This window comes from Rhipicephalus sanguineus, chromosome 8 (assembly GCF_013339695.2).
Source record: "Rhipicephalus sanguineus isolate Rsan-2018 chromosome 8, BIME_Rsan_1.4, whole genome shotgun sequence".
Classification (NCBI taxonomy): Eukaryota; Metazoa; Arthropoda; class Arachnida; order Ixodida; family Ixodidae; genus Rhipicephalus; species Rhipicephalus sanguineus.
In genome coordinates, this window is record NC_051183.1 from 45,468,475 (window position 1) to 45,540,563 (window position 72,089).

At 44.6% G+C, this 72,089-nt stretch overlaps 2 protein-coding genes across 2 annotated transcripts; both read left to right on the forward strand.

Moving 5' to 3' along the window:
• The first annotated feature begins 2,878 nt into the window (after positions 1-2,878).
• On the forward strand, positions 2,879-3,503 carry LOC119401810 (atlastin-1). Its single transcript, XM_049418145.1, has 2 exons — positions 2,879-3,199; positions 3,255-3,503. The coding sequence occupies exons 1-2, from the start codon at positions 2,894-2,896 to the stop codon at positions 3,486-3,488; spliced, it is 540 nt and encodes a 179-aa protein (XP_049274102.1). The 5' UTR covers positions 2,879-2,893; the 3' UTR covers positions 3,489-3,503.
• Positions 3,504-3,535: 32 nt separating this feature from the next.
• On the forward strand, positions 3,536-51,146 carry LOC125759442 (atlastin-3-like). Its single transcript, XM_049418218.1, has 6 exons — positions 3,536-3,749; positions 9,357-9,413; positions 9,468-9,539; positions 9,601-9,735; positions 49,601-49,692; positions 51,053-51,146. Exons 1-6 carry the CDS (start codon positions 3,675-3,677, stop codon positions 51,144-51,146), a joined length of 525 nt encoding a protein of 174 aa, XP_049274175.1. The 5' UTR covers positions 3,536-3,674.
• The last annotated feature ends 20,943 nt before the right edge of the window (positions 51,147-72,089 follow it).

Consider the following 72,089-nt stretch of genomic DNA (forward strand, 5'->3'; position numbering starts at 1 on the left):
ATGCTATGTGCTTTGGTGACAAAATTGCTTTGTTTGTGATTAGATATCCTCTCGATTAGCGGCACAGAAGGCTTAACGGGCCTCCCTTGTTTGCTGTTGCCACGTAGAGAAAAGGCGCATTGCCTGTATCTGGTTTTTTATTCAATTGCATGGCCGCACGTTAGCTGAGGTGTGTCATGTTTCCCGCGGGAAAACGCAGTCAAATGCGGGCGCAGAGATTTGACTTGTTGTTTCTAACGTACATCTATATGGTACCGGATGTGTTTGCATGATAGTTTCACTCACTTCCTCCTCTGCACTAAAAGACAAGAATGTGCCACGCAGTGCACCCTGTCTAGGCTTTAGCGTTGCGAAGCCCGCCGACACGACGTAAAGACTCGTGCTCGACTCTAGGTTGTACTCCTTTGCTCAACATTGGTTTTCTTGACAGTAAGTAAACATGTTTGTGGTGGCGGTTAGATTAAGGGTGAGATTTGAAAACCAGGGCTGAATTCACAACGGATTGTGTTGTATCAAGAGTTAACCTAATAAAGGATAAAAATTTCACCTGTCCTTGCTAATATCGTCAACAAAATGCTTAAAAACGGCACAATTCCAACTTCAATAAAGAACGGTAAGATAACTCCAGTTTTCAAGATGGCACCAACCTTTCATATTTCATCATTTCAATGAAAAAAAAAATCACAGCATATCCACGGAGTGAATGATGATGAGTGGGCGAAGCTGCGGAGGTTCATCGGTAAACCGTGAATCTTCCGTGAATTCTGCCCAGTACATCATCACCGACGTGAAATCGGGCGCGTTTATACTAAAGGTTCGATGAGTTATGACGACTTGCAGCTCACTTTAATTTTTACATGTACGCTGTGAATTTTCATTGTTTAAAAAACCATTGCTTTAGAAAACATCTGGCGTCTTTCGTTAAGCAGCTGGCGTCTTTTCGTTTTGCTTTAGAAACATCTGGCGTTCTTTCGTTTTGCTTTTACAAAACATTTGGCGTCTTTCGTTGGTTTATTTCATCAATCAACGGCGTTTTGAACAAAATTTTTATTGTTTAATCACGCACAGGAGAAATCTCACCAGGCACTACCTTGGAGGTAAACAATGGCTGCTAATGGGAATGAGAGACAGAAGAAGTCGCCTTTTTGCTAACACTTACACTTCTACTTCTACTAACGTTTCCTACTGGAACATGCTAATGGCTGCTAATGGGGAATGAGAGACAGAAGAATTCGGCTTTTAGTTAACGCGCACGCTGCGAATTTTTTATTGTTCAACAACGCACAGGAAAAATCTCTCACCGGCACCACCTTGGAGGTCAAAGCGTAAGACTGGTTACGCACTACGACTACTACGACTACGACTACGAGGGACGAACGGGTGCCGCCTTAAGGAGCTTCGCCCCTAAAAGGTAATCGTGGATGTATTAACAAATACCGTCGGATATGCATTCTTTCATTTTTTAGAAGAGTGAAATGTCATGAAATGTCATGTTTAGAAGAGAAATGTCACAAGAAAGGCCAAACGTGAAAGTGCCGTGATGGGATAGATGCGCTGTTCGTTATTTTACGGATTTTATTGTTCAGGTAATTGTCAGTATTATTTGATAATTAACTTCACGAAAAATGTGTACATACAGTCACTGCGAAGCACCCTGCATCGAATAAGACCTCTATAAATCCGTATTTTTCATCACAATATTGTATCATCCAATGATGTGACATTACTGTGGGTTAATTGCCTGAATGAAACACTGAAATGCTTACTGTCGCAACGTAACCTGGGCTTTCAGGAAGTGTGCTCTTCACGTGTTACTTGTGATTCGTTAGGGAGTTTGCACGTGTGACTGATTTCTCGTTTGTACTTCTACACTCTTGGTGCACCATTAATGTATCATGGCTGAAATGTTTATGAAAAAGGAAATTCCTTTAGTTAATAAGAGCAGTGGCGGAAATATTCGTATGTGGTAGAATGAAGATGAAGGTTAAAAACGCTTTCGCACATTGTCTCTTTGGAAAAAGCTCTGAAAGGCAACAGCTACATGAAATGTATGTACCCTATCGCGTAGGGCGTATTAAAGCACGTAGAAAGTGTCCTTGGAAAGGCGTCTCGTGACCGTCGGTTTTAAGCTCACGATGACTACAAAAAGCGGTGCTGTGCGATTTGTGTACACGTCGTGACATCATTAATGAACTACTTTTCGTTCGCTAGGTTCTTGATCATTTCTTGTAACCTCGCGCATATTCATATTGAGCCATTCTAGTATTAAACATTCCCCTAACGCGAAAAAAGAAGAAAATTATATCAAGTTTGCCGCAACTTTTTTCGCTGAATTTGTAGATCTTTTTTGTTTCTCAATAAAACAGTACAGTTATTTCAATTCAATGGGCTTCCTTTATTTCACTAATTGTGTAAAAAGATAGCTCGAACATGGCTTCACGGCATGGTAATATAATGAAGGATAAAATGAAAGCCGAGACACAGATGGCACAACATGGACAAGTTTGGCCATCTGGAGTCAAGAAATACAACTATGACGTGTATAGTCGTCATTGGTTCCACGGGGAACCAATTATGGTTGCGCACGAGTATAGACGTAAAAGGTCATTTTGGTACAAAATCTCATGATGATTATACTAGTCAACGGGAGGAAAAGGGTTTACAATAAAATAAACCTAAAGATGGCATCATTTCACATCCTTCGCGGCAATTTATAGAATGTCCTCAGTTTGCGCTTCTATGCCCTCTCCAGTCATTACTTTCCTAATCATTTTCTGATTTTTTTGATGAACAATAACCAGAGTGGATATATTCCCAACGATGAAGGAATACATGTAAGAATTATTAGAAGCTGAGGTTTTGGATGGGTTCGGTGTTTCGTGCAGGTCACGCAATGAGCGGCGAGCCCCTGCAAATTCTGCTTGTCGACGACGGCCATACCATCGTGTTCGATGAACGTGCGCTCGAGCGCACCCTGTTGGCTGACCACGTGAAAGACCGCCCAGTTGTGGTGGTACCGATTGCTGGCGCATACCGACAAGGAAAGTCTTTTCTGCTGAACTTCTTACTGAGCTACCTGAGGTACAATGGTCGATCCAGCTGGATCGAGGACACGGGAACCCCACTCAACGGCTTCACCTGGAGGCCGGGCAGTACTCGCGAGACAGCGGGCATCCTGCTCTGGAACGAAGTGTTTTTGGTGAGAGTTTTACGTTGTAGAAATAGCGGCTGAGTGTTTACACCTGCTTTTTCAGATGACCAACTCGAAGGGTGAGGAGGTGGCGGTTCTGCTAATGGACACACAAGGTACCTTCGATTGCGAGTCAACAATGAAAGAGAGCACCATGATATTCTCTGTCTCCATGATGACCAGCTCTGTGCAGATTTACAACATAATGAACAACATGAAAGAGGATGATCTTCAACACCTTCAATTTTTTGCTCAGTATGGGAGACTTGCTCAAAAGGTATTTACAATGCCAGCGTAATTTGAGCGTTTCGGCTTCCACTGACAGCACTGTATCAATGCAGGACAATAACACACAAGCTTTTCAAAAGCTTCTGTTTTGGTTCGAGACTGGAACTGGGCGCACGAATTTGAGTTTGGTTCCCGTGGTGGCAGATCACTCATCGAGAGTCGTCTAAAGGCTACAGATGGGCAAGATGAAGAGCTGATGACGTTGCGGCAGAACATCTTGTCTTGCTTTTCAGAAATCGACTGCTTTCTGATGCCCCACCCTGGAAAGGAGGTACAATTATTAACTAAGGATCTGATGTTTCAGCGGGGTTAAAATGTTGTCGCCAATGCTAAGTCTTCCATATATAACCAACCGTCTCTTCCGTAAATGTCGACTTATCCGGGATTAAACACGAGAATTTGCTTTCTGGAGCTAGGGATTGAATGTACGGAGAAGAAAATTCTACAGTGTCTCTGATTGTGGGGTTAAAAATAAGAAAATCCTACTTCTTTTCTAAATGCCCCCAAATGCACAGTTAAAAAAAGCTGTTTCATTTGTAAAGTGACTCTCATGTCAATGGAAACGCAGACAACAGCTGAAAGCGAATTAGGAAATATTATTGCCTGTTTCAACCAGTTCAGATTAATTTTTGGCAAGCAAAAAATATTGCCTAGAGAATTTCGCTAGAAATAGACGACTCATTAGTGAATTTGACAATTTCTCTATACCTGAGTTATACTTGGTGTTTTAAGAAATGTGTCCAACCTTCTCAAAAAAGTCAGGCAAATGCGATATTTGCTTGGGGCTTTCAGAATTGCTTTTTCTGTAGTGGCAGGAATCTTAAGGTAGTTAAGGACATCATTTAGGACAATAATTAAGAAAGTTACATTAATTAACTTTTTAATTAGTGGAGTTAGGTGATTGTGTCAAATGAGAAAATTGAAGTTCTTCATGCGGGGAACCCATCCGAGCTTTGAGATTTCGAAAAAGCGTCCTCTAGTAATTGTTGTGGCGTAATGAAATTCAGTGAAATGCAACGGCTTTCAACAGCGAAAGCCAACGAATTCGGTTGAATTTCATTACTTCGTAATTATTACTAGAGGCCGTTTTTTTCGAAATCTCAATGTTGGGATGGGTTTTTGGCCCGAAGAACTTCAATTCCCCAATTTGACACAGTCACTTAACTCTACTAATTAAAAAGTTAATAAATTTAACTTTCTTAATTACTGTCTCAAGTCATGTCTCTAACCATCTTAAGATGCCTAGCGCTACAGAAAAAGTCATTCATTCATTTTGGACGTCTCAGAAGAATATGGCAGTTGCGTAGTTCCATGTTTCTGTTTAGGTTTCGCCGTTGAAATTGGTTGAATTTCATTACTTCGTAATTATTACTGATGCCACTTTTTTGAAATCTCAAAGTTGGGTTGGGTTTCTGGCATGAAGAACCTCGGTTCTCCCATTTGACACAACCACCTAACTCCCCTAATTAAAATGTTAATTAATTTAGTTTTTTTAATTACAGTTCCAAATAATTTCTTTAACCATCTTTAAATCCCTGCCACTACAGAAAAACCAGTTCTGAAAGCAGCAATCAAATATCGCATTTTCCTGATTTTTTGAGAAGGTTGGACACATTTCTTGAAACACCCTGTATGTGACGGCAACGTATGGTGGAAGGTTGAAGCCACTGGGATTTGACATTGCAATAAACTCCGTTAATTTCGGTGAAGCTAGTCCTTTCATTTGCATATGATGCTGCTGTTTAGTAAGTATAAGTTAATATCTCTGGAATACCAGAGGTATTAAGAACGAAAAAGGTCGATCTGTTTTTCTTTTTTTGCAGGTAGCGTCGGATAAGTCGTTCGATGGTCGTCTTGCAGATATCGAAGAAGAATTTCGGGAGAAGCTCCTGGAGCTTGTTGTTTCTATCCTGGCACCGGAAAATCTGTTGGTGAAGAAGATTAATGGTCGCACACTATCGTGCCAGGACCTCACCATCTGCTTGAAGGTAACTATATAAATCGCTTATGCAACACCTACATCATTAATGAATGAAGGAGGGGTATTGATCGAGGGTTCATTTTTTTGTTAAACGTAACCAACAAACAATGAAGTTAAAGGAGGCATAGGGAAAATTACGGGTTTGACTTGACGCTGGTGTAGTAATTATCACATAAATTGAAAGGAAATAGAGTGTGTGAGAAATCAACTTGCCACAGGTTGGGACCAAGCCTACAACCTTCGGCAAACGCAATCGATGCACTGCTAGCTGGCAACACAGGAGTGTTCCACACTCGCCGTCATGGCTGCGGGCTGCGCTAGCTTAAACTTCAAGTGGATGGGAAGAATCCACCGCTGTAGCTCAATTGGTACAGCATTGGACGCGTTATTCGGAAGGTTGATTCGGTTCATTGGTTCCTACCTGCTGCAAGTGAACTTTTAGATGCGAAGCAGCTTTTGCGCTGGGCTTTGTCCGTAGTTCCATTGGCGACCGTCCGCTTTCTAAAACCTACCATAGCTATCCGTAATATATTGAGCGCGCGCTCGCGCCAAGGAGAAGTCTTCTTCGTCTTGTTCTTCGACCGCCTTGATGACAGGTGCAGAGCAATTTAGGGGCCCGGGCTGCCATATGCTGTCCTAGCTTGGCGTAACGCAGACAAAACCACGTATGCTGGCATGCGCGAGCGCGTTCGGGCTTGTGTAAGAGGATGGGTAAGACACTGTGGCCTCTCCCCCTTACACTCTCTCAGCAATCATGTGATGGCGTCGGTGAACGAGATTCTGCAGACGCGCGATTAAGCAACGCGTTGTATCCTAGTCAGAACGCGCTGGCACGCGCTAGCGCGTTAGGGCCAGTGTAAGGGGTTGGGTAAAACTCTGTGGCCTTTCCCCATCACACTCTCTCAGCAATCAAGTGAGAGAGAGAGAGAGAGAGTACAACTTTATTAAGAGTCCATTGCAGAGGCAGAGGTTGCCCCTCGCCACCCGGCTACTCCCACGTTGGGACCGGCAGGTCTAGCCTAACGGCCCTGTCGCGGGCGCACTGGACGGCCAGGATTTGGTCCTCTTGGTTTGTGCTGCGCAAAAGCGCATCCCACTCGGCCTTGCTGTAAGTCGGGCCGAGCGACCCGCACTTCCAAAGCATGTGAGCTAATGGCGGCCTGCCCGCAAGCGGTGCAGGCGGCGTCGGGGAATCGTAGTGGATAAATTTCATTTAAGTGTGCTAAAGATGGGTACGAATGGGTTTGAAGTAAGCGCAACGAGACTGCCTGTGCTCGATTGAGTTTTGAATGTGGGATCGGGAAAGGCCGCCTCGCCATGTAATAATACTTCGTGATCTCGTTGTGTGTGGTTGGAGTGTCCTTATGACCTGCGTTGTCGGCGCTGGAGTCATCGCCCATGTCGAGAGCAGCGCGGTCGGTAAGCGCGCGCGCTGCTGTGTGGGCTGACTCATTCGGGTTCAGGGCAACGCCTTTTACTGAGCCGATATGTCCGGGGAACCAGTAAATGGTGTGAGGGACCATCCCATCTCTGGTAGAGCTGTTCAGGATCCTGGCGGCCTGTGTTGATATACGGCCCTTTTGGAAGGCTCTGACTGCTGCTTTTGAGTCGCTGTACACCTCTTCACATGGATCATTTAGCAGAGCGAGCGCAATGGCCACTTGTTCGGCCACCTGCGGGTTCGTTGTGCGTACCGTGGAGCAGTTCGTAGTCGAGCCGGTCTGGTCGACGACCACCGCTGCGAACTTTTTACCGTCTCGATATTCTGCATCGTCGACGAAACTCGCACTTGTACCACCCTTTCCCAGTTGCTTCAATAGAGCTGTCGCCCTCGCCCGACGACGACCCTCATTGTGTACAGGGTGAGTGTTGCGGGGCATTGGAGCAACAGTGATGTTTTCTTGTACATGTTTCGATATACGCACGCTATTTGTTTCCACCTGCATTGGGTTCAAACCAAGTTCGTTAAGTATGCGCCGACCGGCCGTCGTCTTGGACAATCAGCTAGCTGCGACCGTTGCTGCGCTTCCGCTATCTCGGCCGCAGAGTTGTGCACGCCGAGTGCGAGTAGATTCTCGGTGTGTGTGCGTACTGGAAGCCCCAATGCTTTCTTGACGATCTTCCTGATAACAACATCGAGCTTGTCCCACTCCGACCTGAGCCAGTTGTGCATGGCAACGGTGTAGGTAAAGTGGCAGAGCACGAACGCATTAATGAGTATTAACAAATTGTCCTCCTTAAGGCGTCTGTGCCTCCCGGAGATCCTTTTGACGAGTCGAAAATCGTTGTCAGTCTTGGCGACGATCTTCCGCAAAGCGGTGCCGTTGCCGCCCTTCGCTTCGATAAACATGCCGAGAATCCTGATAGTGCCTACTCTCGGGATTTCCTCCCCATCACTGGTGTAAACATGTATGTTACTTTCTTCGACGGGTTTCCATCCCTTGGGTCGGGAGCCCCGTTCCTTCCTGTAGAGCAGGAGCTCAGACTTCGCGGGTGAGCATCTGAGTCCCGTTGGGCGCAGGTACGCTTCCACCTCGACTACTGCCTCTTGCATGGCATCTTGCACCCGGCCTTCGCTGCCGCCGACGCACCAAATCGTGATGTCGTCGGCGTAGATGGTATGCTTGATGCCGTCCACACTAGCCAGTCTTTTAGACAGTCCAATCATGCAGAGATTGAATAGCACCGGAGAAATCACAGATCCCTGGGGCGTGCCTCGATGTCCAAGCGGTACGTCTTCGGAGAAAAAGTTCCCGATGCGCAGCCTCGCTTTTCTCCCAGATAGGAAGGACCTGATGTAGTTGTAGCGCCTGGGCTCATGCTCGAGGTTCGCCACCGTCTTCAGGATGAATTCGTGCTTGATGTTGTCAAAGGCCTTCTCCAGGTCTAGGCCAAGAAGAGCCTTGGTATCTCTGGGGTAACCATCGATGACTTGGTGTTTAATGAGCATCATTGCATCCTGCGTTGAAAGGCCGGCGCGAAAACCGATCGTATTATGCGTATAAATGTCGTTTCCCTCCAGGTAGTCGTTAAGTCTGTTGAGAATGGCGTGCTCTGCCACCGTGCCCACACAGGACGTAAGGGAGATGGGGCGAAGGTTCTCGACGCTAGGCGACTTTGCTGGCTTGGGGATTAGTACGGTATCGGCTTGCTTCCATTCCTCAGGGACCTTACCCATTTTCCATGCTTCGTTAATGAAAGCAGTTATTTGGCGAGAAAAAGTCCTTTTTTTGTCAGAGAAGCGATGCCTGTGCGCCGCGGAGACAGCGACGCGGCCGGGTCTAACGGCGGCGTCTAGCTGCACACCCGGCGTGATCGGCATGAAATTCACTCATAAATGTGAAAATAGTCCATCCACCGGTGCACTTTTGGTGTCCACAGAGTCCCGATGAGCTCAGAAGTCTGATGCGACACACTTTCGATTGAACACGGCCTCACAAAGCACCAAGAAAATAAAAAAAAACACGGGAGCCGATCGAATCGCGTCCGACCTGCACAGCGCCATCCTCGCGTTCCCCAGGTGATGGCGTCGGGAAACGAGATTCTGCAGACGTGCGATGAACCCGGGAGGCGTGCTCCAACAAGAGATCGGGACGAGTAACAGCAACAGCAACTACAGTGAATTCATGTTGTGCTACGCATGCAAGGACGCGTTAACATCGAGCAGTGTGCCCGTGATGAACGGAACTTTAAATCGACCGATGCGCTCCTTCGCATCCCCACATGGTTCCCTTTAGTGGGAGCGGGTGAAATTTTTTTTAACTTTAATTCCTTTCTATTTAAATTATAATTACTATAATGCCGTTACAAATACAAATGATGTCGCCTATACTTTTCTTGGCTTAATTGTCTGTTGGTTTCATTAGGCTACAGCACTAATGGCACTTGCTCTCCCAGGCCCACGCGGATGTCTTCAAAGGAGGCGATTTGCCGAAGTCGACATGCGTGCTAATGGTGAGCCACCTTGGATAACGTTCGCAATTTTTTTAAAGCACTCCACTCTTTCAGGCGACTGCGAACGCAACCAACATGGCTGCTGTGGACAAAGCCAGAAAGCGTTATATGTCTGGAATGACAAATGTAAGTGAAAAAGTCGTCGAAAACTATGCAAGCGATCGAAACCTGTTTTCGGTTTACGCAGAGGCCTAGGAGAAATCTGAACGAACTTCGTGAGTTTCACTGTGAGTTGCTGGCCGAGGCAAACAAAGTGTTCGATGAGTTTCCGAAGATAGGTGGGGAGGTGGTATCATCCACATCCAAGGACGTCCTTACAAAGGCAAGATCTTTGATACTGCATTTTATCTATTCCCCTGAAATATTCTAATCTGCGGGTACAATTAGAGGAAACTGGTGTGCTAATCACGAAAGAATCAACGAAAATGAATAATGGAAATAACTATAAAGTAATGCTAAATATATTGATACTGTGATTAGGTCTGATGCACGTCTTGCAAGACATCTATCCGAGCTGCTTTCATCCTGAAAGATGCGCCTTTCTGCACAAGAACACCTTTAGTTTTTTCCAGCGCAGTTAGTGGGAAATTAAAAGTACTGTCGCTTGGCGCTTAACAGGGCTTGCATTTCTCCGCTTGATTTGTGTCTCACAGTCTTATTGAGTTTTGAAGTGTTTTAATGGCCTCCCAATTAAAACGATTGGAACCTCTTCTTAAGCGCGGATTATGAATGAAACAATTATTTGCTAAACTACATTCGTGAGTTGCTGAGAGCACACCTTTGGATATGTGTCACTTAAAATAAAATGTAAAAATGTAGAAAAATACATGTGATATGTAAAAAAAAACAGAATGTCAATAGTTCATCTCAATCTGATATTTAGAGACCAAGATGTTTCACTGGCAGAGAACTCTACACAGGGAAAGGGGCGTCTTTGATACCCGACAGTTTTCTGCTGAAGTTACTTGTTCATTACGGATTTGTTCCGTCTAGAAAGTCTCTTGTAGATTTTACACAAGACATATGAAGAGAACCACGCTGCATGTGAAATTATGTAGGATGTAAGATATCCATTTGACACAGTGACACGTCAGGCATATTCGTGAAATATACATTACAGCCATGAATTTAAAAAATCATCCCCCGGAAAAGTCGTTTTCTTTTATTCCTCTTAAGTTCTTTGTTTTACTGAAGTGCACAGGTCATCTTGATAGCGAACAGCGGTAGCGCCGGAAGGCATAATGACAACGGCGGTATTCTTTAACATTTAAATGTGATTAATTTCAAATATATATTTGGCTTCAAATTTTGCAAATGTTAGGTCACGATGGTGTTCAGGTCGTTCCAGATTATGTCGTTAAATACATAGAAAAAAATGTTAATGCTTATTGTTTTTCGTTTCTCCCCCTCACACCCTCCTCAAAGAAAGATGTGAAATGGCTGATCTATTTGTTGCTTATTCAAATATTAAGTTATTGTCATAACTATTTAATTAGGCTGTGGAAACAGCTCTACCAAAGCAAAGTCAAAAGACATTGCTGGACACTAAACGCGTGTGAATAAAACCCATTGTGATGTACAGTCGCGCCTCATATGAGTTGCAACATGTGGTCCGTGCTCAAAATGGAGCCAAACACTGCATAGTGGCGCCGACATGCAAACACTTGTCATTTGAACACTGGTACATTCTGGTGCTTTCTGCGGTATTTTCTGAACCAAAATACCGGGTGCCAGTGTCATCGTTCATGCTTGAGGGCCCTTCAACTACGGTCACCGTGTTGCAACTCATATTGAGCGCGACTGTACATGTTTCTGTAGGCGTCATATCGTAACATGACATTCCATGCACTTGTGCTCTGTCTTGTTTAGCTATTTCTGAGCAGGTTGCTTCGACTTTGCTTCGTGCTTTCTGTTGGGGCTGTCTTTCATCTATGTCAGCCGCCCCGGTGGCCTAGTTACGGTGCCTGGCTGCTGACCCGAAAGACAGGTGTTCAATCCCAGCCGTGGCAGTCACAATTCGATGGATGCAAAATGGGAGACGCACGCGTAGTGTGAGCTTTAAGTGCGTCTTAAAGGGGCCATGACACAGTGCACAAAGATTTGTCCATTTCAGTGAAAACTAGAAGTGGAGGGTATATTATGCCTATAGAGCACTGGAAGAGAAACTTGGACTAGTTGGTGATTCATCATTGTGAAGGAAAAACTGCGCTAGAAATAGACGAGGACTAAGGAAGAAAACACGACACAGGCGCTGATCTCGCAACTGAAATTTCTTGGAAGACACACGCATACATATATACAACAGCTGACTTGGTCACATGACACTCCATATCGTCTGCGCAGCAGAGCAAATCAGATCTACACAACTAACAACTCATGATGAATCTATACATTTGTAAGAACATCCGATAAAAAGAACAACCCATCTATATAAAAACCTGCATATCAGTCCACAAAAATTAAATACTATTAAGAAAGAAGTTAAATACCTGGATTCAATGTTGCCGCCTTAATAGCGTTGAATTTTTGTGGACTGATATGCAGGTTTTGATATAGATGGGTTGTTTTTCTTTTTATCGGATGTTCTTACAAATGTATAGATTCATCATGAGTTGTTAGTTGTGTAGATCTGATTTGCTCTGCTGCGCAGACGATGTGGAGTGTCATGTGACCATGCCATCTGTTTTATATATGTATGCGTGTGTCTTCCAATAAATTTCACTTGCGAGGTGAGCGCCTGTGTCGTGTTTTCTTCCTTAGTCCTCGTCCATTTTTAGCGCTGTTTTTCCTTCACAATGCCTATAGAGATTTCAAAATTTGGCCGTAAAAGAATGTTTCAGTGCAAAACAAGCCCTAGAATTCACCGGCTGTAAACCCCGCCCACCGCCGGCGGCCACCATTTTGCCGTGGCGCGTGTGACGTCATGTGCAGCACGGAGCGGAGCCTTCGTCTTCTACCAAAGTTTCAGCCGGTGCAAATCACCCAATTTCAGTGCCAAGCTGAAGGAAACTAAAATATCTCGATATCACGTGCAGCTGACCACGGAACAATATCGTCCGCCGCTATGCAGATGCTTCCGCAGTTAGCTGCTTGTTACGTCACGGCTCGCGAGTGCACCAGTGTTGTCTGACTCTCGGGCCACTCGCGTGTTTATAAAAATATTCGATTAGAAATTAATTTCTCTACCAAATGCGTTAAGGTTTCGCCAGCTTATTTGAGAATACACAAGGATGATACATAACACAGAATATGATCGAAGATCGGATATCATGGGCCCTTTAAGAGTCCCAGGTGGTCAAATTTATTCTAAAAAGACAGGGCGTGCAAACAAGGACACAAGAAAGAAGTCAGGACACCACAAACGGCGTTTGTGGTGTCCTGACTTCTTTCTTGTGTCCTTGTTTGCACGCCCTGTCTTTTTAGAATGAATACTTACCAACTAGCTCAGCTCTCTGTTATTCTAAGGTCAAATTTACCTGTATCCCTCCACTACGGCAACGCTCACATGCTTAGTAGACACTTTCACTGCAGTGCTGAAAGAGAAAGAAGGACGTACATAAAGAACACGCGTGTGTACACAATAAGTATCGAGCTCGTCTTGCAGTACATACGTGTGTTCTTTGTGTGCGCCTCTGTAACTGAGCATGCAGCGCCTCGCAAGCGTCGACTATGCACGAGCAACTAGCCCTTACTCTGGCTGATTTTCATTATCCTAGTCACTTTAAGACATTAAGCCACATAAAGCCAACTGAAGTTCACCTACGTCTTACTTTGTGCACGCTTTTATTAAGGCGAAAGCCTTAGGTGCCTTATCAACCGCTAAAATTGACCGTCAGTGGCGTCGGCATCCCGCATCGGCGGCGTCAACACGAGTGATGGAAAAAATAATCACGAGATGGTGCCACCATATTACATCATCATGACGTCACATATCACCAAAGTTTTAGGGGCGAAGCTCCTTATAGCGGCACACGTTCGTCGCCGTCGTAGTAGTGTGTAACCAGTCTTAAAAACGGAGGGGGCGTGCACACATGAAGGCTCCCTAAAGACAATGCGCTGCGACAGTACGTGATATGTATCGCCCTCTCCTCTCCTACGCTTCCGCCTCTTTCTCCTCTCCTACGGTCCCCCTGCACCTGACGTGCAAAACCACGTCAGGTGCAGAAAGCTTTCGGAGGGGCGCGCGGGAGAATCATTCCATCGACTGAGAAGGCAAAGAAGATGGCTTTCACCTTCGAGCCGTTTTCGGCGAATGCGTACGAGACCCTGTGACTTTTTTTTTCTTTTGCCTTCTTATTCTCCTTCACATGTATAAGTTAGCAAAGTGAGCGTACTTTACTTAACCTCGCTGCCTCTCCTGTACTCGTTCATTCTGTTTCTCTCTCTGCACCTTACCTTGTTTTGCACTGCCTCTGTGACCGGCCCACCTTCGAACAAGCGATGATGTATTGATGACGTCATCATGTGACGTCCGTGAAGTTATGTGACGGCATAGTGACGTCACGAGGACGTCAAAACGTTTTGCAATCTGTGGCGCAATGGCGCCGTCAATGACGTAGTCTCGTGATGATGATTTTTGCTTCGCTTGTGTTGACGCCACCGCCGCCGTTGATGGTAAAGTTTTGCGCGTGATGAGGCATCTATGGCTTTCGCATAACAATAAAACTATTTCTGTTTTTATGTTCTGGAGCATCAGCATCGTTCGATAACTTCGCAAAGTGGTTTTGCAGATACTGCTTGGAACTTTGCATAAATGCTTCCTTAGGTCTTATGTAAGTATGGCAGAAAGTACATAAATCACTTTGTGATCAGGTTAATATGATTAGTGCTATTATATATAACCCTGGCGTTTCCGTAGAGTAGACCACGTTGCGCGAAATCTAGACGTCATCGTTGTCACTTTTTCTCTTTATTATTTTAACACGAAAGTGTTTTATGCGGGGGTCCACCAAGTACATCCGTCACGGATATGACGTTGATAAAATGGACGCCAACGGGTGAGAAAGAAAAAAAAAACAAGAAAAATGGTACCCCGCTGGGATTCGAACCCACGACGTTGCGGCCGCGACGGGAAGAGCCCGACGCCCTACCGAGTAAGCTAACTCGGGAGATGCCAGACATGGCGCGAACACGCCTTATATCTTTCACACATTCTCTTTCGCGGCGGGCGGAGCGGGGCGGTGCCGCCATCTGTGAGATGTGAAAAGAAGTAATGCTTCACGATCGACACTTACTAGCGCCTACTCCGAGATTGCACGCGATATCGGAGGTAATGGTTAAAGCATAGAGTTTCCTAAAATCTATGGGTTAAAGCGTCTCGATACCAGAGAGGTAGACTGGCCGCGCTGGCGTCGCCGAGGCACCCTTGAAGCAGTTAGGTTCTTTGCCTTTGGATTCGCGTTAGCGTGCGTTGGCTCATCGGAGTAGTGCAGCTTCCACGTGCACCAACGGGATTTCTCCGCGGCCGACTGCTTCAATTGCGAGAGCACCGACTAACAAAACTGCTGCAATATGCGTTGCAGAAAGGACGCGATTTTGACGGGCGAATGTCGTGCCTTGGTGGAGCGAGAGCAGCGCCTGAGAGACAGAGGCCAGCGGGACGCACGCGTTTGCGGCTCAGGCTACGAACCTCTACCTGCCGTGTTGCTGAAGCGCAGTGTGTGTTATGTATGCATGATCACAGGCGTCGGCTACCCATTACTAGAAAGCGCACACCGCGCCGTTTCTCTCCTTAATTGACGACGCGTTGAAGAAGCGCATACCGGGTACCAGTGTTGATTATGAGCTTGTTGATATCATCCTTACGAGCCATTCACGATTCTCCAAATATATGTTCACACCGTCAGCTACCACAGCAGTTTAATCATGATCATGGGCGTTAGTCGTCGCGATAGAGACATGCTGTCAACATGGGTGCATCCACGTCAAACTGTGCTATAGCTGCCAAACACGAATAGACATTGTACAAGCTCTCATATATCACTACACAATAATCACTACTTCTGTGAAGACACGTTTCACTTTCGTGTTATACCGATTCCTATGACGGAGGGATCAGCCATGTTTTTTTATAATATTTTTCCCTTTTTTATTTTTAGGGAAAGGCAGGAGGAGAAGGAAAGGGAACAAGAGAGGGAAAGAGAACGAATCGCGGAGAAAGAAAGGTCAGCAGCAATAGAAGAAGAAATGCAAAGAGAGAGGGAGGCATTCAAAGATAAAGAAGCAGCTTTTCAGACTCAAGAAGCCGCAAACAAAGCAAGACTGGAGAAGCTGAACGAAGAGGTTTATCAAGAGAGCAAACAAGCAAGAGAAAGCGAAGCGAAATTGCGGAGGGAGATAGAGGAAATGCTCCAAAACCTAGAAAGATTAGGGAAGAGTGCTGAGAACGCTGAGAACCGAAAGAAAGCCATCCGCCTGACGATAAAGGGCATGTGCATTCTGGCAACCATCATACAAATGACCCGCGGGTGCCCGCAGGGGGCGGTACTTCCAGCGGTTTTTTCAGCTATGCAGCTGTTCCCTATTCGCCGCCTGATGGGGAACTCATCGATGAAATAGAAGATTCAGAAGTAGCCCCATCCACGGCAGCACGACTGCAAGGCTTGATGTTTGATGTCCGCAGCATGACCTGTAATTGAGAACGATTATCACACGATGATGTTGATTCCAGAAGCGAGCAATCCATTTTTCGTCCTGCTATGCAGACGGAATCGAAATATTCGGAGGAGGAAAGGATCAAGTGGCGGCGTATTAATCAAGTAATTTTCCTTTTACATTTAGTGTTACTTAGCCCACGTCCTTGGACATGAAGCAAATATATGTTTCAATAAAAAGTATGATAACTACAGAAGCATTAGGTATAACATAGCAATTGCCATACTCAGAACGGTATTTGTCTAGGTTATACAGAAGTACGCCGTTGACATCCTGACCCGAAACGTCTTCAGCAAAGAACAAATGATAAGTCACTGAAGCATTATAGTGATATGGGATGTGCTGGATGCTTTTGGGCATTGAAATGGGGTCAAAGTAAAGCAAATTCGCTGTACGGACGTCATCTTCTGAAGTTAACACTTTGGGAATATGTTCCCCTTTCAAAAGACCAACCGTTGTTTCAGCAAGGCTTCCTTTGGACCTTGGGTTATTTCTATAACCCCAGGTCCGAAGGAAGCCTTACTGCGCTTGGCAAGCTGTAAGAGTTGCGTTACGATGTCGCCGAATCAAAGCATACTGGAAGTTCCAAAATCGAGGTTTCCAGTTCTGAAAAAAGGGCCGGGAAAACAAGACCGTCAGAATGGGACCAGGAATTGTTAGGGGTATGTATCTACCAATGATAGGAAGGAAAGAAGGTGGCTGTTCAAGGGCCCGTTTTTCTGTGTTAGACACAATATTACGAGAACTAACATACAATAATGCCAAGGAAAGTATAGGAGACGTTATTTGTGGTAATTAGGATATAAGGCTGAAGAAATAAAAGTGGATGAAAAGATAACTTGCCGAATAACTTCGAATAACGGGTCCGATGCTCTACCACTGAGCTACGGTGGCGGTCATCCTCCCGTCCACTTTTTAGGGTATTATGCCCCATATATACCCCACACATATATATACGTCATATATACACCCCATATATACCCCCCATATATATACCCAACGGCCGCGCAGCTTACTGAACCTGCCTGTTGCAACGAGCTGCATTGTTGATTCTTCGCTTGCCTGAGACTGGCAATTGTCGAGTGGGTTGCACCCGTTGTTACGTTGGCCGAAGACAGCAGTAAATATGATCTGCAGGTAAGCAACATTCTTTCTTCAGTACGTTATTTGCTTGTGTATATGTGTTTATGTCGCATATTTACCTAAATTCATGCTCATGCTTACGCTACTGTACGAGATGGGTCGTGTCAGAAAAATAAATCGTGTCATGCTTTTATGCAATGCATTGTTATTGGCAGTATTTGCTCTGCGTTTGACATTATAAGGTGGGTGTTTGGGCGTGTATTATCAAACATCCGTCTAAGATCCTTTGTTATCATACACGTTTATGTGAGAAGCGATGAAGGAAAGAAGTTTAAACCTTCTTGCTGTCGCCGTCTTGGTACCTTCAACACGCTCGACGATGGCTGAAATCACGGTGCGAAATACTGTAGGCGGCATATACACAAAGTGCCCCCGATCAGCGTTGCCCAGACTAGCTCTGCGTGCGCAGTAACTCGCCGCTGTCCATGGCAGTCTGGGCTGTTTTTCATGTCCTTGTCACCCGTAGATGATATTTCGTGGTGTCTATACGCAAAGTGTCGGCTAATTCAACTTTTTGCCATGCTTCAATCTCTGCTGCGGTAGCTTTAAGTGGACGAGTGAGGGTTTAAGGCGGTAATGCCGGCTAGTTTGATGTGATCACTGGCATTCACTTCAGTAGCGCAAAGAAAATTAAAGACACATTAATAAAAAAAAGCCCTCATAGAGAAATTTAGCGCGTGCGCGTCTGTGCAACGGGTTTTTGTATGTTTCCTTGCAGTAAAGTCAGTTGATGTTTAGCGCCCGTCCTGTCTGCGTGTCCTCTCTTATGTCTCTAATTTTTTTGCGCTACCGAAATGAATGGAGGGTTTAAGTGCACGAAAGACAATGAAGTTGCGTTCAGAGCGCGTTTTAAATGTCTTAAAGGGAATCACGGCATCCTTCCGTGTGCAGCTGAATGTAGAAAACCCGAGGCACTGCGCCGACTGAAGTAAACATTTAATACACACGCGCTAAAGGATGTTCATGACGTAAAAAAATGAATTGTTAAATCCAGTACTTTGACTGAGCACGTTTCAGGGGACACGCAATCGACTGGGGGAAGGCACGTGCTCGCGCTATAGAAAAATGACTGTAACGACGTCCTTATCTCGAGTCGAAGCGTTTTTAAAGCGAACTGCTCGGACACATGTTTTCATTTTAATTGTGAACAAGGCTTCCGTGTAGGAGACGACGCGTCCTTGTGTGTACGTGCGCGTGTATGTGTGTGCGTGCGTAAGCGTGTGTGAGTGCATGTGTGCATGCTTGTGCGTGTGCTCGCGTGTGTGCTTGTGCGCTTGTGTGCTCGCGCGTGTGCTCACGCGTGCGTGTGTGTGTGTGAGCGCGCGGCGCGCGCGCGTGTGTGTTTGTTTGCTCGTGTGTGTGCTCGTGCGCGTGTGTGCTCGCGTGTGTTCTCGCGCATGCGTGCATGTGTGTGTGTGTGTGTGTGTGTGTGTGATGTTTGCTTTTGGCGGCTCAGTGCCTCGGGTTTTCTAACGTCACCATGTATCATCCCGACAAGACGGGCTTCCGTCAGACTTCAAACTTCTGCGTCTTGATCTAACTTGAAACCTTACCACAAATATATGCTGAAGTGATCTTCGTTCCATAGTTGCACTCATACAGATCACAATGTACGGCATTGAAAATTCAGACAATTCATGCTCATGCTTACGCTACTGTAAGAGTTGGGTCGAGTCAGAAAAATAAATAATGTCATGCTTTTACGCATTCTTACCGGCAGTATGTGCTCTGCGTCGCTCGATTACGTCTAATTGCGTCGCTATCGAAACAGGGCAGCTGAGAATATGTTACGCAATAAGCGATACGCTGTGGCTTAATGATATTTGTGATAGCACGAATGCCAGAAATCGTGCAACGTAGCAGTCCAAAGGGGGACATGGTCAGTGTGGTTGGTATGTCTTACGACGTCCTTAGTTCTTTGACGATAAGAATTTGTGCTCTGGCACTAAGATAACTTTTTTTTTGTTCTCGTTCTGTTCTAGGGTGAAAGCAACGTGTCACTGCGGTTAGAAAAAATGAATCAGTATACATGTGGTTTAACTGTCAAAGCCGGAATGTCTAAAGGTACGTAGACAACACAAATGATTTTTACCCACCATATTCAATGTGTTGCGTTGGAACTCTTTACAGCATACATCCCGCCCAAGGCACGCTGGGCGGATCACCTATGATGGAGCTTGGAAACTTCCAGACGCCGATATGCCTTACGTTCGGTTTTGCCAAGGTTATGAACTGCCAAGTGGAAATACTCCTCGAAGAAAACAGTTAAGTACGAACACATTCAAGCTCCACCTGAAATGCCAAGTATGGTCGATGAAAAATGTAAATTGTAATATTTCTGTTTCTAATCACCAGCTGACGTGTTTCTGCTACTAAACTGTCACTTACATTATTGTATTGCTGACTCTTGTGCATAACAGAAGTAAACTGCATTTGGGATTAACGTGCGTTTTCAAATAAGATCTTCGTTTACCGATAAACGTATTTATTGCACAGCATACTAGATTTGAGGAACGCTTATGTATTGGTAAAGTGACACGCTTTATTTATTTTTTTCTTGGGGGGGGGGCGTGTAGTGTGTGTCTCACACTACATGTTATCGGCGGTTGTTTGCAGAGTGGCAGTAACCGTTGGAATAGTGTAAAATAACGGTCTTCTCCTTTAAGGATCCACAGTCCAGCAAGGAGGTTGCAGAATCAGCAACTGACATATTGACTGATGAAACATGATGGTGCGTGCAGAAAGAGAGGGTTTGACTGCACATCCCGTCCTGCTTCTGTAAATTTGTACTAACCACAGGCGAAAACAAGGGGAAGCGCTTTGAATACCGTGGCCTTCTATCAACTAGACAAGTCCCTGAAGCTATAAAACAAGTCCCTGAAGTTCTGTCAGTAAGTCGCCTAGGTATACACATCTTGGTACAGATTCGGGAGGGCGGCTGCATTTGGCATACCTCATGAAAGGAATGCAGTCGAACGGCAAATTCCAAGGACAAGAGTATCGGTCTCCCAAAATGCCCCACGAAAGCAGGGACAATTACAAATATGTCCTTGAGCGTTCCAAAGAACGATGGTAGTGATCCAAAAAAAAAAAAACGATACGGGCCCAGAGTAGGCAGGACACACAAGAAACGTATTTTTCTAATCCAAGCAGTTACGGGCATTACATATAATGCAAACACTTGTCTGATTGCTTCGACCAGGTTCCCAGATGTTTTAAAAATAATTAACTAGCGTACAGTTCAAGCATATCCTCTTCAGTGGCGGTGTGTACAATTGTACATATCAACTACGAAGGCGCGTCGCGCACTGCGTGTTTCTTCAAGATGGCTTGAAGCGCGGTGTGCACATTTGTGCAGGCTTCCTGAGTGGATAGCTAGCACTCATTTACCTTAATTGTGCTGCGTATTGCTGCAGAGGAGCACTTTGCTGGAGACACTACAGTGTTTGACGATTGTTCGACGTGCCGCGTTCCACGACCAATGTCAAGTATTATTTTTCTTTGGTCGAAACATACGCCGCCTGTGGTAGGAGACGCAGAGGGTCACTCCACGCGCCGCAGTTTAAAAGAAGAAATATCTAAGAGCGTCTAAATTCTAAATTGCCCCACTTAACCACCGGTTTTATGGCCAACCCCCGTAGTGCGTAAGATCCAAGAATTGAGACAAAATTAAGAGAAAATTTAAGAAAAAAAGCCGGCAGATCCCACGCATTGTGGGAATCGATGTAATGCGAAGCAGCCAGCAAAAAGCTGCATACATCGTCTTGTATGTCATTGAGGAAAATGCGTGTCATGGTTTTCATGTTAACTCCTATTATTTATGTTCGTCACACAGTAACGTCGCGCAATACCAACTTGGGGGTCGATCAACCTAGAGAAACGGCCGCCAGCGCACCATGAGCGTGGCACGTAAGTCATGCTGTACATGACATGTGTGTCATGACTTTCATGTTAACTCGTGTTATTTATGTTCATCACACAATCACGTCGCGCAAGACCAATTCCGGGGTAGATCTAGCTAGCGAAACGGCCACCAGCGCGCCATGAGCGTGGCACGTAAGTCATGCTGTACATGACATGCGTGTCATGATTTTCATGATAACTCGTGTTATTTATGTTCGTCACACGATCACGTCGGAAGAGACCAATATTGGTGTATATCAATCTAGCGAAACGGCCGCCAGCGCCCCATGAGCGTGGCACGTAAGTCATGCTGTACATGACATGCGTGTCATGATTTTCATGATAACTCGTGTTATTTATTTTCGTCACACGGTCACGTCGCAAGATACCAATTTCGGTGCATATCAATCTAGCGAAACGGCCGCCAGCGCCCCATGAGCATGGCACGTAAGTCATGCTGTACATGACATGCGTGTCATGATTTTCATGATAACTCGTGCTATTTATGTTCGTCACACGGTCACGTCGCAAGATACCAATTTTGGTGTATATAAAGCTAGCGAAACGGCCGCCAGCGCACCATGAGCGTGGCACGTAAGTCATGCTGTACATGACATGTGTGTCATGACTTTCATGTTAACTCGTGTTATTTATGTTTGTCACACAGTCACGTCGCGCAAGACCAATTCCGGGGTAGATCTAGGCAGCGAAACGGCCACCAGCGCGCCATGAGCGTGGCACGTAAGTCATGCTGTACAAGACATGCGTGTCATGATTTTCATGATAACTCGTGTTATTTATGTTCGTCACACGGTCACGTCGCAAGAGACCAATATTGGTGTATATCAAGCTAGCGAAACGGCCGCCAGCGCCCCATGAGCGTGGCACGTAAGTCATGCTGTACATGACATGCGTGTCATGATTTTCATGATAACTCGTGTTATTTATGTTCGTCACACGGTCACGTCGCAAGATACCAATTTCGGTGCATATCAATGTAGCGAAACGGCCGCCAGCGCCCCATGAGCATGGCACGTAAGTCATGCTGTACATGACATGCGTGTCATGATTTTTATGATAACTCGTGTTATTTATGTTCGTCACACGGTCACGTCGCAAGATACCAATTTTGGTGTATATAAAGCTAGCGAAACGACCGCCAGCGCACCATGAGCGTGGCACGTAAGTCATGCTGTACATGACATGCGTGTCATGATTTTCATGTTAACTCGTGTTATTTATGTTCGTCACACAGTCACGTCACAAGATACCAATTTTGGTGTATATCAAGCTAGCGAAACGGCCGCCAGCGCACCATGAGCGTAGCATGTAAATCGTGCTGTACATGACATTCGTGTCACGATTTTCATGTTATGACTTGTCATTTATGTTCGTCATAGTCATGTTACGCCATACCAATTTTGGTGCACATTCGATTAACCAAGCGACCAGGAGAGCACAAAGTCGTAGGCGGCTAGATAGATAGATAGATAGATAGATAGATAGATAGATAGATAGATAGATAGATAGATAGATAGATAGATACGGTCAAAGTCGCAGAAGTTCGCTAAGAAATGCTTCGCATTTAAAATGTCACAGTTTCGCCGCAAGGGCGAAGCAATGAATGCGATAGCAAGAAATCGAAATTTCACGCGAAGAACCAGAAGCAGCTCGATACTTGCAGCGTGCCGCTGAAGCACAGAGAAGGACGCCCTAAAAGAACGCACAGACATGCACAGGGCAAGCGTGAACTAACAACTGTCCCGGTTGTTGCGCCTATGTGCTTGAGCAACGCGCTGCAAGTGTCGACAATGGAGAATCAGACGCTTGCTTGCTTGACCCTCAATTCTTGGATCTTACCCACCACGGGGGATTGGCCATGAAACCGGTGGTTAATATGAGTGGGGAAATCTAGAGTTTACACGCTCTTAGATATATCTTCTTTTAAACTGCGGCGCGTGGAGTGACCATCTGCGTCTCCTACCTCAGGGGGCGTCTGATGCAAGGCGTGCCCAGTGTTCCTTGTCTTTTTTTTCCTTCCACATCCCGAGTTGGTAGAGAAAATTCCCGTAGTTGGTAAGATCCAAGAATTAAAGGTCAAACAAGCAAGCCTCTCATTCTCCATTGTCGACACTTTCAGCGTCTTTCTCAAGCACATAGGCGTAATAACTGTGACTTGTTAGTTCACGCTTGCCCTGTGCATGCCTGTGCGTTCATTCAGCGCGTCCTTCTTTGTGCTTCAGCAGCACGCTGCAAGTATCAAGCTGCTTCTGGTTCTTCGTGTGAAATTTCGATTTCTTGCTATCGCTTTCATTGCTTCGCCCTTGCGGCGAAACTGTGACATTTTTTTTCCTTCCACATCACGAGTGGGTACAGAAAAGGGCCACTTTGTCGTGCGCGACTCAAGGGCAGTTTTCAAACTGAAAGAAAATTAGGAACGTTGCGCGATAAAAAACACGCTCACGCTACTCCGAGATTTGCTTACCACCAGCGGTACATGGTATATAAAAATGGCTCGCCGTTATTTCGCCGGCGCATATATGGCGTGTAGCTGGGTTGCCTAACGCAGCGCGCTGGGGAGAGAGGGGTTGCTGGTTCGAATCCGGCGGTCGGGTACTTCAGAATGTTTTTCTTCTGCTTTGTTTTTCTTTGTGCCTTTTTATATATATACATAGTTATACATATCCGGGACATGACGGCGTCGGCAGACTTCAACGTTGACGGCGACGGCAAAAATCAGCCGAGAGTGTCCATATAATTGCTATCGCAATAATAACGTAAATTCCTGACGCGTTCGTGATGGTATCTTTTGCACCGTTGACGTGTGGCACATACTCTCCTTCCGCGACCAGTGGTATGCGGGTATGCGCCACCGGTGATTCAGAGCTATATCAACATAGACTAGAAATCTTAACGCCACAGCGACAATCAGCGCGACTCACAAGGTACGCTGTCGGCGTCGGTGGCATTGTCTATGGTTGAAATATCCTGAGAGAAGCAAAGAATAAAAAAAAAATCACAGCATATCCACGGAGTGAATGATGATGAGTGGGCGAAGCTGCGGAGGTTCATCGGTAAACCGTGAATCTTCCGTGAATTCTGCCCAGTACATCATCACCGACGTGAGACCAGGCGCGTTTATACTAAAGGTTCGATGAGTTATGACGACTTGCAGCTCACTTTAATTTTACATGTACGCTGTGAATTTTCACTGTTTAGAAAACCATTGCTTTAGAAAACATCTGGCGTCTTTCGTTAAGCAGCTGGCGTCTTTTCGTCTTGCTTTAGAAACATCTGGCGTTCTTTCGTTTTGCTTTTAGAAAACATCTGGCGTCTTTCGTTGGTTTATTTCATCAATCAACGGCGTTTTGAACAAAATTTTTGTTGTTTAATCACGCACAGGAGAAATCTCACCAGGTACTACCTTGGAGGTAAACAATGGCTGCTAATGGGAATTTGAGACAGAAGAAGTCGGCTTTTAGCTAACACTTACACTTCTACTTCTTCTAACGTTTCCTACTGGAACATGCCAATGGCTGCTAATGGGGAATGAGAGACAGAAGAATTCGGCTTTTAGTTAACGCGCACGCTGCGAATTTTTTTATTGTTCAACAACGCACAGGAAAAATCTCCCACCGGCACCACCTTGGAGGTCGAGATCTGGTACTAGCGTTACGACTGGTTACGCACTACGACTACGACAACTACGAGGGACGAACTGGTGCCGCGTTAAGGAGCTTCGCCCCTAAAATTAACTTAGCTTGCACTGGAGGCTCTAGGTTAAAGACACAGCTTAGGTCATGGGCTGCTTCGCACTGTTGGTGCAAAACTGAAGGGAGTGCGTAGGTGGCCCTCTGTTTTTCTCTTTAGTTTCATCTTTTTTTATCCCTCTCTTACAGTCTCTACTCTCTGTTTGCTCTTCCTTTTTTGTCTCTCTTTATTTCAATTTATTTACCTCTCTTTTTTTCTCTTTCTTTCCTTTTCTTGTCTCACTCTCTCTCTGTCTCTCTCTTTCGCATTTTTATATGCTATGCTTTGCTCTCGCCCTTTCACGTTTGCTTCCTCCTCACCCTCTCTTTTCTTTCCTACCCCCTTGCTATACTATACTACACAAGGCTATGTTATGTTCTGTCAGCATGCCTGGATAGCCAAGTGGTAAATACGCTCGCCTTGGCATAGTGGGTTCGCGGGTTCGAATGCTACCACCTCCTGAGGAATTTTTTTTGATATAGTATTTTAACACGAAAATGTTTTATGCCGGGGTCCACCAAGTACTTCCGTTACAGGATACGACGTTCATAAAATAGACGCCAACGGGGGAGAAGTAAAAATAAAACAAGAAAGATATCCGCCGCTGGGAATCGAACCCACGACGTTGCGGCCGCGACGGTAACCGCCCGACGCTAAACCAACTAAGCTATCTAACAGATGATGGACACTTCGCGAACGCGCCTTATATCTTTTACACATTCTGTCTGGCGGTGTTGGTAGGCGGGGCGGAGCGAGGCGGTGCCGCCATCTGTGAGAGGTGAATAAAAGCAATGCGTCACGATCGACACTTACTAGCGCTTACTCTGAGATTGCGCGCGATATCGGAGGTCATGGTTAAATGGTCTCGATACCAGCGAGGGACACTGGCCGCGCAGGCTTCGCCAAAGCACCCTAGACGCAGTTACGTTCTTTGCCTTTCCCTTCGTGTTAGCGTGCGCCGGATCATCGGAGTAGTGCAGCTTTCACATGCATCAACGGGAATTCTCCGCCGCCGACTACTTCGATTGCGAGAGCACCGACTAATAAAACTGCTGGAATACGCGATGCAGAAAGGACACGATTTCGACGGGTGAATGTCGTGCCTTGGTGGAGCGAGACAGAGGCCAGCGAGACGCACGCGTTTGCGGCTCAGGCTAAAAGCCTCTACGAACTAGGTGTCAACATGTTGTATCCACGCCAATCGGTGCTATAGCTGCCAAACACCAATAGACATTCATACGAAAAATGATAAACTCTCCAGCCACTTTGCTAAAGTTAAACTTTAAAAGCTATAAAAATGACCCGACGTTTCGGGACGATTCGGTCCCTTCCTCAGGGACCGAAGCTTTTAAAGTTTAACGTTAGCAAAGTGGCTGGAGAGTTTATTATTTTTCGTATGAATTTTTCACCCAGCCAGACAGATCTCTGTCGAATATGTTCACACCAATAGACATTGTACAAGCGCTCATATATCACTACACGATAAGCACTACTTCTGAGGCACGTTTCACATTCGTGTTATACCGATTCCTATGACGGAGGGATCAGCCATGTTTTTTTTTTTCTTTCTCATTCTTTCCATATCTTTCTTTCTTTCCCTCTTTCTTGCTTTCTCTCTTTCCCTTACCCCTTGTTGTACACGCCTGACAAATCGGCGCACATGTTCTGGGAGCGAAGCAGAAGATGAAGAGAACGAAGAGTGCGCGTGCCGGTTTATGATGATGATAGTCTTGGGACACGACAGGCATTTTACGCCGCCAAGAAGAGCTTCGCTCTTAAAATCGCGGGTCAAACCGGAATCAAACCCAGGCATTCCACATGGTAGTCAAGTATTCTACAACTGAATGGCGCCAGTGCGTCAAACTGCTTTGTAAAAAGGCGCTATAGCTATGCTTGATCTAACAGACTAAGCATTTATTTAACAGAAGATATGTTGGCGTACCGTACGTTTTATTCCTGTTACCTTTGTTAACGAGAGTTCTTAAGGGCATATTTAACCGTCTGCGGCATTTCAAACGCAGTTTACAAATTTGTTTTCCGCTTCAGTTTACTGTTGTGTCAAAGAGATTTTGAGGACGTATATATAGAATCTGGGTGTGCCTGATGGATAACAAAAATTCTGCTTAGTACTTTGTAAAATAGCAAAATTCAGTTTGGAATTTAAGAATAGAAATTATTGCGAATCATCTTAAATATCTCACAAATTGTTTTCGAAAAAGAGTGATATACAAAACGCTCGCTTTATTTCTCACGGGCGTCGCGAACCGTTTTAAGCTATTTCCGAAAGGCACTGAATTTGATATTAACTTACCTGAACAGATGAGTTCACGACACTTCACGCTTAATTGTGATAGTTATTAAAGGTGTCGCCTATATTGTGTTTCTGTGCTTACTGACTGTGATTGTTAGACACGGAATATCCTGTAAATTTTATTATATTTGTATATTTTAAGTTCCTAGCGCTCTAAAGGGGTACTCACACGAATATTTTCAGTTGTCGTTTTTTTGCTTCAAATGAAAGGTCAAGCCCTCAGGAGCCTAAAAAAGGCAGTGCTAAGCACGAGTGCGCCCTGAAAAAGTAATTACAGTATGTTTTTAAACGCTAGTTTCGGTTCCTACTGTACCCTGACGTCACAACACGGTATGAGCTTCTCGTCACGTGCTCGCACAATATATAGTGACGTTTCCACGGCCGCCCCGGACCGTGGCTCCGTTGGTGACGCACAAGCGGCCATTTTGGAAGTTTTGATGACGCACAAGCGGCCATCTTGGAAGTTTTGGTAATAACGTCATCACAACTAGCCAGACTGCTGTGTGAAGTCACCAGAATTTGTACTGTAGCCTGACGTCAAGCTAGTGTCGATATCAGTAGGTGCACCAAGGAAAAATTGACTTTAATATCAAATTAAAATATCTTGTCAGCATTTGCTGAATTTCACACTTGCTCAGAGCCACCTCTGCATACTGAGGATTTGTATGGCAGAGTAAACTCGCCTTCGAAAAAAGGTGTCAGTACCCCTTAAGGGCTCAGGTTGTCATTCATCCTCAGCCTCTTGTGAGGTGCTCACGCTCAAAATTGGGTCGTCAGCACAGGCCTAAAACGAGGCTAGCCATGCTCAAAACAGTGTTATAATAAATAAACGATGTCCAAAATCATACGATTAACAGGAATAACCAAGAAGTAATTGCAATAATTAACTTAAAATTGTTAAAAACGCTCCGAAAACACGGGGATGACTCTTGTGCAGCCCAAGAGGGGGCGCCGCCGCCTCGCCCAGTGCGCAATGTCTCATCTCACCGGCGCTTTGTCGCTACATCTGAAGGGAGGAACAACCTGACGGAACTCGCTCTGACGACCCGGATCTCAGCTGCCGTAATAAGCAAGAAGTGGAAAAAGCACAACAAAAAGTAGCGCACATATGGCACACCGAGTTTTCGAATCTGCCTAACAAGATTCTACTCGTGCCAGGAAAACACTGCACGCTTACCTCAAACATTGGTGTCATCGGCGGTTTGATAAACGGATCAGTCGGCACTCTACGAACTGGAATCGCAGAGTGCCCGTGCTACGCACTTCGTGAGGTTTCACAGTTGTGAAGCTGCATTTCTTTTAAAGACGATAGTCTTTCTTGGGATACTTAAACGGAGAAATTTTGGTCTGTCTGTCTTTCTGTTTGTCGGCACGTCACTCGATTCAGCCACTCGGCCAAAGTTGAACCACTTGCCCAAGGGCCAGCCATCTTGAACTGGTACGGCTGTTCATACTTGTGAACGTTGTCGATAAAAAGTAAATATCACGCATATCTGAGGCGCAACATCACTAGGTAAGTATAAGGTGATGTGTTCCTTTAATAAAAATGCATACATACGTAATTCCAAAGACCCTACTTTCTTAAGCTGCGCTGAAACTTGCCTTCCTCCGTGCCCTCTGCACGAGCTCATTGTTGTGTTTCGGTTTCGGCTCTGTATTGCACTGTACGAATGCCATGGGGCGCCGCTCTGGCATTCCTGTTTTACGCAGGCGACGTGTAAATAAAAGAGTGTGTGGAGAGTACTCGTTGAGTGCGGACGTTTCTTCTGCTTCAGCGCATCGCGCCAAACCTCGTGTTCGGGCTGGTTGGCGTCCCCACCGGTCGCGTTGGTCACCGCCGGTCTTCGCCTGATGCGGCGCCGGGACTTCCAGCCCGGACCACAGCACTCATGTTTCCCGACGCGTATTGCCAGATGGCGTCCACATCTCACGCAGCGCCTCTTCTATCGTCTTTAGACGACATTTGCAGCGAAGCACGCAGATACGCGGCCAATTTTTTGTTTTGTAGGCTTCCCTAATTGTTTTACTACTAGCAAACACTACGTAATAGCAGCTATAAGTGGCAAAAGTGTGAATAGCGGCCGTTGCCTTCGACGCTTTGTGGAACTATACATTATGTCAGAGAAGTTTCTGGGCTGCATATGTTCTCTCGTAGAAGAAAAATTGTTAAAAGGTTGCACCTTAAAAAATGTGTGGGTAATAAACGCTTTATGCTAGCAGATAAGTAGAATATGTAATGTCATTGCACTTTTACGTCCTTTACACATGCGCGCATCGCAAAAGATACCAATACCAGCGTTATTCTAGCTGTGCACACTCCCGATGATCCAGCATTATGTAAACGGCAGTTCGTTACGGATGAGGTAAGACTCCTCCACACCGGTTTCCGGTATTCGAGCCATCCTTCGGAGGCTTCTTATTCAAGTTCTTGTGACTATATCGCAACCCGCGAGCTGAACGGTAAACAGAGCAGCGACCCCCATCGCTTATTAAAACGACACGGAAAAGTCTCTGACAGCGAGCTGTAAAAACAGTTATAACGTCAAGTGGCTCAATCGACCACAATAGGTTGATTCGGGATGAAACCAGTTACACTTTCAGCAAGAAATATGAAACCTTTGCGATATACTAACATACATTTTCTTTGCGTAAAACAAACGGTGGTCGCAGTCAAGAAATTCGCTCGAACATATGTCCGACAATATGAAGATCGCTCGGAGCCGGTCGGGACTGTATGGCGGGTGTTCGAGTAATTGGAATTCCGACTCCTTTATTGCTTCGGCTTTCCATTTGGCAGAATGTGGTCGAGCGTCATCTTGCTGCAGGATGACACCTTTTCGCAGTGTGCCACAGCGTTTGTATCGGATTTAAGGCTTGAGTTTCGTTCGCAGCCCATCATATCTAGTTCACACTGATCACTGTTTCGCCCCTCAGGGGTGGAATGAATGGCTACCACACCTTCAATGTCCCAGAATAATCTTGCATAATCATACCAAATGATGTTGACATTTAAATGCTATCACTTCTGGCGATGATCAGTCTTTTCAAACCATGCTCGCAGCCTTACTTTCCCTTTCGTGATTATGTGCAAAGTTTCATCTACAGTATTAACTTTCTGTAAAAATCCATCTCGCTTGCGACGATCACAGGCCGAATGTCTACGACAAAGGTCCAAACTTTGTGCTGCGCTGACGATTCTTTTGGTCACCCATCTTGGCCACACTTTCCGATAATTTAGCTTTACGTGTAAGATGGAATACGCTGAACCATGACTGATATGTAAAGTAGTGGCGATTTCGTCCACTGTGATTTGTCTGTTTCCCATCCTCATACCCCCAACGACTTTCAAACTTTCCTCAGTCGTTAACCTTGGTGGCCTGCCTGATCTTTCCTTCTCACATAAACCGTTCTTCCCCGCTTGAAAAGCTATATCTAATCGTGGATCTTGCTTCGCGATGAACAACTGTCATCATACTGCGCTTGTATGCGACAATTAATTTGCGCAGGTTTAACACCTTCCGCAAGCAAAAAGCGGATCACCGCCCTCATTTCCTACTTAGTACAGATCGACGAAGGAGCTGCCATGTTTATCAGTGTTTAAATGTGACTGATTCTGTGTGTGCTGTGTCATGTGCTATCTTTCTCTCTCTCTTTCCTCTCCATCTTTAAATCTCCCCCACCCTGTTTCCATGTGCAGGGTAGCAAACCGGTTTTCCTAAACTGGTTAACCTCTGTGCCTTTCCTTCTCTACCAGTTTTTCGCTCTTACACTCAGACGACGAACATGAGTATAAAAAAGACGAAACTTATTCAGCGCTGGACACTCGCAGTGTTAGGAAACCCCTTTTTGGGATATTGCAAAACTCACTTTGATTCTTGACTGCCCTGGCTAATATACTTGAAATGCTTATCATACAATAATTTGTATTCATGCAAATCAAGTTTTTCCTATTATTTAACTGTTGTTTTGCCCCGCTGTTAGGCAGTCTACACTTTAATTATATTTTTGGAAGTTCTGTGGCGGAAATGTTACTAATATTTGTAGATTTAAACACGTGCTGCGCTAAAATATAGGAGCATTATGAAACCGTTAAGCGCACCAAGACGGGAACAAGAAGACGACACACAGAGCGCTACTTCCAACTGATGTTTATCGCGACACAAAAATGCCATATATGTAGTCTCTTCACTCAGAAATGGCTACTGCGCATGTTTGAGAGCTGAGCTATCAGTTTCTCTCTTATTGATACGCTCTCCTTTTATCCTTTTTCGCGCTCACGATGACAGGCTTTGTTAGCGCGCGCATGAGAACTGGGCGATACAGAAAGAGCACTATAATCACACAAGCATTTCTTTTACAAGAATAATAAAGGCAAAATAAACAGGGTGAAAAGGTGACGTACCAAAAATGAACAAGGGTATTACAAAAGCTGGCCAACACAAATGAACAGGAATGAAAAACAAGTGCGGCGAAACAATGGAAGTCGTCAAAAGGTAAAAACGGTAAAAAAACAGAAGTCGTGAGGAGCTTCCCAAGATTCCCCCAAAGCTTTGCCCCTTTGCTTCTCAAATCAATTGACTAAAAGCAGCTGGATTTCCTGAGTTTCTTCTATGTGACCTTGCTGAAACCTTGTTGCGCGAGCTGAAGAAAACTAGTGATGTGCCTCGGATAAACACCGACAAGACAAAAACTTCTGTCATTCCGTACGTACACCAAGTGTCCCATAGGATAAAGAAGGCAGCAGGACGCGCAGGTGTCAGGGTGGTGTTCTTCGCCCCCAACAAACTTCGAGGCCTGTGCAAGCGTGTGAACGGGAGCAACGAAAAGCCTGACATATGCAGCAAGAAACACGCCACGCGGTTTGTGTCCTGCAAATGCAGTGTCGTGTAGAAGGCTCCGCTCTCATGTGAACGTGTTTACATCGGTCAAACTGGCCGATGTATCAATGATCGCTTAAGAGAACATGCCAACAATTTGAAGCAAAAGTCAGGCAGCAACATGGCCTTACATTGTGCAACTTGCGGTTGTACTGACTTCTTGACCCGACTGTCGTGATGAGGAAATACCGAGACCAAATTGCTCGGGAAATTCATGAGGCATCATGCATAGAACAGCTCGGACCCAGTTGTACTAGCGTGCCCTCCGTATCGCTTTCGAAGAAAGAGCTGGCCTTTTACAGCGTAAGCTGTTATGAGATCATTTCACCGGCCGTTTTTGGCGCCGGAGTTGTCCGCCGCCGCCGCCGCCGGTGTCCGTAACCAGTATCGCTCGAAATAAGAAAAAAAGCGAAATAAGAAAAAAAGTTCCAGGATGGAACGAGGTTCGAACCTGGGCCCTCTGCGTGGAAGCCCAGTATTCAACCTCTGAGCAATGCCGGTGCTTGAAACTGCCTTGCAAAAAGACCCTATACAGTCTTCATGTCGGGAAGGAACCACATTAACATACGTAATGTAGCGTGGTAGAAGAGTAAAATAACAACCAAGTGTCACACAATGCGAATTCTGTAACCAGGCGTCACACAATGCGAATTGCACAACAAGTGAGTTGTTGAATGCTCCCAACCAATTACAAAAGGGTCTGCCATAATTCTTCATTGACATTAGCCACAGCATCAACAAAGTGCACATAATGCCTTACAGGTGTTTAGCAGATACCACGGTTCTGCGCAGAATGACGAAAAATTGCGTAGTGGCTGCTTCCTTCGTTCACAAAAATGATTTATAGCGTAGTGGGCTCCGCGCAAGTGCACTTCTATTGGTTGCCAAGGAAGCCCATAAGGTTCCCATGATCCATTTCCTCAGGGTCTCCATAAAGTTAATTCTCTTTCTCTATCTCTTTCTCACGTTAGCGTATGTTATAAAGTGTGGTGGGAGAATGAAATAACGACCATGCGAAGTACGTAACTAGTGGGTCATTTAAAGCTTCCAACCGATTACAAAAGGCTCAGTCATAATTCTTCATCGTCATCAGTCGTCGCATCAAGAAACTGCACATAATGCCTTAAAGATGGTACCTCGCTTCTCTGCAGAATGACGAGTAATATTGTGGTGGGTGCTTCCAACTTCACAAAAATGATCGTTTGTGGCGTAGGGGGTACGTTGCTAGTGTAGTTGTATTAGTAGCCACAAGAGAGTTTATAACGGGCTCTAGAAATGCTCTTCGAGCTTTCGCTCTTCGAGCTTTCGCTGTGACTGTGCTGCGCTTTTCGCGCAGGCCTGGCGTTTTTTTGCAAAACCAGTGACTTTTACTTAGTTTTCCTCTTACGTTTTAGGTTTTAACCTTTTAAAGGTCCTCTTTTTTATATCTTTTTATATTATTTTACCTTCTCGCGACTTCTGTTTTCATACCGTTTTTACCTGTCGACAATTTCCATTGTTTCGCGGCATTTGTTTTTCATTCCTGTTCATTTGTGTTGGCCAGCTTTTGTAATAACCCTGTCCATTTTTGGTACGTCACCTTTTCACCCTGTTTATTTTGCCTTTAGGTGGTGGTGGTGGTGGTTTTGACGTTGCAGCAGGCGGGGTTAGCCTGGCCTGCATGGCCGGCAAATGTTACGCCTGAGCATCTCCTGAATTGTAGGGGTATATCACCAAGTGCCGAACAGCCCAGTGTCTCGCAGAAAAACCAACAAAATTCGTTGCACGCTCCTCCTCGTTGCCGCGGGCCCTTCAGGAAAAATGACGTCTTCAAATGATTCTTGTAAAAGAAATGCTTGTGTGATTCAAGTGCTCTTTCTGTATCGCCCAGTTCCCACGCGCGCTAACAAAGCCTGTCATCGTTAGCGCGAAAAAGAATAAAAGGAGAGCGTATAAATAAGAGAGATAGCTCAGCTCTCAAACATGCGCAGTAGCCATTTCTGAGTGAAGAGACTACATATATGGCGTTTTTGTGTCGAAATAAACATCAATTGGAAGTAGCGCTCTGTGTGTCGTCTTCTTGTTCCCGTCTTTGTGCGCTTTACGGTTTCATAATGTCAGTGTACCAACTAGCTTGGACCCAGCCTCTGATTCAAAATATAAGAACTTGCTCAGAAAATTGTGTTCTGTTTTTTTAGGTCAGTTAGACAGGAACTCTCCTAAGATCCTTCAAAACTGTGGTCGCTAACTTCAGGCTTCAATATAGTTTATGTGTACATGGAGCTGCTGGCACGATGTTAAAATATTTCCTGTGCGAGTATTTTTGTTTGCATTAGCATAAGTATATGCGGTGGTGGACTTGAGATATAACACAAAGTCTATTGTAAACTTAAAACATTCCTTCACCTACATAAACAACATCAAACATGTGGCGTGATTAAGAACTACATTATGAAAAGTTTTATTACAGTTTACAGCAGCCTTTATTAGGTATCTGTAGCCATTCTTGCCCTAAGAGGACGGCCAAGTGTAGATGTAGGCCGTTCTGTAAAGCAAGGCCAGGGTGTCGCAGATGTTCGCTAAGAAATGTAAGAAATGCTTGGCATTTAAAAATGGAAGGCAGGTTCATTTACTTGTGTTTAGCGTCATTCTTCTTTGTTTGCATCATTCCTCCAATTTTTAGGTTGCTGTGGAGGTTATTGTAATCGGTATTAGTTGCAGTAAATAAATTTATGAATGAAAAAATAAAACACAATGGTCAGCAAATAACCTACCTTCTATGTTACGGCTAACAGCATCATTATGTCAATAATAATGAATGTTGTTAGGAAAAAGTATACAAATGCCTCCATGATGCCGTAGCAGATGGCTAGCAGGGGTATTGCAAGCATGTTGCATAAGTCGTTGCAACGGCTTGCTGCTTACTTCCTCGTTCAGGCCGTGCAATGCCTCCTCTCTCCCCCTTTCTTGCAGCTGGCGTTCGTTACTCGGCACCGTCTTACGAGATCTCTCCGAAAGACATTCCTTCGGTTTTAATAGCCAAGGTACAAGGCCCACTTGGCTATATTTTGTTGCATTTATATAACAACAGGTGGTCGAGCATATTGCAATGTCCACCCTTACGTCGTGGCATTATTCCAACACTGGTTATGGTAATCAAAACGCAAAAAAAGATTTTGATTGAAAATATAATAATTTTATGCAATATTCGTTCGTTTCAAACTAAATTGCTGCAAACGAATTATATATCGGCCGGACTATTCATCCCATCTGTGCTTGTCTTCATAACGTTTCAGCCATACGATTTCTATGGTATACTCAGTCATGTTTTGGTGTTTACTGTTATTCGTGATGCTGCACAATTTGCGTTGCCGCTTTACTTATGTTATCTCATTTGTTCAGTTTTGACATAGCTCACATTTTCTCTTCCGTTGACTTGAAATAACTCCAGTAATAACCGTCGAAAACTGTGTGGTGAACGGCTGGGCCTGCTTGAAAACGATGTCTTGAAAAAAAAATTGCAGTAGATCCCATGCATTGTGGGAGTCAATGTCATTCGAAGCAGTGAGCAAGCAGCAGCCTATGCCCAAATATTATTATTATTATTATTATTATTATTATTATTATTATTATTATTTTCACAGCTCCCAGTTGATGTTTTGCTCCAAGCTTTGTACTGTACTTACATAGCTTCGTACACTGTTGATATTTATTTATTATTTTTTTTTCTTTCGACCATTGGCAGGATAGAACGTCTTTACAATGCTTACTTTTTGAAGCTCGATGTTTTTCACAGCTCCCAGTCGTTGTTCTGCTCCGAGCTTTGCACTGTACTTACATAGCCTCGTACACTGTTGTCCTTTTTTTTTTCTTCCTGCGCATAGTTGTATGTGCAATTTTATAACGTTTTTTATTCCTGATATTTTATTATGAATGTTGGCCTTTGTTTTTTGTTTTTTTTGTTTTTTCGTACGCCAGTACAAAGACCTTACGGTTGTTCCTGGGCACGTTAAATAAACGTTTGATTGATTGATTATTATTCTGAACTAGACGATGTTTTAGATGGCAAAGCAGCAGCGGATCAAATTTGCGTGGCAGAAGATCTAAACATGAACATATTGAACTCTACTTCAGTTATTTTATCTGATTACCTTTCAATATTATCAAAACATGGTATACAATCGACCATAAATTACTCTGCACGGGAAGAGTATATTCAGAGCAGACTGGTATCTTCCTGTCTCGACCGTATAGCAATACGATCACCAAATTATTCATTAATGTCTTGTGTGATCAGCCAATGTTAGCTAACCACTCTTTCGTGGCATATAGCCTATATGTACGTATGCCTCTGCCGAGCGATGATGATAAAGAAGCAAAAAATAATAGTAATCAACTGAAAATTAAGATCTTTAATAGCAAAGTATTCGATCAGTTGATTGCACAATTTGACTGGGCGATGCTAACTGTCGGATCGAATTCCGTAGTTTACGAAAATTTTTGTGAGGAGCTACGAAAGTTTGAGAGTTCAAGTACTTATGTCATAACTGAAAAATATAGAAAGGATTATTTTTGGTTTACGGCGGATATAATGAGAGCTATTTCTTACAAAGATTTGCTTGAGAACGGAGCAGGCGAGCGCCGAAAAATTAGGATTTAAAAACGGATTACACGATTGCGAGGAACGGGGTCATCGCTCTTTTAAGGTCAGCGAAAAAGCGGTATGTTTTAGAACGATTCAACCAAGCCTACAAAATTCAAAAAAGATGTGGGCAATGATAAATAATCTCCGAGGCAAAAAGATCACGCCCACTGATTTATTTGAATCGTTTTCCGAGAAACCAGAGATAGTGACGGATAAGTTCAACCACTTCTTCACACGTTTTTCTAAGAATGCGCATGGTCATAAACGCACTTGCACGCTTAAACAATCTGTTCCGGCCTCTGCTTATTTTTCCATGCTGTCGAAGGAACATCTTAGGAGAATAATGTTTAGTTTTCGCCCGAATGAGCAACCAGGAATCGATGGGTTAGCTATTGCCACGCAACAGAGGAACTTTGAAGCATTAGCGGAAATATTTTTGTTTATATTGAATGAATTTTTAGCCAGTGCAGCTATTCCCGAGAAATTAAAAACGGCAATTGTGAAGCCGTTGTTTAAAGCAGGAAAAAACGATATAGAAAATTACAGACCAATTTCGATTTTGTCTATACTATGTCAGATACTAAAAAAATGTCTTCTTGAATGTATGACGTCCTTCTTACAAACATTTTCGGTACTAACGCCCAGGCAATTTGGATTCATTGCAAATCGCAGTACTATAACATTATTAGAAGTGTTTGGCGATGAAATATACTCGGATCTAGACATGAATTTCTTGTGCTGTGCTTTGTTATTAAACTTGGTAAAAGCGTTCCAAACTGTGAACCAGGCTATTTTATTAGAAACGTTATTTCGTTTGGGCTTCAAATGACCATTTTATGATGTGCTCCATAATTATCTGCATGACAGACCACAGGTGGTTAAGGGGAGTAGAGAAGTAATTAGCAATAGAAAATATGTTACAGCTGCAGAAGAACGTGTTGTTGGGCGAGTTGGTGCTTGCTGAATGACATAATGCAGCGCTAAAAACACACACACCACAAAGCCAGGAACAGGTCCCGTCGGTTTGTGTTCCTGACTTTGTGGTGTGTGTGTTTTTAGCGCTGCATTATGTCATTCGTCATGTTACAGTTGGCGTGCCACAAGGATCGGTGTTGTCACCGTTGTTATTCAATTTATTTATGAATGACTTTCCTTCAGGAATTAGTAAAGCTAATGTTTATCATTATGCAGATGATACGGTGCTACTAACACGTCACATACGTTATGAAGGAGCTATTCATGCTCTTCAGAGTGCAATTCATAAGGCAATGCTATGGTTTGAAGAAAACTGCCTAATTGGTAATGAAAAGAAAACGATACTCATCTGCTTTCGAAGCCCTTTAAAAATACATAAAATAGACGTCGTGCCCATTTTTCTTCATACCGAACACTGCAATTCATGCAAATGTACCGCAGTGGAAAATGTTGAGACATTCAGATACTTGGGTGTCATTTTTCACATTGCTATGTCTTGGCAGCATCACATGGCATTTATATGTTCCAAATTGAGAAGTGTTGCATGTCTGCTTTTTAACATTAATAGCTGGGTGCCTCTGTCAGTGAAGAAAATGATAGTTCATGCGCTAGCATATAGTGTTCTGAGACACGGTATCACAATTTTCGCATTTTGTTCAGAGCGCTGGAAAACACGCACAAACAGTTTACTTCGTAATATTCCGAAAAGTGTTGCTTACGGCAGTAAGTTAGATGCCAATACTATTTTTTATGATTTAGGATTTTGTATGTTCCAGGATTTGTTTACTCGAATAGTTATTCTGAGATACAACTCGTGTGACGATTTCAAAGTGCCGTACGTTGCGCGTCGACCGCTGAGAGAAAAAAAGCGTTTTACTGTACCGAGGTCTTCTACCAGGTATTGAGAAGCGTGCAGAAGTGTATAGATTCCGAAAATCTTCAATGAACTACCTCAAGAGTTTTTTTTCGGCTACTTCAAAAAAGCAGTTGAAGAAATTGTTCTCTGATCTGTGATATTACATTGGGTATGGTCTACTTGTGTGTAATATATGCTTTTGGTCCCCTCCTTTAGTGTATTTTTATTTACTGCCTGTAAACAAGCACTTGTGTCTATTATCCGTCTGTTTGTTGGCAAAAGCAAAAAAACTAAAAGTTATTTTGTGACCTTGTAACCACATCGCTGTAACCGGCTCAGCCGGGCCAGTCGTACAAGTCTTCAGAGACTCCGACAGGCCCGTTTCTTTGTACTTTTTATGGATGTGTAAAATAAATTATTAATATTATTACCATTATTATTATTATTATTATTATTATTATTATTATTATTATTATTATTATTATTATTATTATATTATTATTATTATTATTATTATTATTATTATTATTATTATTATTATTATTATCCGAACACTCTACCGTCCACAGAATACAGTCTTTATATTAATTTTCTTGATCTTGACGTTTTTCATAGTCCACAATCATTGTTTTTATCCGAGCTTTGCACTGTTTTGACATAGTATGGCACAATGTACAACGTCTTCCCTTCTCCGTCTTTCCGCATAGTTGTATATGTGCAATCTAATTTTTTATTCCCCTTCAATATTTCTCATATTGTCTCATTTTACTCCTCCCCTTTTGTGTTCATTTCTCTTTGTCTACGTGTTCTTGCTCTTTTTATTTCTGAAGACTGTCTGTATTGTATTGTTTATTTTTATTGATTTTTTTTTTGCGTGCGCCTGCACAAAGACCTCGCGGTTGTTCCTGGGCACGTTAAATAAATGATTGATTGATTATATTATTATTATTATTATTATTATTATTATTATTATTATTATTATTGTTATTAAACGTTAATGATGTTTCTTTTGCCATTCGTAATTCTTCTTTCCTCTTGTATGCCGATGACATCAAGATATTTAAGGAAATTCATTCAGTTAACGACTGTCGCTTGCTGCAGTCAGATTTGTGTTCTTTTTCCGAATGGTGCAACGGCAATAACCTTTCTCTAAATACCTCAAAGACAAAATTCATGTCTATCACTCGCAAAACATCTAGCGTGTCATTTCAATACTTTGTCAATTCTCTGCCGTTATGCAAGGTTTATAAAATCAGTGATCTTGGTGTTGTTGTTGACAGCGCGTTAAACTTTTCTTCTCACGTTAAGCGTGCTGCTATGCGGGGCCTTCGTTCTCTCGGATGTGTTGGTAGAATATCTCGAGAATTCAGGTCTCCCATGGCCCTACACAAATTGTACACGGCAATATGTCTTCCGCAACTTTAGTATGCGTCCGTGATATGGAATGGCATTGCTCAATCCAGCGGTAACACCATTGAACGAGTCCAGAAAAAATTCCTCAGCATATATAACAATCGCTTTGCTAAAAATGACTCTGGATCTCGTTCAAATACTGCTGAATCATCATCACTACCATCACTTTACTGCCGACGAAATCATTCTGATCTCTTATTTCTCTACAAGCTAGTCCACGGTATCATATCCTGCCCTGTACTTCTCAATTGTGTTAATTTTCGAATTCCGCGTAAGTTAACCAGAGAGAACAGACCGTTTCATGTACCCGCCTGCTTCTTCCAACACTCTACCGTTCACAGAACACAAAGTCTTTATAATATTAACTTTCTTGATCTTGACGTTTTTCATAGTCCACAATCATTGTTTTTATCCGAGCTTTGCACTGTTTTGACATAGTATGGCACAATGTACAAAGTCTTCCCTTCTCCGTCTTTCCGCATAGTTGTATATGTGCAATCTAATTTTTTATTCCCCTTCAATATTTCTCATATTGTCTTATTTTACTCCTCCCCTTTTGTGTTCATTTCTCTTTGTCTAAGTGTTCTTGCTCTTTTTATTTCTGAAGACTGTCTGTATTGTATTGTTTATTTTTATTGATTTTTTTTGCGTGCGCCTGCACAAAGACCTCGCGGTTGTTCCTGGGCACGTTAAATAAATGATTATTATTATTATTATTATTATTATTATTATTATTATTATTATTATTATTATTATTATTATTATTATTATTATTATTATTATTATTATTATTATTATTATTATTACGCTTTGAGGCCAGCGTTGCGAGGTATATGGACGTCTTTCTGCACTTTGATTAGTTATGATCATGTGGTGCGCTTACCAAACCCATCGACTAGACTGGTGCCTAAGGCTACTATATAGTCCGACGTAACATCAGCGTCACTTTAGAGCATAGATGCTTAATTTATTGATACATTGCTATTGGAAAAGCTATCATGGTGGATACTGGAATAGATGAACACGGGGGAATAATGCTGAATATGCTTGAAGTCATGGTGTCTATATAGTGGTAGGCACCGGCCAATGGTGGGGTCACGGTGTACGAGGGATGAGTAAAATAGAAAGAATGGTGGGCGTTCTTGAGCGATGTTGGGAGGCAGCAGCAAATAGTGAATAATGTTGGGTGACTGCGCACAGTATCGCGAGAATGCTGGTAAGCAACGATGAATTGGTGGGTAAGGAAAATGATGGTGCATTATGGTATATTATGCTGGAGAAGCTGTGCGAAGTATGACGAGTAGAGGCCGGATTTTTAGGCATTAAAAAGCGCGTTGTAGGCGCCGAAAATAGGCAGGAAAACCATCCAATTTTTATGAAAATCCATATAATTTCGAGTGAAGACGTGCACGACCTGTATGTCTGACAGGAGAACAAAAAAAAACGTTATTGTTTGTGATGGAACAAATGCGTTAACAGTTGAACAAAGCCGTGCAATTGTCCAATAAGACTGCTGGACTAGTGACACTCAATTAACTTTCAACAAGCACACTGCTCACATTCATGTTCAAGGGCCACTGTCGCATACTCGGGTGGCGCATACAGTGAAACGGACATGAAAAGTAATACTTGAAAGCTGGGAATACTGATTTAAAAAGTGCTCTATTATGTCGTACTGACGCAATAAATTAGGACAAAAGAAAAACAGGCACATAATAAATGCAAAAAAGACGACGATTTATTAGGAAGTTAGCGTGTTTTAAACGTGCACTGTTAGGTGGAACTCTGGCAATTTTCTCATATACAATGTCATTATCCGAACTGTACAGGCAAGGCGTCCCAACACTTCCAAAATAACTTCCGCCCATTTAAAGTGCACATGTAATTGAAGGACTCTGTTTGGAGAGCAGGCGGACCATTAATGTGCACAGGTAATTGAAGGAATCTGTTTGGACAGCAGGTGGAACGTAGTATAACAATCACAGTGAAAATTGTGGCCATGCGGCTGGCGTATTTTCGCAAATCACATGCGATTCCAAACGAACAAATATATAGGTGACAATAAAACCTCCATAGGGAAACAAAGACAGGGAAAGCAAAATTTCTTTTATTATTGTGCTGTGTAGTGTAGTAATCATCACATGCACTCAAATGAAATAAAGTGGACAAAGAAACACCTTTTCCGTTCTGGGACTTAGAACCGCTACCTTGAAGAGGTCAAGGGCTCGTTCCCCACCTTTATTACAGAATTTCGGAATGTATTTTGGTTCGTTCTGGAGAGCAAGTATGAAATAGGTGTCGTCTTTTTGAAAACTAGCGTATGATAAGATTCTAAAATTTCGCATTCATTTGCATGAGGTCCCTCAGTAGGTTGCGGCCAAATGGTTGAAATTCATTAGCAATAATTTTTTACTGAGAGCATTAGGTCTCAGCCAAGGGATGCTTTGTTTACACTCGGCTAAGAAGCGCTAGCAGCTTGTTTCCGTGGAAGCTCCAACTTTAGAGGAGAATATCGAGACCCAGGTTTTACCATTTCAGGTAAATTGACACTTTTTGCATTTTTCTAGGCGGGTGGGTTGATTCAAAACTAAGGGTTATTGTTGTGCGCAGTTAGTTAAGACGGAGAGGGGAAGCGGTAGCCAGATGCAAAGGAAAAAAAAATGGTGAAAGGGGTTAGAGGCATCAGAATACTATGCTTGTTCTAAATGTGGCAGTTGGAAGGCGCCGTTGCATCTTCTTGTGCAATCCGCCTGCAATTCTACGGCGTCTCAGACAGAACCTTCTGTGATATCATTATGCATTCGCAACACGCTGTGTGATCAGTCGGCTGCGGTTGTTCACTAATTTTGTTACTTATTTATTCTACGCTGCTGACTCACAGTTCAAGCAGGTTGGGCAGTATATACGAAAACAGAAGAGCAATGAACATAAAAATAAACGAACAGCAGCAGCGTGTGTACGATAATGCCGTCTCAAAAACAAACACAAAAACTTGGGGGGGGGGGGGCGAAGCATGTACGGAAGGCTGTTTCAGCTCCACTAACGTAAATCCTGTGGAGGGGCGAAGCGTGTAGTGTGCGCCGGCGTTTGTGAACCGCTCGTTGGAAACTTTTGCGAACTGGTTTACTTGCGTGGGTTCGCTCACACCCGCGTATCTTTTGCGAGCCAGCCGTGCGTCTTCATATGACTCCTCGCTTGGTGGGGAGAGGGATGGTCGCTGCCCTTGAGCTGAAATTTTTCTTCGGATGCTACGACCGCCTCATCTCATATTTCCCCTTTCCTACCACCCTATGTAAACAACCCCCTTTTCCTCTCAAGAACTACCATAATAAAGTCACTCCGACGTTCGGATAAAATGCTGTGAAACGGGCTACATCCCGACTCATTTGCGAGGACAGCCACTATCCGCCGCTGTTCCTGCAGCACCGAGGCTTTCACTATCGTCATACAACCTCAGGCAAGAGAACGCAAAGCCAGGGCAGGTGAGCTGGACAGTTATTTTTCTCTCACTGTGTATCAGCCCTGAAGTCTGCCGCTAGCCGATCAGGGCAGGTTCAATTTGCTTGCCCCTTTTTGTTTTGTGGTAAAGTAAACCGTAGCTGCGAAATGCAAGCCTGTTTTAGGAGCTATAATGGTGCTTTTTCCGCTGCTTCTTTTCTTTCTCAATAACGTTAAATGACATACGCAACAAAGCAGTTTAAAAATAATTCGTAAACTAGCGCGGTCATACAAGTCGATCAAACACATTTTCCCACCAGAAGTTCAGCATCCCACATGACATATTTGGCGTAGGCTTTTAGTTTATGATTCTTCGAAACTCAACGTATTAGTGTGCTGCTATCTCATCCTTAATTGGTGACCGACGTCACCTCAAACACCGTAGAAGTAGAAGGAGTGCACTCTGTTCTCCAGGAATATTTCGTCATTTGGCAGCTCGCTGTCCCAAATCGACACTCCGATCGCAAGTCGGGGACCACCAATACTTATGACATTCGAGTCCATTTGTGGGCGACGTAAAATCTTCAGCGCGCTTTTGTTGAACTCGATGCTGTTTCCATTCTTTAAGGGCACAGGGTAAGCCCCGCACGTTCCATGCATTTGTGGCCATTTTGAGGTACCCTTTTCTATGTGACTAAGCGGAATATCCACATAATTCATATAACCAATTTTTTCCAAATTATCTGTTCTTTTAATTGATGCAGATTTATTCAAATCTGACCAATATTTTACTTTTGGTGAACTTTTTACAACTGAGAATTAAATTTTGAGTTAATTTGCATCATAGAAAAATTGTAACAAAAACTGTAAAGTGTATAATACAGAATACAAGAAAAAATTATCAGCTGCTTATCTTGGAATACATAGTAAATAATGGTACCTGAGTGATAAAAAACGCGTTTTATTGCGATAGCAATTATATGGACAGTCTCGACTGAATTTTGCCGTCACCGTCGCCGCCGTCATGCAGCGTATATATATATATATATATATATATATATATATATATATAAGCCCCAAAGAAAAATAATTCTGAAAAATGCTTCCGAAGCACGGAATCGAACCAGGGACCTCTTGTTCCGCAGCGAGTGGCGCTAACCACTACGCCACGAAACGCAGATCCTCCACGTAGCTAACGGCGAGCGTTATATACACACCCTTTAACGCTGGACGGACTCAGAGACGGCAGTCCCTTATAAGCGTTTCTTCATTACCAGCGAGATGGCGCTAGGAGCGCGACGGGCGCATTTAAAAGTCGTCGGCGAGTTCGCTCGCTTCTTATATTTGCGCAGGCAGAACCTTGCCCTTCCGCTGTCTTCTCGCGCGGTTTTCTCGTGGTGAGGGGAAGAGGGATGTTTCACGCTTTCACCGTGATGTCCGCACTCATGTTACGGAGCGTACGAAAGTCACTCGAGTTCAAGGGACGCCGCTAAACGAACAAACAGAAGATGAGCGCGAACTATCAAGTGTCACAGCTCGACACTTGAAGCACGCTAGTTTCCTTCGCTGCTTGGGCCGCCTTTGCAACAGGAGCGCTGTTCAAACTGAGAGTATCCATTGGCGAGCCTCACTTCGTATAGCATTAGTTTCTTGCTATCGCATTCATGGGTTCGCCATTGCGGCGAAACTGTGACATTTTTTTGAGATAATCGAGTTTACACTTAAAAAAAAAACAGCTGAAAAGCGAACATGGTTTGCCGCAAAGTCTGTTGAACTATATCATTTAGTAGCTACAGGCTCCGGTAATGATTGCCAAATACAAATTTTTACTTTCGAGCATGTCGTCTTGTTTCCGTTGCTTCTTTTGTGAGCTGCCGTGGAGCTCTATCCGCAATGTATTGTCTGTTGTGGTGAACTCTTTCGAGCAAATTGACTGTATTTTGCTCAGCCTTCAATCCTAATTATTTCAGAATTTTGGCTTGTCCAATACTGCCATCATTAAACAAAAAAGAACATCGAATGCCACAATATTTAGGACTATGGAGCCTGAACAAAGACAGCAAGGACTCTGTGACGCAATTCCCATTAGCTCAACACTTGCAGTGCGCAGATTGCGCGCGCATTTCGGTCTAATTACATCACAAACAATATTCATCTACATTAGATCATACCCTTTGCCACCATGTACACTATTGGCCTCGAAGGAGGGTGAAAAGGCTGAGAAATTCAACGATGAAAATGTTGCTGGTTCCGCGTTCAGCACCTTAGTACGTCAACGGCATTTATTCGCATTTAGAAGAGAGCTGTATTGGTTGGCAGGAAATTTACACTTGCTGGAGACCATGTTTACCCTCAGCATCTCAACTTGTCGACAGGCACAACCGACACAAGGGGTAACGAAGAAAGGAGCAGAAAATGTTTGAATAGAAGCGCTCCGAAGAACAAGTCCGAGTAAAAAGGCGCACAGCGTCTTCGGACTGCCTTAGAAGTTACCTGACAATTGCTTTTACACAGCCGACTCCAGACAAACATTTTGGCTTTCGTACACGAAGTTTCTTTTTTTAGAAAAATGGACCGTCGGCATGGAGCGCATGCGAGGGGCTTGTCTTGGGATGCGCCACCTATTTCCGAAAAAAATGGTTTCCAGCCACACACACAAAAAAACCTGCTTTTTAAGAAAAGCACAAACGTGGAAAATATGCACAAAGGCTCACACTTCCCAAATTGCAACGAAAAAAAAACAATTTTTTTCTTTTTCAAGTTTTGCCTTACCGTTCGCCTGTAAACTATTCAACTAGCTTTGGTTCGGCCCCCTTGGTCTACAGTAAACACGCGTCTTATTGATAACAATACTGCAGTTTTGTTGAGTACGACATCTCGCCTCATGTTCTATCTCATTTCTGAAACGCTTCACTCCTTAGCAATTCATCAAAGTATTACAAAACTCATCATTCCACTCGGCGAAGGTTAGAGACTAGCGAAGCTGACGGTCGCAATCCCTCTTTTGGGAGATGTAGAAGGGATGCGTGATCGTCGAGTTTCATTGAAGCTTGCGGCCTGTCGCAGGACACTATTTAGGGTGGCATCAGCTTTTTTTGTTACTTCTGTCGGCATTTTGGGCAGCCTCCTTAAAGACGCTAGAAAAATGTACGTATGGCATAAAATTTTCACATAGGGTCATTTTTCCTCATTGTACAATTTTCCTTGTGGAATTTATATGCTATCCTGCACTGGAATTTTCACACACAACCACAAAAGACAATAAAGCCGTCATAGGAAATATTCCCTTTTTTACATTTGGTTTGCTGCAGGCACAACTCGCGTTCATATTGTTAAAATATATTCACTTCCTACGAGACTCAGCGTCTAGCCAAGTGATTAACACTTGTTTCGGAGTGTGGGGGCCCGGGCTTGCGACCTATCACTTCCCATTTGCTAAATGCTTGGTGCACACTCTGTACGACGTAGTTACGACATAATTACACTTACGCAGAAGTGCTATGCAGGAGAGAACGCCTCGAATTCTCGGTATTGCTGCCCCTATTGCGGTGCGCGGCAATTGTAAAAACGACGGCTTCCTGCAATGTTGGTGCAAGATAAATAATCGCGGGTGATCAAAATTATTCCCCGGCTCCTTACCACGGCTCGGCAGATGACCGCATTATGGCCGTCATATCCCTCCCGTAAGAGTCTGTGTAATGACAGACTTTTTTAGAGCGAAAACTGTTGTGAGATCACAAGCGCAGTTGTCCGCCGCCACCGCTGCCGGTGTCCTTAACCGCTATCGCATGAAATAACAAAAATAAAAACAAAATAAAAAAAGCATTTCTAGGATGGAAAGGAGTTCGAACCTGGGCCCTTTGCGTTGGAGCCCAGTACTCTACTTCAGAGGCATGCTTGTTTTTTTTTTTTTAGCACGAAAGTGTTTTATGCCGGGGTCCACCAAGTGCATCCGTCACGGATATGACGTTGATAAAATGGACGCCAACGGATGAGAAAGAAAAAACCAAGAAAAAGATACCCCTCTGGGAATCGAACCCACGACGTTGCGGCCGCGACGACAAGCGCCCGATCGCCCTATCGAGTAAGCTAACTCGGGAGATGCTAGACCCGGCGCGAACGCGCCTTATATCTTTCACACATTCTCTTTCGTGGCGGGTGGAGCGGGGCGGTGCCGCCGTCTGTGAAGTGTGAAAAGAAGTAATGCTTCACGATCGACACTTACTAGCGCTTCCTCCGAGATTGCACGCGATATCGGGGGTAATGGTTAAAGCGTCTCGATACCAGAGAGGTAGACTGGCCGCGCTGGCGTCGCTGAAGCACCCTTGACGCATTTACGTTCGCCTTTGGCTTCGTGTTAGCGTGCGTCGGCTCATCAGAGTAGTGCAGCTTCCACGTGCCCCAACGAGATTTCTCCGCGGCCGACTGCTTCAATTGCGAGAGCACCGACTAATAAAACTGCTGCAATATGCGTTGAAGAAAGGACGCGATTTCGACGGGCGAATGTCGTGCCTTGGAGGAGCGAGAGCCGCGCCTGCGAGACAGAGGCCAGCGGGACGCACGCGTTTGCGGCTCAGGCTACGAACCACTACCTCCCGTGTCGCTGAAGCGCAGTGTGTGTTATGTATGCATGAGCACAGGCGTCGGCTACCCATTACTAGAAAGCGCACACCGTGCAGTTTCTCTCATTAATTGACGACGCTTTGAAGAAGCGCATACCGGGTACCAGTGTTGATTATGAGCTTGTTGATATCATCCTTACACGGGATTCACGATTCGCTGTGTCCAAATATATGTTTACACCGTCAGCTACCACAACGGTTTATTACTGATCATGGGCGTTAGTCGTCGCGATAGAGACATGCTGTCAACATGGGTGCATCCACGTCAAACGGTGCAATAGCTGCCAAACACGAATAGACATTGTACAAGCTCTTATATATCACTACACAATGAGCACTACTTCTGTGAAGACACGTTTAACTCTCGTGTTAACCGATTCCTATGACGGAGGGATCAGACATGTTTTTTTTTATTTCCGGCTTACTATGAAGGAATTTTAAATCACAATGTTGCTTATCCAGTGGTTGACGGTTGATGTGTGCCTATATGTTTGTGGTGTCTTGTAACATAATTATGTACATAGACGTGCTTGTGCTTTAAACTGCTTTGCAAAAAGACCCTCTACAAGTTTCATGTCCGGAAGGAAGCATATTAACATATGTAATGTAGCGTGTTAGAAGAGTAAAATAACAGGCAGGCGTCACAAAACGAGAATTCTGTAACCAGGTGTCACATAATGGGAATTGCGCACGAGTGGGTTGTGGAATGCTTCCAGCTCATTACAAAAGGCTCTGCCATAATTCTTCATCGTCATCAGCCACAGCGTCAACAAAGTGCACATTATGTCATACAGGTGTTGAGCGGGTACCACGATTCTTCACAGAATTACGAAAAATGGCATGGTGGCTGTTTTTCTATTTCACAACAATTATGATGATTTATAGCGTAATGGGTTCCTCGCGAGTGCACTTCTATTGGTTGCCAAGGCAGCCCATAAGGCCCCCATGATCCACTTCCACATGGTCTCAATAAAGGTCTTTTCCTCTTTCTCTCTCTTTCTTACGTAAACGTATGTTATATAGCCTGGTGGGAGAGTGAAATAACGACCACGCGTTGCACAATGCCAATTACGTAACTAGTGAGTCGTTGAATTTTTCAATTCATTACAAAGGGCTCAGTCCTAATTCTTCATCGTCATCAGCCGTCGCATTCACAAAGGGCACATATTGCCTTACAGATGGCACTGCGCTTCTATGCAGAATGACGAATATTCGCGTAGTGGTTGCTTCTCAACTCCACAAAAATTATTTGTGGCGTAGTGGTTACGTTGCTAGTGTAGTTGCCCAGAGAGCTTATAACGGGCTGTAGAAATGCCACTTTTCCCGCTTTCGCTGTGACGGTGCTATGCTTTCGCTGCAGGCCTGGCGTTTCTTTATTTTTTGATCGCATAGCTTAAAATTCAAAAGAAATCGTAGCGTGAATATTTTGCTTTATTGTTCATGCGAAGGCAAACCTGTTTTCTACTTTTAAAGAAGGTCGCTAATTTTTTTATTAGGAATGTCTTATTTTGGAAGCTTCGCTCTGCGTATAGTTTTGCTTCCCTTGCAGAGGATGCACACACGCAAATATAAGCACACAAAAGTTGAACGTAACTCTATGATGTGTGTTTCTCTTTTACAGGACCTTGAGGAACTCTTCCAACACTTCTTCAAGGAAGAGGAGGAGATCATCAGAAAAGAGCAGGAAGAGGAAGCGAAAACAGCGAGGGAAAGGCTAGAGCATCAGAAAAGAGAAGAACAGAGGGAAAGAGAACGAATCGAGGAGAGAGAAAAGTCGGAAGCAAGAGAAGAGGAAATGGAGAGAGAAAGAGAGCGAATGGAAGAAAAGCTAAGAAAGATGGAAGAAGAACGAGCTATAGAAAGAGAAAGGGCAGCAGAAGCTGAGAGAGAGAGAGAAAGAGCGCAATCAGCCTTGAATGCAATCACAAATAGTGTGAAATTGGTCTGTGACGCGGTAAATGCTGGCATGGCGGCTGGATCAGGCATCGCGCGAGAACTCGGCCAGGCGTCCAAAGGGCGCGAGTTTGACAACCGCCGGAGTCCATCTGAATCTTAACAAGATGATTACTAGCATACCCATTCAAACAGCACCGAGTCCGTTTTTCTTCGGGTATACTGCTGGAATCCGGAGCATATGCGAAAAATAAATAGAAGAAATGTTTTCAGTACTTCGGACATCTACCGTGACGTAAAGCAAATATGATTTTTAATGAAGAATGTATCAAAAGAAGAAAAATATGGTATCTTTATACTTTTTGAAGTATTGCCATATTCAAATTCCTTTTTTTCCGTAGCAGTACCACTAAAGCAAATATTCAATTACGAACAAATTTAGAGGAACTGAAGGAATGCAAAGATGAAGGGTAAGTTGGATGTTTTTCAAATTAAAGGGACACTATAGAGAAACAATTAGTTGGTTTAGATCGATAAATTGTGCTCTTAAAATTCTAATGCCGTTAATTTCGCCATCATAGGTTTATTATTAGAGGAGAAAATTAAGTTCAAAGTTTCATTTTTATATTTCGCGCCAAAATCTGCCCGTGTGACGTCACGGATTTCAAAGTGTATTTATCGTATTTTGGCGCCATTGGCTCAAGAAAATAGCCCAAACTATGCACGTTAAGCCATTGGGCCCCTCATACGACCATGTACTTCATTTTTACCAATTAGGAACTACGTCGTCCTAGTAGACGCCGTCAAAATATGTGACGTCACGGCGAATGGTGCGGAACATTCAAGGTGGCATCGCCACCCACATTTTGTTTTCGCGCGTTTTCTCGCTTACTAAGCGTCTTTTCGCGGCAAGCTTGGTATTTTTGGTATCGTGAAAGGCTACTTTAATAATATGCGAAAAATCGTTTTGCTCTATAGTGTCCCTTTAAAAATGGGGGCGGGGGGCGTGAGGAAAAAAAATATCCTTTCTAAAAATGCTATCCAAGGAAGTTACCTGCTTGAGAAAATTATCATGTTTCATAAAGCCAAACGTTCTTGCTTTCAAGGTACGCACTATATATTTGAGTTATTTTTGTCAATGAAAGATTTCTCATTACGGTCCTGGTGTGCTGATCCCCAGGTGTGAAGGCATTCTTAACCGTGAAGCGCTTGGATATGCAAAGAGGAGCATTGTGCCTTCTGCCATTCCTGGACCAAAGCTTTCGGGAGGCTGAGGAATTGATGTTGTCAGTTTCGATAACTCAGTTTTGAGAAGACAACAGACTCATAATAGACACTGTCACTGTTCAAATTATGATTAACGATACCAAGCAGTATTGAATAGCGTGATGTGAACAACGAGTGTTTATGGTTGTCTCTTTGCCACTCTGACAGTGAACAAATGAGGAGGACTGGGGTCGTATTGGGAGTACGCAATGTGGTCAAGAATTCAGTATTAGTCTCTAATCGAGCGAGAAATAATAAATATTCTATCGGGATCAAGGGTACACGCTAATTTGCATCTCTCTTCGAACTTCAGGAGAAATAGAATAATTCATCAAACGCCGAAAAGGCATGTGCTATATATTCAGTGTGATTTCGACGGAATAGCTGGGAATGAAAAAAGTCAGGGCATTACCGGGAAAATGGATTGGGGAGCTGCAAGGAAAAGAATCGTCAACCTCTCATCCCCAAGGAATCACTGTGTACATAACACTGCCCGCACACACCCTCTCACTTTAACACTTGGACCTTCCTAGTTGTTTAGTATAGCAAAATGAAGAGTTGGGCTTATTTTGTTTGGGTTCGCTTTGAAACAGCGCAAATGAACAACAGCGCTCGTGTTGTGTAATCTTCTGTGTGTTTCATCTTTCGAGCTATTTCAAAATGACCAGTCTGGAATAACAGAGAGCTGAGCTAGTTGGTACGTATTCATTCTAAAAAGAGACAGGGCGTGCAAACACGGACACAAGAAAGAGATCAGGACACCACAAACGCCGACTAACAACTGAAGAGACGCACAACGGCTGAAAAGAAAGAAGGCACGAAAACTTATCTGCGCATGCCCATGCAACCGGCGAACCTATCAATCCGGCACGCGTGGCGGTCTACGTGGAAGATAACTGTTAAGGCATTTGATTTCATCTTTATGCAAGCTAATCGACGGTTGGCTCACGCATGCGCTACCACTATTCTCGATATGCCATGCTTCAATCATCAGACGCGTTTCTTCATTTCTATGCCGGTACAACACTGCGCATTCATCGAATTTTGGCGTGCACTTACAATCTCGACAATGTAAAGATAGATTAGATGGTGAGCCTCCTGTTAGCGATCTCTTATGTTCCAACAATCTCTGGTTAATGCATCGGCCCGTCTGTCCTACGTAGAAGCGGCCGCAGCTGAAAGGGACCTTATACACCACACTCGTACGGCAATCAGTGAATTTGTTGGTGTGTTTTACAAAACAATTATCGGTCCGCTTCTTGTCTTTTACTCGCTCATTCTTCCTCTGCACAGCGGCACAAATCTTACCTAGCTTATTGGCAGCCGTGAAAACAACATTAACGCCGTATCTACTTCCTACTTTCTTTAGCCTGTGAGATATGCAATGAATGTACGGAATACCTACGACACGTTTCTTCCTATCGCTTTCTGCAACCATGCTCGGATTTAACACAATAGACTTCTTTAAACGCTCAGCGACCGTGGCCACTGCATCACGAGGATACCCTACATCTAAAAGACGCGTAACCTGTGCGCTAAAGCTATCACTCATTTTGTGCTCACACGACTTGGTGAGGGCTGACTTAAGGCAAGACATGGCGATGCCGTTTTTTACAACCTTCGAGTGCTTCGACGAAAAATTTAACAGCGGTTTGGAAGATCTAGGAGAATACTGCCAGCACACGTGGTTCTTCTGGAACGTTAAGGAAATGTCTAGAAATTGTATTCCATTATTCTGAGGCACCTCTTTAGTAAAGCTCAGCCCTCCTCCATTTAATTCAAATTTTTCGCTCACGGAAGTTACCACCTTTTCAAAGTCCTCATCACTACAAAAAATCAAGTAGTCGTCCACATAACGAAAAACCTTAATAACCGAATTACCTAAGGCACCTTCCAAAAGATTGTCAATCTTGCTAAGGTATAAATCACTAAGAACCGGAGCAACCTTAGAACCAATGCATATCCCTGATTTCTGCACATAAACGCCTTCCTTCCAACCTACCAGCGTCGACTTTAAATACATGGAAAGGATTTCTAGAAATGCCCCGGTAGAAACACCACATTTATCGGTGAAAACCGTCTGGTCGCCTTGTTCGTTAATACATTCATTAACACATTTTAACAAGTCCTTATGCGGCAAAGAATAATATAGGTCTTCAATATCCATACTAAAAGCTTTACAACAGCCGGGGTTCTCCTCTGAGAGGAACTGAACTAGCGCCTGAGAATTACGCATACGAAAAGGGTCTGAAAAACTCAAAGAGGTTAAGCAGTTCTGCAAATAACTAGATAGAGCGACTTGCCAGGTGCCTTGCTCTGAAACGATTGCTCGAAACGGAATCTCGTTCTTGTGTGTTTTGGCTGAAAAAAACAATTCTAAAGTAAGTGATTTAGCCTTCTTGACATTACAAGCTATTCTCTCAAGATTATGTCTTAACAAAAGGTCGACAGCACGTTGCCTAACTACCGATGGCTTAAGTTTTACCGTCCTAAAATTCTTTTCTATCGCTGTTAATGCTTTTTCTGAGAACAAACTGTCCGGCATAATTACAAAATACCCTTCCTTATCTGAAATTACTGGCCTGAGTTTCTTCTCGACACAGTAATTAACCAAAGGCCGGATAGGATCAGAACACTTGAGATGCATATTAGAACCCTTGATGCTAGCAACGCAGTCTGAAATGCAGTGGGAACGCTCTTCTTCAGAAACAAGTCTAGTGATTGTACGCGGCAAACTTAAAACGTCTATTGGTTTCAGGTTCGGCTTAAAACAGTATTTAGGACCTAAGGCTAGGGTTTTGCAGTGACTATCATCTAAGGCAGCTCCTCCAAGGACTAGCAAGTTATTTTGCGGTGAAACAGTAGAAATAATCTTCCTCTTACATGGTTGAAGTTCTCGAAGTTTTACCCTCCATTTTACCAGTCTGAATTTCAAGTAAACTGTCATACCGAAACACATGTGAAGCTCTGCAGCCTACAGCGAAACGCTTCCTGGAACCGATTGTCGTACATAAGAGGTACCGGTAGCCGATGTGCGTATACAGCTAAGCAAGAGCGAAAGAAGTGGCAGACCTCACGCACTGGGGATATCAATGCAACGCTAAGCAGCCAGCTAAATGGTGCATACAGTACCTTGTTTTTCTTTGAGGCAAATGAAGTCATTCATATCATGACATCGAGTCCACTACATATCGTATGATTGTCATGCGTACATGCGCGTATGTACAACATGGTATATACCACACTAATGGAACGTATATGCTGCTACATACAATGCATGACCTGTTGTTTATGTTCCTCGCGCACTCATGTCGTGTCCAGCCAAATTTTGTATATATCCAGTTAACAAAAGAGCCGGAAGTACACTAAGACAGTGTCATGTAAGTCATGCCGTACATGACATGCATGCCATGGTTTGCATGTTAGGAGCTGTCATTTATGTTCATCATACGGACACGTCGCAGAGTACCAATTTGGCTGCATATTAAACTAATGAGACGACCGTGAGTGCGGCATAAGCATGTCATGTAAGTCATGCCGTACATGACATGCCTTTTATCATTTTCATGTTACCATCTGTCATTTATGTACGGTCACGTCCCTTAAAACCAGTTTTGGTGTATATCAAGCTAGCGAACCGGCCGCGAGTGCACTCTTAGCGTGGCTTATAAGTAGTGCCCTACATAGCATGCATGTCATCATTGTCATGTCACCTACCTGTCCTTTATGTTCATCGTAAAGACACGTCCCGCAAAGCCAACTTTGGTGTATATGAAGCTAGCGGGATGGCGCGAGCACACCATGAGTGTGGCATGGAAATTATGCCGTAGATGACATGCATGTCACGTAACCACCTGTCATTCATGTTCGTCATGAAATCACGTCACGCAACACCAGGTTTGGCGCATATCAAGCTAGCGACAGCACCGTGAATCACCATGAGCGTAGCATGCAAATCACGTGCATGAAATGCATGCCATCTGTTACCACCTGTCACTTATGTTCGTATTACAATTACGTCGCGCAATACCACTAATGGTGTATATCAAGCTAGCGAACAGGCTGCGATCGCTTCATGACTGTGGTATATATATCATGCCCTACATGACATATATATAACGATTGGCATGTTGCCACCTGTCATTTAGTTTGTCGTATAGGCACGTCCCGCAAAACCATCTTTGCGGTATATCAAGCTAGCAAAACGGACTTTACCGAACCATGAGAGTGGCATGTAAATCACGCCCTTCATGACATGCATATCATGATTGCCATAGTAGCACCTGTCATTTATGTACATACGTCACGCAGTCATACCTCGCAATACTAAATTTGGCACATGTCAAGCTAGCGAAAAGGCCATGAGCAATCCATGAGTGTCTTCTAAATCATGCCGTGGATGACATGCATGTCGTGATTTTCATGTTTCCACCTGTCACTGATGTTCATCATACAGAAATTTTTGTCATGCCAATTTTGGTATATATTCATTTAATTGAACAGGCACGAGTGCCCCGAAACCATGTCATGTAAATCATGCCGTTCATGGCAAACGTGTAAAGATTTTCATGTTAAGATCTGTCGTTTACGTTCGTCATACAGTTATGTCAAAACATACCAATCTTGCTATACACCCCATGAATGAAACGGCCAGGAGAGCACAAAGTCGTAGATAGATAGATAGATAGATAGATAGATAGATAGATAGATAGATAGATAGATAGATAGAGACAGACAAACAGACAGACAGACAGACAGACAGACAGACAGACAGACAGATAGAGAGATAGATAGATAGATAGATAGATAGATAGATAGATAGATAGATAGATAGATAGATAGATAGATAGATAGATAGATACGCTCAAAGACGCAGAAGTTCACTAAGACATGCTTCGCATTTATAAACGCCAGGCCTGCGCGGAAAGAGCAGCACAGTCAAAACGAAAGCTGGAAGAGCGGAATTTCTAGTGCCGGTTATAATATGGAGGAAGGAAAAAGAAAAGAGGGAGCATTACGTTACGCTATTGAAGCCCACCGTGTCGGCCTAGCACGTGATCAAAACGTCAGAGCCCGCAGTAGGTTTTAGTACTACCGGTGGAGTTTTGTTCTTGAACCACCTCTGTGAGTCGGCCGGTCTGCGCCAAACAAGCGCGCTTCGATTAAAAGCTACCGGGCACCATACCCAAAATCTCAGCAAACCTCATTTTTAATCATGAACCAACTCGCCGAAGCAGAAGTTTTAGCAAACCTCCTTTCTTGTGTGATCTTGACGGAAAATGTCACGTGTTGGGCCGATACTGATGGCTTCAAAACGAGTTGTGCGGCGTGACCACCCTTACTGCGCATGCGCAAACCTTCTCCACTTCCCCTCTCCACTCCCTCTCCCCCTTTCTCTCTCCACATCACCTCTCCCCTTCCCTTTCCCCCTCTCATTTCCCTTTCCCACCCCTCTCACTACCCTTCTCCACTCCTCCTCTCCCCTCCCATCTATCCTTCCCTCCCCCTCTCTCTTTCCCCTCCCCTCTCCAATCCCCCTCTCCTCTCCCCTTTCCCCCTTACCACTCCACCTCTGAAACGCGGGCTCTACATGTCGAAACTGCTTCGCATCGCCTCATGGTCCCCTTTAGCGGGAGATGGTGTGATTTCTTATGTCGTTTTTTCTATTTTGTGCCATAGCGGTTACGGGCACCGTCGGTGGCGGAGGACAACTACGGCGCCAAAAACGGACTTTGTTGTCTTCTCATAACAGCTTTCGCTGTAAAACGGCAGACATGCTTGATAGTTACAACTTCGTTATGCGGTTTCTGAATGTAACTGAAGGTAACGTTCATTCCAGGAATCCACTTCGATGTTTTGGTCACGTCGACAGGATGCAAGATGATATTTGGAGTTATATAAGAAACTATCAGTCATGAAGCTGAAATAAAAGCATTCAGAGAGAGAGAGAGAGAGAGAGAGAGCGAGAGAACTTTTATTTATGCAGACCTAAAGAATCGTGCTCGTTGGGTGGAGCAGTAAGCGAGAAAAAACCAGGATATTTAAAAAAGCGTTAGAGATAGCTCAGGAATGATGGTTGTCTAAAACAAAGAGAGCCACTTCACTGTCAGTCGCTAAGTGCGCAGTAAAGAAAACAAAGTAGCGTAGGAAAAAAAGAGTACTGAACGGTGAAAAATGAAGGAGTCGAGGAAACATGTTGAAGGGGAAAAGGAACAGCCTTTCTCACTTCGTGAGGGCAACCACGTGAGTATTCCTGCCAATGCTCAGGTTAGTCACTGTCACGAATGGAGAGCCTATCAAGATTAGAAAATATCGATAGGCGGTTACGGAAAAATGAAACTGAGGATGAGCCTTTGTGGACTATTGTGAGCTGATTACAAGCTGATTACAAGATGATTTAAGTTGGATTATACCGCAACTACATATTGGCCAAGCAAGTCGCACAGACGACATCTGAATGGAATGCAGCGGAGCACTCGGACCAAATTTAATCAAGGCCTTCACCTAATTTTCTCAGCAAACTTGAAATACTAGAAAGTTCGAATGATTGGAGGGAATCTCTATCACACTGAATAAATGAGGCTAGGCGAAGAAATGCTCAGGCTGCGGTACGATCACCTTATAAGCTCCTATTTGTATACTACTCAAAGTATTGCAGAAAAGGGCACTTGATGGAGAGATATATGCTCATCAAACATGGAAAGAATGGAAGACTGCATTGAAAATAAGAGAAATAGGACATTCATTATAGAAATCCTTAAGCCATAGCAAAAGCGCGTATTTCTGTTTTACCGATTATTTCTGCTGACCACTCCAAACACTCCCAAGTATTGGTAGCCCCAACATCCTATATTTCTTCCGAGGTACCTACACACCTCACTATACGCTCCTGTCAAGACCAACATGTAAAACACATTGTTAAATGTTCAAAAAGGAGTCAGCGGAGCATGTATTTCTGACCTACTTATAAAACGTATGAAATGAATGTGCACACTCAAACCGCTACCTGAGAAACTCGAATATTAGAGCAAATTTTTTAAAGTGAAAGTGACCAACTCACGATTGTAAAAGGAATTGTAAAAGTTTTAAAAAGGCGTTTTTTTTTCAAGATAAAATATCAAAACGAGGAGATTTACATGTTCACAAACACAAAGAAGAATAAAGATATAACAAGAGGGGAAACTCAAAACATTCAGATAAATAACCATATAATAAATGTTGTAAAAGCTTACATCTTCCTGAGATCCAGCTAAATGCTTACAGTATCTTTACAACACAAACAGAGCAAAGAATATTGGAAAAGCGAACCGTTGGTGTTCTTTCGAAGATCATAACAACAAAAAGGTTACCTTCACAGCGTAAGTTCTTGTCTGACATGGTGTGTACCGTAGCGATGCATACATTCCAGTTGTAGACATTGTGAAACTACAAAATAAAGGAGGAAACAACTATATCCCATTTGTTCTTTTGAAGCAAAGGTAACGAAACTGAAACATATTTTGGTATTGTTAAGTGAACCACCCGTTGAAAGGAAGGAAAGGGAATGAATACAACTGAAGGTTACTTTAAAAACAGCATAATAGATATTATTTGCTGTTTTAACTGCAGTGTGGTAATTATGAGATCCATTTAAATGAAGCAAAGTGTACGAAAAAGCATCTTTTCCGCCGGTGGTACCCGAAATCACAACTTTCAATGTTTGGGGTTTCGGGCTCACTTTTATTGTTTAACCTCAGAATGTATTTTTGTCCTTCTGGTGAGTTATTCTGAAATATTGAATAACGTGTCTACTTATAAAAAGCAGTGAATGATAAACTTCCAGAATTCTCTATTTATATTCAACAGGTCTCTCTGCAGATTGAGTCTAAACGGTTGATATCCATAAATAATGTGCTTTTTACTAAAAGCACCAGGTGTCATCGAAGAAATTCTTTGTATATTCTCGGCTACGAAGCGCTACAGGCTGGGTTCTTTGGAAACTCCATCATGAGACGACAATAATGAGAGCTCGCTTTTACAGTTAGAGGCTGATAAACAATACCTTTTCTTTACATTCTTCTAGGAGGATCTGTTGATGAGAGCCGGGCGCACCTGCTCGGGGAGCGCGCAGACGATTAATAAGAGGATGAAGAGGGTGCGCGCCGGCCGAGCAACGAGCTAGAATGTACACGCCGACCATGGTGATTATACACGTGGCCACGGCGATCAGCTCTAGCCGCAGTGTTGTAAGGCGCTTTGTCGGAACTAATCTCAGAGGCCACAGTGCTGCTTATTCTAAAGGGTACTTAGTGCAGACAAAAACGCTTCAAAATGGATTCAAACTGCCCGCGCATACATAAGAAATATAGTTAGTCCCTTTCTGTCACTTTTCGTGCATGGGTGCACTTCTGCACTCCGTGGAACGACAAAAAAAGTGAAAGAAGGTGCCTGTAATTTGAAGACACCACCCAACCTTCTCGACCGCCCTTGAGGTGACGCCGCGTTCCATCATAACCAATGGAATCGAGCGCGCGCTGAGGGATGGATTTCACCTTCTCCTACTGTTAGCTCGTTCAAAAGGGGGGGGTCGCCAGAGCTCGGAAAGATCCCGAGTTTCGCCAAACTCGGGCCATCCTGCATAGCACCCCAGGAGAGTGCCTTTATTCCACAAGTCTGTAATTTATCGTGGCCTTTATAAAAAGCTTTATACCAAAAAATATATCTACATTTCCACCGCTGTACAACGCCTTCATTAATTTCAAATGCATACACGCTTTGCAAGCATAGGCGCGTAGACTGGCTTTTTTCACTAAAGTACATAAAGCGCCAAACTGGGGTCAAGTACGTAGGCGTCAGAAGTCGTGCTTATCGCTGCACCGTAAAACGCAGAACAAAGGGCAGACCGGGGAGGCAATGTATACAGCGGAGAAGTCCAAAGGTGCCACGCAATCACTTTTCCATGAAGCTGCCGTTTGCGAAGCAATAGCATAAAGTGCAAGTATTGCATTAATTGCAGTAAAATGTTCGAAAGCTACCCAGACTTATCGCTGCGTTTGTCTTGGCGTCTGAATGGGAGCGTTGCACCAGGACAAACTCGCTGCGGTAGGGCAAAGGCAACGAGTTGGTCTTGGTTACCTCTACTTACGGCAGCTGGTAAACCGTTTTTTTTTTGTTTTCGTTGTGCAACAGCGCCATGCCTGGCACGGTATGTCAAATAGGGTGGAGGAGGCGGCTGCTCGAGTATGTTTCGAGTGATATCTTATCGAGGGGTAATCGCGGGATTTACAAGGAAGTTCTATCTAGTTTAAATGTGTAAGATGTCCTTCAGCGCGTTTTTCGATGGATTGCACGTCGAGTGTGAAACGAAAAGAAATGCATCGAGCTTTATCTGACATGTTGTACCCTGATCGCTTCTACGGGTAAATGTACAGTGGTGGCCATTGCAGCGATTGTTTAAAGATGGTTGAGGAAAAGCAGATCCAACCACGAATTAAGACTTGAAATTTCACACCACAGCAGTATAACTTAACAAGGTTTTGGAAGAAATTGTAATATTTTTACCATAAGAATCCCACTGTTTAATCTGAAACCACTGAGAGACAATGGATAATGCATTGTTACACTTAGGAAGGCCGTCGCTTCTATTGGCGAGGTCTCGCACGCTCCGTCAGACGATACGTCACGGCGTGTGAGAAATGTCAACGCCGCAAAACACCGTCGACGCTTCCGGCTGGGTGCCTTCAACCCCTCGACATTTCGTCCGCACCCCTCTTTCGCGTCGGCTTGGACATACTCGGCCCTTTTCCCTTGTTTTATTCTGGCAACAGGTGGATAGCTGTGGCAACAGACTACGCCACAGGCTACGCCATCACACGAGCTCTTCCAACAAGCTGCGCCACAGATGTCGCGGATTTCCTTCTGCGCGACGTGATCTTGCAACACTGTGCTCCACGCCAGTTGCTCACGGACCGTGACTGGACATTTCTAGCGAGAGTCATAGCGGACATCCTGCGTTCATGTGAAACGCGGCACAAGCTCACTACGTCGTACCATCCGCAAACGAATGGCGTCTGAACCGAACCCTAACCGAGATGCTTTCAAAGTATGTTTCCTCAGACCACTCCGACTAGGACCTTGCTCTACCGTACGTGACATTTGCCTACAATTCTTCGCGCCATGACACGGCTGGCTACTCCCCATTTTTCCTGTTGTTCGACCTGGACGGCATCAGCCGCGCCGCTCATGCACGCGAAGGCGCTCGTACTCGCCTTCTGACCTCCCTAGAGCACGAACGCCGTCGGTATGATGAACGACACCGCGATGTTCACTTTTCGCCCCGTTCTTTGGTTCTGCTGTGGCCTCCGACCGGGCACGTTGGCCTCTCCGACAAACTGTTCTCTCGGTACACAGGGTCATACCGAGTGCTTCGTGCGGTGACTCCCGTCACTTATGAAATCGCTCCTGCTGGCTCGTCGTCTTCATCCAACCCGCATGCCAGCGACATCGTACACGTCGCACGCCTGAAGCAGTACCATTTGCCCAATGACGTTGACGTCTAGATGCGCCGAGACGGTGCCTTTGCCGCCTGGGGTTATGCTACATGTAGGCTGCCGGAATTCATATTGTCAACACGCGTGTGCGCCCGACGAAGAGGACGAAGGTCGCTCGCTGCTCGAGCGCGGAGCCGGACTGGTCAGCGCTGCAACCGCTCTTGCAAATATATCTTGTGAATGGCGACTTGTAAAAGCGGCTCGTCACTCACGTAACAATATTGCCACGTGCGCATCTTATCATCACTTTTGCTGTATTGGGTTTTCGCCCACAAAGACTGTCAGCAACGCTCAGCGCAAACGGCGCCTCATTGTTCGAGAAGCTTCGCGATTATTGCAGATCGTTTTGTTAAGATTGCGCGCAAGACGCGAACACTCCAGCTTATTCTAGAATTCGCGCGACAACCAGCGATAACGCTGGAATATTCGACGGCACGTGTATAAATGCCGACGTGTTTCACCGCTTGTCAGTTGATCAATGGTCGACGCTCTGTTCGCCGCTATCAGTGCATACCGTGTGTACTGCTGTAAATTAACTTTCCGTTTCTCGGCCACCAGTTCGGCCAAATAAAGAGTTTAGTCTTGGACACCTCGCCTGCGGCCTTCGTCGACATCACGACCGCGTGACGATATAAATATCTCGTGTAAGTCGCCTATTTCATAAAATTGTCTTTACTGGATTGAAACCACTGTTAACTCGTATAAGACAGTACAATATCAAATGGCACATCCTGGAGAACCGATCACGTGAGATATTGGCGTTAAAAGGTAGAGACACCGTGATCGAAACGGCAAATTTTACCCTAACGGACTCATGAGTCGACCCCCTCATGCTCACTCAGACTAAGGTGAAGGCGCGAGTCTGAGTCTGAGACAGTCCGACTGAGCAATGTGTTAGTGATATGGAGTCCGAGTGAGTCGGGTTGAGAAAAAGAGTCACGCCATATCCACGAAGTGAATGATGCTGAGTGGGCGAAGCTCCGGGGTAATCTGGTAAACCATGAATCGCCGTAAATTTTGCCCACTCGATGATCATACAAAGACCTGACACCCAATAGTGGGTGTCCTCATATATGACGTTAAGCTCAGGGGAACGTTTGTTGTCGGCGTTGCCGTTTTGCCTTTCGAGGGCGAGAGCGCGTTCACGATTGCTTTCATCCATGGCAGAAAGAGAATGTGTGGTCTGGACCGCGCTTATACTTCATGGTCATCAGCGTCATCGTCATCGTTATCACGTGTAATGGGTACATTCCACTATACTGGAACGCGCTTATTCTTCATCGTCATCTTTATCACATGGAGGGGATAGATCCCACTATGCGTGGCTACCTGCTACTACATACTACAAAGGAGGGACAGGCCCACACCCTGAGGAGATTCGTCCCTAAACAGTTCAGTGAGTCTGTCTCCGAATGAGCCCTCAGAGCAAAATGAATTTTTTGAGTGAATCTGATTGAGCTCCAGTTTGTTTTGTTGACCTTTGCTACGCGGAAAGCTGGTCGATTTCTATCCGACCAAGCACCACGCAAGAGGACAACACTGGTGCCAAATCCGCATTGGAAACCCTTCATTCATGCTCAAGAAGAGGACAATACAACGTATTGGCTTCCGACATCGTACAGGCATTCAATCTCACTTGACGGAATGGTCACTCAGTAAATATTCAATGGGTACCTGGACACTGGCTTGGCAGGCAACGTTCTAGCTGATACTGCAGCAAGAGTCGCTGTGAATAAAATCGTCGTTTTCATAAAAATTCTGTATTCGCGAAGTGACTTCAACTCTTTGTTGCGATCGATTATGCGAGAGTTCACAACCCACGGGTCTAGCCCAGACCATCCGCATAGGCGTCTGCGGGAAAGAGACCCTCACATGACTTTTCTACTCCCGGCTTAAATAAAGCGACGCCACATCAGTCTGCTGCATCGAAGTCGACTTGGCATTGCCTTCACTCGACGCTACGCGCACCTTAGGGTGTATCCACACGACGGACCGAATCCGTCTTTTCCGCCGCGGACGGCGCATCACGTGACCCCGCGTCACGGATTTGTGCCATCCGTGCCTCGTCCGCGGACGTCGCGGACGGGAAATGCCAAGCTCTTTTTCGCAATCGGATTCGCGCGGAATACCACAACAGATTTAGCCGAGGGTGCCATTATAGGTCTAGCAACAAGCGCTGCTTTTTCTTTTTCTCGTATGGTTTCGTAAATTTAGCCGATGAAGATTTATTTTATTATTGCCAGATATCTATCTATTCAAGACCTTGTAGGCGTTTTCCAACACACTACGTAATGGCTGCTCTAAAAGCGAGGCTCTCCAAGTCTGCGCGTAGGTTAAACTACGGTCCCTAGAATATAGTTAAACTGAACAGTCTCGGATGCAACAAATAGGAGCTATGTTTCGAGTAGAAATGCACAGACGTGCAACACTTGCCCGAAGCAAGGTACCGTAGCGTGACCTGCAGCCTTGTTTCCGCTGATATGGCTCGCCGCATCACGGGGTCCTGTCGTTCTATGCGAGGTCCCACGAGCGACAGCAACTGAACAAACTGCTCTCTTGACACTCGCAGCAGCCTCCTGTATTCTTCGGTGTCGCTAACCAAAAGCTCACCGTACAGTTGGTGTTGTATACCCAGATGCTTGTAGTCCTTTTGCCAACAAGATCTTTTTGCAGGAAAGAACAGCGCTTCACCGTCTAATTCTGGTAATGCAACAGCCATTGCAGCTAATCATCGCTTTCTTTCGAACTCCATCTTCAACTTAAAAGAAACTCTGCGCCATAGACGGAAACATAAAAACCTTCAATACTTTTGCTAGCGATGAATGTGTTTTCGACTTTCTAAGACTGCTCGCGCCATCTAGAGAAAAAAAGAACAAGCAAGCATTCGCACATTATTATGACCTCTGAGATTTGGTAGCTATCGCAGATCACCGAGCTCATGTTCTGCCAATAGAGGTACTCGCTAAGCCTACAGCTCTCAGAAAACGAGTACGGCGCTTGGAAAACAGTACAGAATTGTCATGAATATGTTGCCGGCGAAGCTTGAGGACACAAACCTAAAGCCGACACAATCGTCAGTTTGGGACTAATAGCCCACGCAATGCGAGACGAAGAGCTTAAAGATTCGAAGCGGGCAGCTCTCGCTTCAGACAGTGCCGCCATGTTTTTTTGCTGCGGCGCGTCCGTCTACTCGCTTCGTCCGTCGTCTGGATGTGCTTTGCAGCCGGACGGGCGGCGGAACGATCGTCCGCGGACGAGATTTCCGCGGATAGGTCCGTCGTGTGGATACACGCTTATCGGCCGTGCGGACAGCCCAAACTGTGAGCGCTGCCAAGAAGATGAGACTTTAACCCATTTATTCTGTGACTGGCCCTCTGTAATTGTCCCAGCGGCAGACGCCGGCTTCAACGTTGGCCGGCATCGGTGTGAACGCTCTTAGTGAAACTAACCTATTGTCCGCAATGTCCGACCAGATAGGATCAATGACTGCTAAAAGGGCATTTATAGATTTATTCAAGAGCACTGTACTTGGCAATACACGTTAAGAAGACCACTGTGTTACACAAAGTACCCATAGCATTTAAGGGATAGGCAGCCAGCCAGCATCATGCTGGCACTAAAATGAACGCAACGCCTCCAGCGGCTCCACTCTTAAGAGCCACTAGGGAGGTCACTCCCTAGTGGGTCTAAGAGCACCTCCTTATGAACGTGGTATCCTGCCATTCTAGAGCTCAAAATACTGTGGGGGTGTAGCAACGTAAATAAATGAGAAGGTACGCCATCCTCATTCCTTATGCCTAAGTACCAAATTCCATGCGAGGCTATGGAGAGTCTTCCCTAATGGCTCTTTGTAAATGATCACAAACGTTACGCCCTTTGCAAGTGTAACAACACATTATCCATTGTCTGTAGGTTCTTTCTGATTAAACAGCGCGATCCTCATGGTAAAACTATTGCATTTCCAAAACCTTCATAACGGATAATGTTGTGGAGTGAAATTTAAAAAGTTTTACTTCGTGGCGGGATCTGCTTTTTCTGAACTCTCTTTGAACCATGCCTACAACGGCCAGCACCGTAATATGACCCATCAGAAGAGCACGGGCTACAACGGCGGGTTTCCGACAAAGAGCGATAAATGTATTTTCGTTTCACACTAGACAGGTAATCTTTCGAAAACCGCGCTGGAAACCATCTTACACTCTTACATTGGATACAAGTTCCTTGCTATAGCCATGATTAGCCTCCGATAAGTTATCGCGTTAACATACTTGGCCACCGTCGCCTCAGCCTCAAATCGCATATAGTACGCAGGCATGGGTGAGTTTCACCACACAAAAAAAAAAACAAAAAAAAAATTGGTGAAGGTTGCACCATGCCGCGCAAGGATTGAAACAGCGAAACTGTACGTTTCTGGAGATAAATCTGATTGCTTTCAGGTTGTTGCTAGGATTTAGCTAGGTCATGCTAGGTTGTTTCTACGTTGATTCTCACCGGAGAGAGGTTCAAGTTAAAGCACAGAGAGTGACAGACACGACACTGATGTTCAAACTCCAGAGACAGAAACTCGCGCTGAAATCAAGCGTTCGCACCTCTCAGATCTACGGGCGCGTCGTCGTTGGCGTCTGCCCCCCATCGCTTCAGGGTATTTGCGCAGCCGCCGTTGCCTTTCTCGTTACCAAGCGTTCATTTGTTGTACGTACTCGGCGTCTTCGGCTCACCGCCATCACTTCTCAGCCATTTGTTTTAGGGGCGAAGCTCCATAAAGCGGCACCCGTTCGTCCCTCGTAGTTGTCGTAGTCGTACTGCGTAATCAGTCGTAACGCTAGTACCAGATCTTGACCTCCAATGTGGTGCCGGTGGGAGATTTTAGCGGCGAAGCTCCTTAAGGCGGCACCCGTTCGTCTCTCGTAGTCGTAGTCGTAGTAGTCGTAGTGCGTAACCAGTAATTACGCTTTGACCTCCAAGGTGGTGCCGGTTGGAGATTTTTCCTGTTACCTTTGCCCTACCGCATCGAGTTTGCCCTGCTACAACGCTTCCATTCAGACGCCCAGACAAACATTGCGAAAATTCTGGGTAGAGTTTGCACGTTTTACCGACATTAATGTATTATCTGTATTTCATAGCAGTCCTTCCTGATAAAAAAACGCTGCAAACGGCAGTTTCGCCGAAAGATGATTCATTGGCTCCTTTCCACTTGTCCGCTTTATCCGGTGCCTCGTATGCCTGCCCTTTGGCTGCCTTCTTCGCTCTCGCGATAAGCACGAAGTCTGACGGCGTGGGCGCCGTATCTCCTTGGCGAAAAAGGCTGGTTTATACTCCGATGCTCGCAAAGCGTGCATACATTTGGTATAATGAATGAGCTGTACCTCGATGAAAATGTAGTAAACTAGAGCTTTGTATGAACGCCTCGACAAATTACACAGTTGAAGAATAATGCCCTCTCTAGGACAAGATTTAAAGCCGACGTGCATGATTGTACACTTCAGCAAAATTACAACATTGTGAAAAAGTGATTCGAAACGCGTATTCGTGTGGTCGCACGACGCGTTTGAAACGAACGCTAAAAAATGATTTGTACGTATGTATATCGTCCCTGCGTGTCCCATAGGGCTGCTCCTGATACTTGCGAACGTTATACTCCATTTCACACATCAGGCGATACGCTGTGAAGGGTAGCAAGACTTCTTGCCGTAGATGTGTTCACATTTTGGAATAGGGCAATATATTTACCACGCAGAAAAAAATGTTCCTTTTAGGGCCGAAGCTCCTTAAGGCGGCACCCGTTCGTCCCTCGTAGTCGTAGTAGTGCGTAACCAGTCGTAACGCTAGTACGAGATCTTGACGTCCCAGGTGGTGCTAGTGGGAGATTTTTCCTGCGCGTTGTTGAACAATAAAAAATTCGCAGCGTGCGCGTTAACTAAAAGCCGAATTCTTCTGTCTCTCATTCCCCATTAGCAGCCATTGGCATGTTCCAGTAGGAAACGTTAGTAGAAGTGGAAGTGTAAGTGTTAGCTAAAAGCCGACTTCTTGTGTGTCTCATTCCCATTAGCAGCCATTGTTTACCTCCAAGGTAGTGCCTGGTGAGATTTCTCCTGTGCGTGATTAAACAATAAAAATTTTGTTCAAAACGCCGTTGATTGATGAAATAAACCAACGAAAGACGCCAGATGTTTTCTAAACGCAAAACGAAAGAACGCCAGATGTTTCTAAAGCAAAACGAAATGACGCCAGCTGCTTAACGAAAGACGCCAGATGTTTTCTAAAGCAATGGTTCTCTAAACAATGAAAATTCACAGCGTACATGTAAAATTAAAGTGAGCTGCAAGTCGTCATAACTCATCGAACCTTTAGTATAAACGCGCCCGATCTCACGTCGGTGATTGTACTGGGCAGAATTCACGGAAGATTCACGGTTTACCGATGAACCTCCGCAGCTTCGCCCACTCATCATCATTCACTCCGTGGATATGCTGTGATTTTTTTGAGCTAACTGTTGCCTTCTTCATTTTAGTGGACCAGTGGTGAGTAGTGAGTTTTACCCAATTTATGTGGCACATACCCGCTTATGATGCGGATAGTTTTTACAGCGAAAGCCGTTATGAGATCATTTCAACAGCCGTTTTTGGCGCCGTAGTTGTCTGCCGCTGGCGCCGCCGGTGTCCGTAACCGCTATCGCGCGCAATAAGAAAAAAAAAATAAGACTAAAATGCAGGATAGAACGGGGTTTAATACTGGGCCCTCTGCGTGGGAGCCCATATTCTACCTCAGAGAAATGCCGGTGCATGAAACTGCTTTTGAAAAGAACTATGTACAGGCTCCTTGTCGGGAAGGAACCACATTAACATGTGTAATATAGCATGGTAGAAGAGCAAAATAACTACCAGGCGTCACAAAACGCAAATCCTGTAACCAGGTGTCACACAATGCGAATTGCGCAACGAGTGCGTTGTTGAATGCATCCAACCCATTGCAAAAGGCTCTGCCATAATTCTTCGTCGTCATCAGCCATAGCATCAACAAAGTGCACATAATGCCTTACAGGTGTTTGGCGGATAACACGGTTCACCGCAATTGACTAATAATTTCATAGTTGCTGCTTCCCTACTTCACAAAAATGATTAATCACGGCGAAGTGGGCATCTTGCTAGTGTCCTTGTATTGGTAGCCTCAAGTGAGTTTACAACGCGCTCTAGAAATGCCGCTCTTGCAGCTTTCTGGTCTAGTGGTTATGGCGCTAGACTGCAAACCCGAAGGTCGCGGGATCGCATCCCGGCCGCGGCGGCTACATTTTCGAAGGAGGCGAAAATGTCAGTGTCCGTGTACATGGGTATAGGTGCGCGTTAAAAAACCCGAGGTCGAAATTTTCGGAGCCCTCCACTACGGCGTCTCTCATAATCATATCGTGGTTTCGGGACGTTAAACCCCAGATATTATTATTATTATTATTATTATCTTCCAGCTTTCGCTGTGACTGTGCTGCGCTTTCCGCGCAGGCCTGGCATTTTTTGGTTCGTCGGACAAGGAAAGATTTGCCTAACAGCTTCTTTGTGAAAAAGGGTTTACAAGCTGGCATAAATTGATGTGACCAAGGCCTAGCCCGTTGCCTTTGCCCTACCGCATCGAGTTTGCCCTGCTGCAACGCTTCCATTCAGACGACCAGACAAACATTGCGAAAATTCTGGGTAGCTTTTGCACGTTCTACCGACATTAATGCAATACCTGCACTTCATAGCGCTCCTTCCTGATAAAAAGACGTTGCAAACGGCAGTTTCGCCGAAAGATGATTCGTTCGCTCTTTTCCACTCGTCCGCTTTATCCGATGCCTCGTATGCCTGCCCTTTGGCTGCCTTCTTCGCTCTCGCGATAAGCAACAAGTCTGACGGGGTGGGCGCCGTATCTCCTTGGCGAAAAAGGCTGGTTTATACTCCGATGCTCGCAAAGCGTGAATAGATTTGAAAAATGAATGAGTTGTACCTCGATGAAAATGTAGTAAGCTAAAGCTTTCTATGAAGGCCTCGACAAATTACACAGTTGAAGAACAATGCCCTCTCTAGGACAAGATTTAAAGCCGAGATGTATGACTGTTGACATCAGCAAAATTCCAACATTGCGAAAAATTGATTCGAAACCCGTATTCGTGTGGTCGCACGATGCGCATGAAACGAACGCTAAAAAATGATTTGTACGTATGTGTATCGTTCCTGCGTGTCCCATAGGGCTGCTCCAGATGCTGGCGAACGTTATACTCCGTTTCACCAATCAGGTGATACGCTGTGAAAGGTAGCGAGACGTCTTGCGGTTGATGCGTTCACATTCTGGAATAGGGCAATGCATTTACCACACAAAAGTATTGCTTCTTATTGTTTTTATACTGTTAAGATGACTAGTGCCTAATAAATACAGAAACCTCGTTATACGGCTGCTATTATACGGCTGCATTGTTCAGGGTCTCCCCCGCCACGATGGTCTAGTGGTTTTGGCTCTCGACTGCTGACCCGCAGGTCGCGGGATCGCATCCCGGCCGCGGCGGCTGCATTTTCGAAGGAGGCGAAACTGTTTGATGCCCGTGTATTTAGATTTAGGTGCACGTTAAAGAACCACAGGTGGTCGAAATTTGCGGAGCCCTTCACTACGGCGTCTCTCATAGTCATATCATGGTTTTGGAACTTTAAACCCCAGATATTATGATTATCGCTTAGCATCTACTTGGATCCGTTTTTTTTTGTGTTTCATTTGCAGGCTGTCGTGACGCGTCAGCGTTTAAAACGACAAAAATAGAGCACCAGACTCACTGATTTACTGTTTATGATTTATGTTTTGCTAACGGAGCTTCTTGAAGAGCTTCCACGGTGTTGCACCTTCTGTGTGAAACGGATTTTAGGAGAGCGATAACAGATGCTCTGCCAATGCCGCCCGACAGCAACGTCATTGAAGGCTGCGAAACAAACAGAAAGTACGCTTTCGTATCACTTGGAACGCTCTCAAAAATATTGTGCCTGTTGCTTTTTGTCAGAAAGGTGGTGCGCTATAAAAAGAAAAAGAGCCATTTTGTTTGAGAAGCGCTGCCGCAGGGCTTGGCGTCTGCATAATGCGGTCTCTGAAGGTGCCTTCAGCACGGCCAGGCTAGGTACGGGTAAAAGACGCGACTTTTTCACGCGCGCAAAAACGCAAAGTGACAACGTATAAAGAAAAAAAATACATATATCTCGCTTGTGAGCGCTGTCTTTCGTCTCAAAAAGCTGCATGTAGAAAATGCAGGAGTATTTTATATATCTCACGCAGAAAGTACGGACGCCATTGTGGGACTACATTCATTAGAGGTAGGATACGTGCATTGTGGCTATGTAGCCTTCGTTTCATTGCCAAGAAGAGTTGTCCGCCAGTATGGGCACCATGCATACGTTTGGAGCCGCCACAGTCGCTCGCTGCCTCCACCGCCAAAGCGGCCACGGCAGCATATTTGGCGGGATAAGGGAGCAGACGACGCAGGCGGCGGCAAGCCACTGCGCTGTGCTTTGGTGCTTCGCTTGGGACGTTTTCTTTCCCGTTTGCTTCCAAAAGACGCCAAATTGCTAGCAGCTGTCAGAGAACGCAGCGTTAGCGCATGTGCTTCTTTTCGACAGGCCTCGTGTATCCTCAGGCGAACGCGGCAACATAAAATGCGTGAGCTGGGGGATGACGACGGAGGTGGCGAGCCCGTTGAGCGAAACTGCGCACGTGTAACGCGGGCCACCTCGCTCAGGAAACAATCACAGCTTATCGCCCTCGCGCTAACGTGGCAGCGAACTCAGCTGCAGCTTGAAACTGGCGATACCAGCAATTAAAACGCTTTCCATCTTTGTGAACCTGTAGCGCTCAGGAAATATCGATGGATTGTATGGGTGCGCCACTTGGCATTTCCTACAAAGTGCCTGCTGCATATTCTGCTGTACGGCCCGGGTGTCCAATTAGAACCATCGTTACTGTAGCGCAATGTAGCATCCATAAAGTCTCACTCGTAAAGCAAATATACCCCATCTATTCACAAAACTCACTTTTGTGAACGAGTGCGCTCCATGTTCACGGCGATTCCGTTCATATTCTCTAAATGGAAACCGGTAAAAACGCGTGCGCGGAGAATTCATGTAGGTGTAATGCACGCACCAATTATTCGTGGAGTTCGGAATTCAACAGACACAAAACGAACTGCCTGCGAAAATACCTCGCGCCGTCAAAGCGGGAGCGTGGAGCGAGCAGGGGTGCAATCGCGGAGCGATGTTTTATGCTATAATATTCTTATCGTGCACCACCTGTGGCTGACTGATCGCGTTGATAACGCGTACGGACCGTCGCTCTGCTCACTGGCAAGGCGCGAAAAGCGCGAAAACTATAGTCATCGTAAACGGCATCGTTCTTCGATTTCACCCCATTGCGAGCGCGTGA

Excerpts from the sequence above, each read along its gene's own strand:
- LOC119401810 (XM_049418145.1), top strand. The coding sequence starts at position 2,894 with ATGAGCGGCGAGCCCCTGCAAATTCTGCTTGTCGACGACGGCCATACC. Across the intron at positions 3,200-3,254 it reads TCTGGAACGAAGTGTTTTTG|ATGACCAACTCGAAGGGTGA; the intron begins GTGAGAGTTTTA and ends CTGCTTTTTCAG.
- LOC125759442 (XM_049418218.1), top strand. The coding sequence starts at position 3,675 with ATGACGTTGCGGCAGAACATCTTGTCTTGCTTTTCAGAAATCGACTGC. Across the intron at positions 9,540-9,600 it reads ATATGTCTGGAATGACAAAT|AGGCCTAGGAGAAATCTGAA; the intron begins GTAAGTGAAAAA and ends CGGTTTACGCAG. Across the intron at positions 49,693-51,052 it reads GCGAAAACAGCGAGGGAAAG|GTGTGAAGGCATTCTTAACC; the intron begins GCTAGAGCATCA and ends GCTGATCCCCAG.